The following is a 72,089-nucleotide window of genomic DNA, read 5'->3' on the forward strand; positions in this document are numbered from 1 at the left end:
TCAACTGTATTTTACAAAGGTACGAGAATACGTTTTGTGAACAAAAAACAAAAAAAAACTTTATTCAACAATTCTTCTCCTCTGCGTCACCCTATCGCAATTTTGGAGAGTATCATGACGCGTGCGTCGTAAACTCCTACAAATAGATACCCAATAAGATTAAATGCAAAAATAACTCCTTTTCATTGTTAATGTTTCACTGTGTGTCTTTAGTAAATCCATATAGGTTTTTTTTGTTTGTTTTTTTTTTACAGCAAAAGGTTTAGCGCTGGCACGATCTGTTAGTAAATCTAGCACCAAGTGTTTGCATCAAAACTGAAGTTAAGTTTGCTAGCAGTGTGTTAAGCTAGTACGCTCTTGCAAGACCTAAACTAACAAAAAAAAATTATACATGCCACAAATTAAAGCTTTGGTTATAAATTATATTTTGTAATATATGAAAAAACATGAGTAGTCGTAATAGATTATAAAGTGGTTATATAGTATTCTAATCAGGCACTGAATATAGTACCATTTAAAAGTTCTTTAAGCTAGTGCAATCATTTTGAAGTCCTAAGCAATGTCAATTTTAATGGGCGGACCAAAAGCAATAGCAACCTTTTTTGTTTTGTTTTGTTTTGTTTGTTTGTTTGTTTTTTGACACATTTATTTGATCTGACTTCCAAAGTTGAAGACATTTTTATTTCCAACTCTTTTGAAATAAGTATCATTTCATACTGCATTCTGTTTCACTTTAGTAGGCGATATTCAGTGTATACTGCATTTCAGCAGCACACTGGTGTTCCATTACAAATTCAAGTGAGGTGAAGCTCCTTCATTAAGCTTTTTAAAATGTGAGTGAGCGTGTGTGTATATGATTATATGTGTTGACCTAATTGCATCAGGTTAGCTCTGATTTTGCGGAGGATAAAGGCATCTTTTGATGGCCGGTGACTCAGGGAAAGTCTGAGAGCCTCCGCAGGCAAATAGATTTCATTCAGTTAAATTAGCGTAAGCACTAAGCCATTTGAGCAAATAGATGATCTGATGGGTCAAGCAGGAACGTGAGTCATTAAAGTGAAATAAATAACCGCTTGTGGGATTGCGGATTGTAAAAGTGCCATAGATGTGAATCAGTTTCTTGCATTTCTTGATCATTGCATGTTTTCTCCTGTAGTCATAATTATTAAGCAGGACCATTGCTAGGGGTAATTGGGGACATTAAACTTGTCCCATGGTCCTCTATGATACAGACAACTCATTAGGCCTGGATGGGGAAGGGGGCCACCCATAAAAATGTTGTGCCAGGCCTTGTGAATTGGGATAATTTGATAAAGATATAGCCATAAGGTCAACCTTCACAGGCAGGCTTTCAGTGTATCCTGTGTGAGGATGTGTGCTCTGCAATGTTTGTTTGCAGGTAGTTCTGGAACACTGTGATAACATTTTTCCTCATGAAATCAACAGGCTGGGCTCTGTAAGAGAAACCGGCAGAGTGATTTTCCCCGCTCCGCTCCTCCGAAAACAGCCAAGCCTGTGTGAGAGCATGTTGCCTCACAAACCCTGACACTTTACCCTCTTTGAAAACACTGTTTACCTTATTTTCTGTGTGCTCAGCACTGCATAAGAAGTCATCTCAGATTCACCAGCAGAATGATCAACTGTTTTTGGACACTGGCTTCTCATAGTAATCAACTTGTAAGATAGATAGCTAAGGTCTGACAAACTCATGGACTATTTACAGATCATTCTTTGGCAACGAAATGGCAAGACATGACAAACTACTAAAAAAAATGTTTCCCTATAAATAATATCCCCTTTCTCAAATAAAGCCGTTCTCAGCTTATTGGCTGTGTGACATCACACATACCAAGGCCCCTCCCACGATTGTTGATTGACACGAGTGTTTTACCTTAGACCTGTCCTGAGTGAGCTGTCATCAGTCTGCCACTGTTTCGACGCCAGAGCGGTTGTAGACAAGAATGTCTCCTAACTGATTGAGGTGTTCTGTTGTTGGATGTAATAATGAACAAAGCAGTCGTCATTTACTCCGGACATCTGAGCCGCTGAAGACGCAGTGGATTACCTTTGGTTTTTGAAGGGAAAACGCCCCCCGATCTATATAAATGCGTCTATGTTCGCACAAATCATTCGTGAACCGCTGGGCTACATCATGTGTCATTCACCGGTGAGAAAACTTAATAATAGCACAGTTAGTAAAAGTACTTCAATATCAGGAAGGAAGATTGGGTTGTTGATGTTTGCCTGCCATTCTTGCTCTATCTGCACAGCGTGCGTGAACGCGCTGATGACGTATCCTGTCTGCGCGAACAGGGTGCAGAGATATGCAAATACATATGTTGACAGGCAGGTAGGAAAGCCAATCAAAACGCTCGGACCGAGCATTTTGATTGAACGAATATTTCTTGGTCCTACACCTTCCACAGAATATATAAATACAGATAAATACATTTAGACCACTTAACTTAATGATTGCTATCAGGATGTCTATAGACTTTCAACCAGAATAACAAAAAAAAATTCTGAAGACAATCACCTATGGCACCTTTAACCAGCGTGGTTCAAATAATGAAGGTGTGACCTTGTTACTATGGTTTTGGGAAACAGTTGTGCCTAGTTGGTTAGTTTTTCCAATGATGAATCATACTATAATAGTACGTGATAAGTTATAGGCCTACATTTTTGCACAGGAAATGCACTCCAGAGTGGGACATGGGCAAGAGAAGTACTTTATACTTACACATAGTACCTGACAAAATTAGCATTGCATTATTAACAGAGTCTGATGCTTGTGTATGTTTTCTAGTCATCATGGCAGGAGAAATTCATCAGGTGATGGAGTAGAGCGTACTGAAATAACCTGGCACATATACAGAAATGCGGTGTAGTCAAGAACACTTTTGCATTTTTCAATTCCGGGGTCAAACACTAGTTCATAGTCAAACGCTGTTTGTCAGGCTCTGTGCTACTAGCTAAAATAATGTTAATACTCTTTGAGAAGGAGGAAATGGACCTCAGCTTGCCAAAAAGATGCACACTCATACTCATGAAGTACTTTGCATTTTTGTCCACTTACACACAGCTCTTAGCACACCTGTTCAGCTGGCTGAAAGAAAAGCGCGTTATTGCTGGGCATCAGCAGTGATGAAGGAAGTGATGTCAGAAGAGCTTTCATCACTGCTATTAGATCGAGAGAGCCATGCAGTGATTCACTCATCTGTCAAGCCAACACAAAGCCACATTAAAACTCTATGTATGATCATAAGAACTATTTGTATATATGTAATTTTTTGACTGTACAAAAGCCAGTGTTGGGCAGTAACTAATTACTGTAACTTAGTTACTGTAATAATATTATTTTTTTGCAGTAACTTGTAGTGTAACTAATTATAAGATTTCAGTAATAATATTACAGTTACCATCCATAAAACAGCTTTTTGCACTGTGCTAATTGTTGCAGTGTGTTTTCTCACGTGTGTTATGACACAGGAAGCCATGCTCTCAGGAGATCTTCAGGATGTCCTCATGAGGAATGCGTGTGACCTTTGACTTGTAAATGGAGTGTCAGCTGCAGATCGAGGGCTCTGTGAAGCGCAGCTGATTCCACACATCCTGACTATTGACATCAGCATGTGCAAGAAGACGACTTACGTTGCCTCCACTTAATAGATTGCCCATGTCTTTGGAAATTTTGAATTGGAACATTTCAAAAGCTTTTCCAAGTGAGACTTTTTTGAGATGAAGTTTTATAAAGCATTACTTAATTGTGTAAATGGTTCTTTTAAGAGTTTATAATGTGTCAGTGTTGCTATAATAGCTTTTTCTGTAAACATATCCTCACACTCTGTTTTGCTTGTCCCGATGAGTCAGTCATTGAAGCACAAATTCCATTACAGTGCTGTGGAAAAAAACAACCCTTCCATCACACACTTCACACACCCAACGTCTGCACCCTCTTATCCATCTTTTGCATTATATGATGTGTTTACAAGTGCACTGGTCTGAACACAGGTCATTGGACCAGCATATACAGACAAACATATAAAGCGTTTAATGAGGTTACTTTATTAAAAACACTGCTTTTTAATTGATACAGTACTTGATTTTGACATTTCTGAAGAAAGTAAGTGATGCATGCTGTGCAAAAGTAGCATATGTGGGTGACCTTCCATTAATGGATGTCTCAGGATTTTTTTTTAATTATGTTATATAACATATTTTATATTATCTTATCTACAGTTGTTGTTGTTTTTAATATACTTACAAGATTTGAAGTACAAAGTTCTTGAGGTGATTATGTGGATCTTTGGTTTCTCATATTATTAGTTTGGCATCTGGGCTTTTTAAAGGATTAGTTCACTTCCAGAATAAAACTTTCCAGAAAATTTACTCACCCTCATGTCATCCAAGATGTTAATGTCTTTCTTTCTTCAGTCTTAAACAGTCCAGGATTTTTCTCTATATAGTGGACCAGTGGGTTGAAGGTCCAAATTGCAGTTTCAATGCAGCTTCAAAGGGCTCTACACAATCCAGGCTGAGTAATAAGGGTCTTATATATCGAAATGACTGGTCATTTTCTGAACAAAAAATTAAAATGTATATACTTTTTAACCACAAATGCTCGTCTTGCACTAGCTCGACCTTTCTATGGGGTTAGATCTCTGCCACAATTCTGTGCGAGAAAGATCACAACTTGGGGTTAGGTGCATTTTGCATGTGCGCAAACTGAGTTTTGTGGAGAAATGTTCGTCTCGCAAAGAAGAAAGTATTTTGAGTGCACAAAAATCAATTTTGCATTTAAAATAAGTTTTTGGATTGGTGCAGTCCATCTCTTTTGCGCGTGCAACGTTTCACTAGCTTGCTCCCCTGATGCCTGCCCTCAGTGCTCTCTAAATGCAGAAGGCTTGCTTGCTCAACACAACGCAGCATGTTACAATATGCTATGATTCCAGCCAATCAGAAGCGAGGGTGCTAAATTCTGATTGGCTGTCTTGACAACCAATCACAACATTCCCTGCATTACCGACAACAGCAGAAGAGGGGAAAAAAATACAGTGCATGCATAATTATCGTGCAAGTTGATATTCTGATCATATTTTTTTCCAAACACATTTTACCAATTCCAAACTCATCAGTCTTATTAATTACTATTAATCTTGTATTTAATAACTTATAACTGATATATAATTGTTCATGAAGGCTAGAAGTGAAAAACGCCTTATATTCAGGTGTGCATAATTATTATGCAGGTTTTCTTTTACAGATTTAGCTATATGAAAGCAGTCTCTGGAGGTCAGACACTGGAGATCTTACTCCCTTCCCATGTTTCTCTTCCTGGGTTTCATAACACAAACCTTAGGCCCAGATGGTTTAGATCCTACCTGTCCGATCGCTACCACTTTGTTCATTTAAATGGGGAGTCATCTCAATTATCACCAGTAAAGTATGGAGTACCACAAGGATCTGTCCTAGGTCCTCTGCTATTTTCAGTTTACATGTAGACCACTGGAACCAGCTGAGCCCATTCAATCTGACTTGCTGCAGTTTGGAACTGAACTGCTGGTTTGTTTGGCCAGAGGAGAATTGGCCCCCCGACTGAGCCTGGTTTCTCCCAAGGTTTTTTCTCCATTCTGTCACCGATGGAGTTTTGGTTCCTTGCCGCTGTCGCCTCTGGCTTGCTTAGTTGGGGACGCTTCATTTCCAGCGATATCGTCAACCTGATTGCAAGACACTATTTAAACTTATTGACACATTATTTTCCTTTTTTGATATTGTGCAGTGCTTTGACACAATTTGCATTGTAAAAAGCGCTATATAAATAAAGGTGACTTGACTTGACTTGACAGTGGAGAGCTCTTCCTGCAACTGAATTGAAAACAATTTTCATGTCCTTACAAGATGACAATGAGAATGTTTCGATTTTCCTACAAAAACATGGGAACCTGTGTGAACGGCCGGAGTTTCCTGAATGTGGCCGCTGGTAGCAAACGGTTAGAGGAAGTGAGAGAGCACAACAGGAAGCACTCAGTGTGTGAGGAGGATAGTATAAAATGTTTTGTGTGTTTGCGTATGAGTGGGAAGTGTGTGTGAGAGTTGTTTATGGGGATTTTCCTTTGAATCTGCATCAGGACTTCACATCCAAACGGAAAACGGCTGGAGTTCCCTTCTCAATTGTTCCACTATTATGACAATGTTTTTATGCACTCCAGGGCGGCTTTCATAACACAACAAACGGCCAATTAAACTGTGTAACAAACCCTGCTTGAGCGCGTTTGTTAGCTCTGTATTAAGTGTCTCTGTGGTTTTGTTTCATATAACTGTCATTTGTAATCCACGCTACTGAGATGGGCAGTCTCGTTTTGCAATTTTGCATTTACATCCTGCTCCCTAGAGCCCCAGCAATACAAATAATAAGGGATCCCCTCATTATGAAGACACACTCCCACTGCTCCGATTCATGTTGATGTCAGAGACGAGCTCTCTCTCTCTCTCTCTCTCTCTCTCTCTCTCTCTCTCTATAAGGTGATCTGCCTCTTTGGAAATGCTCTGACAAGGCATCTGCATTTGAGTCTTGCTATAGCTTTTGTTTAGTAACTAGTCTGACTGATGCACTTTGTAACTGGACTAGCTTTGGAACATTTACCCTCTGAGATCTTTTGAGTCATTTAGAATAAAAGTGGATAAACTTGCTTTTGCACTGGGGATTTTTACTTGTTTTTTACATTGGGATTCATTTTTTGAAAACCTTGGAAATGTGTTCTGGAAGGAATCAGAGGACACTGGCTGCTATTTGCACCATCTTGATGTTTGTTGTATGTTCAGCTGAAGGAGAGGTGAGTAGATTTGAGCCAGTGTGTTGCACACATGTAACTTAGACATTGCAGAAGACACCACTTCATGTTTGAAGGCTGTGTAGGATAAAATTTTTCTCCTTCCTTACAAACATTCTATTGTTGTTGAACTCTGATGCTTATTTCTCTTTATTGAGCATAAAACATTTTGAAATATTGGAACCAGATGTTTGTTTGATTTCAGCTCAATTCATCTGATTTATTCTATTCTCATAACTGTTAATGAAGCAAACTGATATTGTTTTCTTGACATACGAAGATAAAAAATAAAATAAAAAACTTTTTAAAAATGTGTTTAATGTGGTAACAGCTAAATGTTGTGTGATTCAATTTATTTTAATTTATAAAAAAATATATATTTAAGATCAAAATATACAGTACTGTTCAAAACGTTTGTGTCAGAAAGGCAAGAAATTAATCATTTTATTCAGCAAAAATGCATTAAATTGATCAAAAGTGACAGTAAAGACATTTATAATGTTACAAAATATTTATATTTTAATTAAATGCTTTTTTCTTTCTTTTGAGCGTTCTATGTATCAGAGAATATTGAAAAAAAATGATCACAGTTTAAACTAAAATATTAAGCAGCATAACTATTTTGATAAATGTTTCTGGAGCAGTAAATCAGCATATTAGAATGATTTCTGAAGAATCGTGCGACACTGAAGTAATGATGCTGAAAATTCAGCCAAACATCACAGAAATAAATTAAATTTTTAAATATATTAAAATAGACACCAGTTATTTTAATTTATTAAAATCTTTTTTTATAACATTACTGTTTCCACTGTATTTTTAAGCACTTAAATGCAGCCTTGGTGAGTATAAGAGGCTATTTAAAAAACATTTATTAAAAAAATATGTGTGAAATCAATTTATTTTTAATTCAATTTTATAAACATGACCTTTTGACCACAGGTTGCATCAACTATTTGTTTAAAGAGATCACATCAGATAGAAATAGCTCCTAATGGTAACAACGGCACAGTTTATCTTACAGTGTTTATTTATGATTCAATTCTACAGTCAAATTTCAAACACAGACACCTAAGTGAGTGTATTATATAAACACAGCCGAACCCACTCATACAAACTTACAAAAACATTGGCCTGACAACTCCTACACTGTCATTTCAGTGAAAGCCTTTCATTTCTGTCTTCTGGCTTTATGTAATGAAGCTGTGTGCTCATCTCTCATCTGCTGTTCCTGCAGGCGTCCAGAGGCTGTTCCCGTCCCTGCTCCTGCCCCCCTTCTCCACCCTCCTGTCCGCACGGAGTAAGCTGGGTGCTGGATGAGTGCGGCTGCTGTAAGGTGTGCGCCCAACAGTTCAACCAGGACTGCGGCCCCGACCGACCCTGTGACCACATCAAGGGCCTGCGCTGCCATCTAGGGGCCGGAGGGGACCCTCCACGTGGTCTATGCAGAGGTAAGAAAAAACACACCGCTGAGACAGATCTGCTCTAACAATAATGAGTGTTAATGGGAGAACTTTTCTGTTCTCTAGGATTATATATATATATATGTATATATACATACATACATATGCATTTGCTTGATGGGGTTGAGGTCCGGACTTTGAGGGGGCCAGTCCATCACTTTCAATATTTCAGCAGATTCCTTCCGTCGCAGGTAGTTCTGGCAATACTCTGTTTTATGGGTATTGTAATGGCCAATTCAACAAAAACAAATGAAACTTCTTAAATATGCCAAGTGTTTTGATCATTTTGGCCACCACTGTATATACTTGGTCTATACTTATACTTGTATATACTTGGTCTCTTAATTTACTTAATTATCCTTTATTTAGAAAGGATAAACTATAGGGCAACTTCTGCTCTATAATAGATGAATAAGAAATTATGTAATATGTGTTAAAATGCATGAATTTCCACTGCAAACTGACCTAAGATGAAAAAATTGCTGTAGGTGTTTGTTTTAAAAGTGTGACAAATAAATAAATAGATAGATAGATAGATAGATAGATAGATAGATAGATAGATAGATAGATAGATAGATAGATAGATAGATAGATAGATAGATAGATAGATAGATAGATAGATAGATAGATAGATCGATAGATAGATCGATAGATCGATAGATAGATAGATAGATAGTCATGTCAAAAATTGTGGAGAAAAATGTTTCTAAAAATATTTATAAATATATAATCTGTAGTTGTATTGGCAAAGAAAACAAAATTAGTTGAAAATTACAACTTTTATGAAGTTAACTTTTTTTGTGAAGAATTTAAAATATGAAATTGTTTTTTTCATTTATATAAACTTAGTCCATTATCTGTCAAAATTATATAAAATTATATGAAATTATATAAAAATGTTATATTATATTATTCAATTACCATAATCAAATAAACTTTATAAATGTATAATATATTTATAAAATATGTTATAATCAGGGAATTTGACCTGTTTGATTGTAAAATCTGTAATGAATGAATGAGTAAATTAATTAATAAATGAATAAATAAACAAATGAACAGACAAACAAAAGTAATGAATCACTTATGTCATTACATTAATGCCAAACATTGTAGAGAAAAACTTTTCTAAAAATATAAATATATAATCTGTATATGGTTGCCAAACAGTAATTTATTTATTTATTTGTTTGTTTTATATAAGATAAAATGAATTTATTTTTATTTGTATGAATATAAAGGTAATATTTAGTCCAAGGACTTTTCAAGTTTTACTCCAAAATTTGATGTGTCCTTGTTACATGTATTTGTATTTACTATAGTAATAAGAGTAAATAATGCTATAGGTATAATAACTAATACTAAAACAAACCCTAATCCTAACCTTAAATAGTAATATTACTTATTCGTGTTCTTACTCTGTAACAAGGACACATTCAAATAAAGTGTGACTCAAAAGTGATTTGATTATTTGTTAGAATTGTTATTTGTTAAATAGTCATTTTAGTGCTACATCTCTGGCTCTTGACGGAATGACTGAAGACAGTCGTGATGTTTGTTGTGTGTCTCAGCTGAGGCTCAGGGCCGTCCGTGTGAGTTTGCTGGTCGTGTGTATCAGCACGGAGAGGATTTCCAGCCCAGCTGTCAGCACCAGTGCAGCTGTATGGATGGTGTGGTGGGCTGCATGCCGCTGTGTCCACACAACATCCCTCTGCCCCGCAAACACTGCACCAGCCCGCGCCTGGAGACGCCGCCGGGACGCTGCTGTGAGGAGTGGCTGTGTGACGATGATAACAGCATCAGGGAAGACCCACCTGACCCCCGTCCCCATCACACCCCATCCAACCACATCAGCAAACTCATACAGAGCCCTAACAGCGTCCTGTCCCGGAGGGGCTCCTCTCAAGGTATTCTTATTATATATTTTATATATTATATATTGTGACAGTATTATTTTAGTATCTATTATTGTTGTTATTAATATTTTAAATTTGTTTCTATTTTGTAGATTTTCTATTTTAATTTTAATTTAGTTTAGTTAAAGTTTTAGTAACTTAGTTATATATATATATATATATATATATATATACATATACAGGTACATCTCAAAAAAATTTAATATCGTGAAAAAGTTTTCTTGTAAATTTTTTTTACAAAAATGTAAAAAAAAATATTTTAACTTATTTCAAAAAGTGAAACTTGTGAAAAAGTGTAAGTCACAGAGGGTCATTACTGAAAGGTGTGGCTGTTTACAGAGTGCTGTATCAAAGCATATTAAATGCAAAGTTGACTGGAAGGAAGAATTTGGGCAGGAAAAGGTGCACAAGCAACAGGGATGACCGCAAGCTTGAGAATACTGTCAAGCAAAGCTGATTCAAACACTTGTGAGAGCTTCACAAGGAGTGGACTGAAGCTGGAGTCAGTGCATCAAGAGTCACCACGCTCAGACGTCTTCAGGAAAAGGGCTACCAAGCCACTTCTGAACCAGAGACAACGTCAGAAGCGTCTTACCTGGGCTGTGGAGAAAAAGAACTGGACTGTTGCTCAGTGGTCCAAAGTCCTCTTTTCTGATGAAAGTAAATTTTGCATTTCATTTGGAAATCAAGGTCCCAGAGTCTGGAGGAAGACTGGAGAGGCACAGAATCTATGTTGCTTGAAGTCCAGTGTGAAGTTTCCACAGTCAGTGATGATCTGGGCTGCCATGTCATCTGCTGGTGTTGGTCCACTGTGTTTTGTGTCAACGCAGCCATCTACCAGGAAATTTTAGGGCACTTCATGCTTCCTTCTGCTGACAAGCTTTATGGAGATGCTGATTTAATTTTCCAGCAGGACTTGGCACCTGCCCACACTGCCAAAAGTACCAAAAGCTGGTTCAATGACCATGGTGTTACTGAGCTTGATTGGCCAGAAAACTCGCCTGACCTGAACCCCATAGAGAATCTGATTGCCTCCATTCATGCAAAAGGAGGCCCAACCAAGTATTGAGTGCATAGAAATGAAAATACTTTTCAGAAGCCTGACATTTCTGTTTAAAATATCCTTTTTTTATTGATCTTATTTAATAACTATTTTTTTATTCATTTTTATTTCAGTTTTAGTTTTAGTTATTTTATTACATCAAGTTAAACGAGATTAAAGAAATGCTGATAAATAAAAAAGTTTACCTTTTCTAAAATATTTTATTTTAATTTATTACAGTTAACATTTATTTTATTTCAAATAACAAAAGAGTACCATCATGGTCTGTTGAGATTGAGTAAATATTTGAGTTTAATATTGAGTATATATCCCAAGGAATAAATTCAAACAACATACATAATAATAAAAATATATATATTATATATTATAAATAATATAAAATCATTTATCAAATAAATACTTCACCTAAATGAAACGTTTTTAATATGGGTTTTATATATGGGTTCTGTATTGTTGCAATTTTATGGAAGATGTTTAAAGGCTGTTAAGCTATAATCCGTTATTATATTAACTAGTTATTATTTTGTTTAATATCATTTTAAATGAGACGTGGTGTTGGGTTCTTTTGACTTAGACCAGTATGTAACTGCCTAACAACCACCCAGAACACCCTAGTAACCATCATGGTGAAATGTGTTCTTCATGGCTTCTCTTTCTGCAGAGTGGGCGTCCCTGCCAGTGTCTCGGGTTCCCTTCCCATCATCTGAATGTTTCCCACAGACCACAGACTGGTCCGGATGTTCTGCTTTCTGCGGGTTTGGCATCTCGAGTCGTGTGACCAATACTAATGCCCAGTGCAAGCTTGTTAGAGAGACTCGCCTTTGCCAGATCAGAGAGTGTGACATTACTCCAGCTATGAAGGTGAGATGCTAGTGAAATGAGTGGGTTCACTATATTTCAATATAGTCAACTTTAGACATTCTACTAACTATAAGCAACTTTGCAACTACATGCCATCTAAACAGTGTTGGGGGTAATGCATTACAAATAATGTGTTACGTAATCAGATTGCTTTTTTCAAGTAACTAGAAAATTAATGCATTACTTTTAAAGGGCACCTATTATGCAAAATACTCTTTTACATGGTGTTTGGACATAAATGTGTGTTGGCAGTGTGTGAACACAACAACCCTACAATGATAAAAATCCACTCACATTTTTTAATCCCTATTAAAACAAATCAGTCTCATTAGGCAAGCCGATTTGATTCTCTAAGCGATGTGACATCACATTGTTTAGGCCCCGCCCACGGCAGCTGACTGACAGCCCTGCATTACTGTAGTTTCCGCCCTCAGTGATTATACGCTGTCCTCCATTTTCTTACTTTTTTTCAAATAAGTAATGCAAGTTACTTCGTTTTCTCATTTATTCACTGACAGCTCTCCTGTCCGTGTTGAAAGAAACTGAGAGTGATGAGCCTGAGGCTTATTAATGCATAGCCTGTGGCTAATTAATACACTTTAGTTGTGAAAGGGTCCTTACAGTTGCCAAAAATATGACTTTTGGGTTGTTTGTTACTAAAAAAAACAAAAAGTAACGCAAAGGTAATGTACTGTAATGTACTTTCCATAAAAAGTATCTTAGTAACACAATTAGTTACATTTTTATGGTGTATTGCAATATTTTAATGCATATTAAGCACACGGTGTACTAATACTCTAATAACTGATAGTTGATATGTAGTTGCAGAGTTACTTATAGCTAGTGGAACGTCTAAGTAGTACTATTAAAATAAAATGTTAGCACTGAGTATACATTCATATAAAAATGCCCATACAAGCTCATTCATATGCTAGTGTGCAAAAATTAAAAAGCTGAAACGACAAACTTTTAGAATTTATGTGTATATTACTTTCCATAAAAAGTAACTAAGTAAGACAATTAGTTGTATTTAATTAATGATTTCTTGTTGCTTTTTATGTCATGTAGAAAGGAAAGCCGTGCAGGGAAACGGTGAGGTCTCGGGAACCGGAGCAGATCACATTTGCCGGCTGCTCTACGGCTCGCCGCTACCGGCCTCGTACCTGTGGCTCGTGTGTGGATGGCAGGTGCTGTCAACCGTCCTCATCCCGCACGGTGCGTCTGCGCTTCCGCTGCCCGGAAGGCAAGAACATCACACGTAGCATCATGTGGATCCAGCGCTGCCGCTGCAGCAAGAGCTTCTGCAGGGTTCAGAGAGAGCGATCCTCACCCACCGTCAGCCTTCACAATGACATACACACCTTCTCTCACTGAACACACTCTCACACACAAAGCGCCATCACTCCATAATGGATAAAACTCGCTTTTCACTCTCAAAGGAAGTTCCAAAGGAGTTTCCTGTACTATAGAATAGTAAACTGTACTAGATTGTATATAGTTTTTGCACTTTATGTGTTCCCCGTTTGCTTTGACCTACAGGCCCTGATTCTCATGAAAACATGTCCAGGTCACATTTCTTGAGGATTTGTCAGAAGGCATTGTTAACTGTTTTAAGCCCATCTTTCTGCTTTTATTTATTCTGTTATTTTTAAATCTGAAGTGTTTCTTGTATCTTGAAGGATAAGTGATTTATTTGGCATCAGATGAATGACTTCCTGTCACTCGATGGGTAAGAGAATGTACTTTTTGCTTGTATATTAAAGGGATAGTTCACCTAAAAATGAAAACTGAAAACGAAGATCTGAAAACGAAGATTTTATCTCAAACAGTTGCAGTCTGTCAATGGCAGTATATGGGACCCACGGCTTTGAGAGACAAAAAAACATATACAGACAAAACCAAATTAAACCCTGCGGCTCGTGACGATACATTGAGGTCTTAAGACACGAAACAATCGGTCTGTGCAAGAAACTGAACAGTATTTATACCATTTTTTACCTCTGATCCACAGCAATTTCCAACTGTCCTGAGTGCATTCATAATTTGGTTTTGTCTGTGTATGTTTTTTTTTTTACTCTCAAAGCTGTGGGTCCCATTGACTGCCATTATATGACTGATAGACTGCAACTGTTTGAGATAAAAATCTTTGTTTGTGTTCTACTTAAGAAACAAAGTCACCTACATCTTGGATGCCCTTGGGGTAAGCAGATTAACATCAGATTTTCATTTTTGGGTGAACTATCCCTTTAAGGTATACAGATGTCTTTCGCAGCTTCCATGAGTTTCCATGGAGACTTGTGTTGTCTTTTGTACAGTGTACAGGCTTCACTATAGGTGGAGTGATTCTTTGAGACTGCTTCATTTTTCGGGGCATGCTTTAAATTCTAGACGCTCTCTTGTATAGGAGTGAATGACTATTTGTATAGTTAAGATATTGAATATAAATTTACTGATGAATTTGTTACAAAAAATAAAACATTTTCAAATGCTTGTTTGTGTTTTTTAACTGACTAATTCTTTCTTTTTTTCTCAAGAAAAACTTCTAAGGGGGCCGCAGGATGACTTATATTATGTTAAATTGAATTAACTTAATTAAAATGTAAAAACAAAACATAAAATTACTTTTTTTTTTTTAATTGCACTGCTGATAAACAGTTGTTTTATTAAAGAATAGGCCTATACTAAGTGAAGTTTGATGACAAACTTTGATGTTAATGTTAAACCTCAACCACAGTAAGTCTGAAAATGCATGCTTAATTAGAAGTCAGTATGTACTGTAATGAGGCAGCCACATCAATCATGTAAAATACTTGAAACGTCAGTAGCCTATCACTGCTCTTAAAAATTTAAAGTTGCCTTCAAGGATATGGGCAGTGATTTTTTTAAGTATATGTTATAAAATTAAAGTTAAAGTAGGCTCATAGAAATGCTTGCCATTGCCAGGGACAAGCTAACGTCATCACTGATGTAAAATGTGCCAGTTTCTGATATGTTTGCTCTATAAGGGCCTCACAGATCCCCAAAGACTGTTCAACTTGTTTGCCAAGTCGGAGTAATTGTTCTAGTTCAATTGTGTGCAGGCTGCCTTTAAATTTAAGACGTGTCCCTTGACAACAACAATCACCCAACAAAGAGAAAAGACTCCATAGTAGTACAATAGTACAAAAAATCAATGGAGCTTTGGGTTTAAACCCAAGTGTCATGTGACACAGTAATGGATTCATACATTAGCAGACCATTTCCATGAATAGGTAACAAAATAGCGGTTGAATCTTTTAAAAATTGAGAGAAAAGAGGGGCTTAACTTTCAGAAAGTGTTGTTTGTTAAATAAAGCTGCACGAAAATCTGAAAATAAATATCACACGAAAAACTCAAACTTCAAAAACTTGGGAATGGCAGAGCTGCTGAATAAACCAGGCTAAATAAAATGATGTTGAAGAACTGCAAATAGCCTACAAAAAACTAAAGCTGGGACAAATTAAAGCTAAATAGAAATGTTTAAAATAATTAAGAAACTTACTAAAACTTAAATTAAAATAAAAACTGAAATAAAAAATAAAAACTTAATAAAAATATGAATTAATACTTTATAAATGTTAAATGTATTACATATTATAAATATAATAGTATATACAGTAAATAATGCTTTTAAAAACACTGTCTGGGTACACAGTTAAATATTACATTTTTGGTCACTGAAATAACACAGGAGAATCTGTGGTGCATAATTTCTCTTCAGTCCAGTGGGAAGCTCCAAAGAGGAAGGCCAGGATGATCCAGGTCTGCTGCAGGCTAACAGCGAGATGTGAGGTTCAACACGGATCTGACAGAGGAACTGGAAGTATGTCGGAAACCAGAACAGAAGGCCACAGGGTTAAAGGCTAGCACACATACATCTAACTTTCACAGCAAAAAATAAAACCTGCATCTTCAAGTTAGCTACAATGAGCATATTGATACTTAAACAGGAAAAACATATTCAATATCATATCAAATCTGGATAAATGAAGTCTTGGTGGAGCAGTAGAGAGAAAAAATAGGAAAAATGCTCAAATTAGGTTTTTCAATAAAAAATTCAAATGCGTCTGTGCAGTCCTCCTCGCTTCGTCTGCTTTTTATTATTCTACAACACTGACCTCTAGTGCTACCAATTAGAACTTTAGGTGATTAGAACGTTACAATGTAGCGAGTCGCGAAAGTGTTACTAAACACTCTCTTGTTGAGATTATGACTTCAGATTATGTGGCTCTATCCGTTTGTGATGTCTGATTTTTGAATCGTCCTTTTGAATCTTATCAGTGAATCGAGCTGATAATGAATGATGGGGGTCAGATATTTTAATCATTTTCATTTTAATATAATTATATTATATTATACTATATTATATATTACTTTAGTTGCATGTGAGTAGCAGAATAAATATGCGCACAACGTTTTAATTACAGTGAATTTTCAGAAGGGTTACTTTATAAATACCCATGTCATCTGTTTTGTTTGAGAATAAAGATTGATTTTCCGGTTTATATTTTTATAAAGAAATTTAATATGCAATATGTCTAATTTGCGTGATTTAATATTCGTGACGGATAAATATTTATTAGGCTTCTATTGATTATGTTATAAGCCACGCCCCGAAAGGATCAAACCTATCACGCCTCTGATAATAAAACGCTTCTGTCAGTCAGTGCGCTTCAGTCGATGCTCGTCTGCTTAGCCAAACATCTCACGGAATAAAGTCCACACTCTCGGGAGCGCTGCACAATGCAACGGAGCCAGTAACTATTCACTGTCCAGCAAAGCGACGTTAATTAAATCGTGTTGCAGGTTATTGTACAACGTGGGCGTGAAGAGGCGGACAGTCATAAGAGCGCGAGTCTGAAGGTGGATAACTTCAACTTTATACAGTGTAAGAACTCACTGGAGTATCGAAGCTCTTCAAGGTCAGTCGCATTCTGTACAGTCACATATGAGAATTTTTGGTGTATTTGCACTATAAATGGACTAAATTTCAATGTATGAGCTGAGAATTTAAAGTTTAGAACGCACTGTGGGTTCATCAAGACATGTTCTGTATTGTAATGCTGCTTCTGTGCAAGATGCAATAGATGTCAAATATTCTTACAGGTTGTAGTTATTTAAGAAAAACATGATGAATCATTAACTTTTTTTTTTTAGTGTCCAGTCTTCACTTTGGCACTATTACTTTATATCTTATATAAATTTGTCATCTCAATGACCAATATATTTGCATCACTGTGTAGTTTAGGATGCATTTGATGACTTGTTTATTTGGTTGCACAGCCAACAAATATTCATTTATCCGAGGTACTGACAAGTTTATGAACTTATATTTAGGAAAAAAAAAACAACAACATTGTATGTTTGTATGATTTGTATGTGATCCTGGAGCACAAAACCAGAGATTTAATTGAGATTTATACTGAATAAATAAGCTTTCCATTGATGTATGGTTTGTTAGGATGTGACTTTACTGATATTTGGCTGAGATACAACTATTTGAAAATCTGGAATCTGAGGGTGCAAAAAAATCAAAATACTGAGTAAATCGCCTTTAAAGTTGTCCAAATGAAGTTCTTAGAAATGTATATTACTAATCAAAAATTAAATTTTGATATTTATGGTAGGAATTTTACAAAATATCTTCCATGAATGATCTTTCCTTAATATCCTAATGATTTTTGGCATAAAAGAAAAATCGATTATTTTGACCCATACAATATATTGTTGGCTATTGCTATACCCATGTGACTTACGATTTACGGTTTTGTGGTCCATGGTCACATATAGTTTGTTAATAATCATACATGGTTAGATTAAGTTCATACAGCTGGTTTTCTCATTTGCCTCCTTGCAGCTGTAGCTATGGTGAACAGCCAGGTTACAGGCGGCGCATGTGCATCCAGGTCGTGCGCAGGCTGTGGGGGTCGTATCGCTGACCGTTTCCTGCTCTTCTCCATGGAGCGCTACTGGCACACGCGCTGCCTCAAGTGCTCGTGCTGTCAGGCTCAGCTGGGAGAGATCGGGACCACCTGCTACAGCAAAGGAGGCATGATCCTCTGCAGAACAGACTACATCAGGTCAGACGCAAGCTCCAACACCAAAGAACCCGAGACATTTAGATTCGTTGTGAGAAGTGTTACAGTAGATCTATTTGATCAACTGATATTAGATGACAAAATTAATCGAGCATGATAAGTAGCTTGTTTTAAAACAGTATTTCTGTATGACCCCTCTTAGCTCAGAGGTCATGACCTTCTCAACCACATCTAGCAATTTATCATATTAACATAATCTGTTGAACTCATTGTAGTAAATCACTAAAATGGGAAAAATGTAAAAAAAAAGTAGTCTAAACCCTGTTACTCTCATTTTTCCCCCTTTACAAATAATAATAATTCCTAAAATGGTGTCACCCAGGGAGTAACATCATTTGGACCTTTTCTAAAGTATTGTATTGAGCATAACCCTTCCACCCTGTTACCCAAGTTTTTGTGAACAAACATGTTTTGTTTTTGTTTTTTTTGTGATTTATAGGTTTATCAGCATTTCGTCCCAGACTAGCTGTTCCTACTGAGTTATGGCTTGATTCAACCTAAATTTTCAACCCTGTTACATTTTACTATTTTTTTTTAATTGGATAAGTCTGTTTGATGCATTTTAATGTTTATATAGCTAAAAACACACAAAAATCTTATTTTAGTAACAGGGTTGAAAATATAAAAAAAACATAATAATCAGAGCATACAAACATTGTTGTATATTTCATTTGACCTCTTAATTTTTACTGCACTAATATAACTTATATGCACTTAATTTCACTAATCAAGTGCTGTTTGGTGTCATTTACATATTTTAAGAAATCGAAATTGCTCAGTGAACCACAAATTATTCAGGTAGTCTACAAAATGTAGGCGCAAATTACAAATGGAAAAACTCATCTTACTCACTTAAAATACCATGCATGACGTGAGTTAGATTTAACATCTAATAATAAGTGTTGAAAAGGCTTTTAACTCATATAGCCATGTTTTTTCACCTCCACATTTAGGAGTGACCACACCCGAAATCTTAATTATTATAACAAAGACGCAAGTCGATAATGAGACTGTTTGAGGCAAGCGTCTCCACATTCATTTGCAATTCAAATAGACTAGCCAAAGTTGTCTGAAGCTGTAGTTGTCATGCTATGCTGACAAGCATTTTGTTCTTGTGTTGATTTGCATTGGACTCATTTGCATCCACCGAGTGCTGATGATCTCTGTAGATGCATTCTTACATGCTCCCACAGAGAACATCAGAGACGCTGCATGCTGTCTTAGATGCATCACACGGCATCATTTAATGTTAAGCCTGTTGTGTCAACTCTGTGGGAGATAACACTGCTGAAGTCATAGCTGTTCTCCTGCAATAAAGCAAAACCAGGTTCTACGTGTTTCTTCTTCTTCATTCGTGTTTTCTGTGCTTTCCAGGTTGTTTGGGCACACGGGGGCTTGCAGTGCATGTGGTCAGTCCATTCCAGCTAGTGAAATGGTCATGCGGGCACAGGGCAATGTCTACCACCTCAAGGTTGGTTATGTGAAGCACAGTTATGATAGCATTGTAAAAGTTCACCCAAAAATAAAAAATACTCACCGTCATGTCTTTCCAAACCTGTATTAAAAAAGCAGTTTGCTTGCATTTGTGTCTTTTCAAACCTGTATGACTGACTTTCTTCTTGAAACACAAAATTATGTTTTGAAGAATGTTTTTGTCCATACAATAAAAATCAATCCGAAATGACATTGGACACCTTTGAGTTTCATTTGTATGGACAAAGAGAGAAATTTTTCAAAACATCATCTTTATAATCGACAGAAGAAAGAAAGTCATACAGGTTTGGAGGACATGAGGCAGATTTTAAATATTTGAACTTGAGTGCTATATTTAATGGGTTTCTAAATAGCAGATGTTCATTAGAGCTGAATTAAACATGTGAATCTTTATTTATTTATTTGTCATATTACAGTATGGTAGATTTATTTCTCTGGGCCAAGCCTAGATATCTTACAGCTTCTCATAATAATGTTCTCCTAATGCTAACCTCGTTCAATCTCATTCTTTTACAATGAAACTGACCTTGGTGGCACGAGAATTAACTCATTAAAAAATAATTTTAAGCACTGAGATGAGGCAATTAGTTCAGGCTAACCCTGACTAGCAGCTCTGCATACTTTAATAAAACACATGGCTAATAATTCAGCACTTACAACACACTGCAGGGTCAAATTTACTCGATTCCTCTCTTTTCTGTTCTAGTGCTTCTCCTGTGCAACGTGCAGAAACCAGTTGGTCCCCGGTGACCGATTCCACTATGTAAACGGCACCATATTTTGTGAACACGACCGGCCAGGAGCTACGCTCCTTAATACTCACCTGCAGAGCAACCCAGTGCTACCGGACCAGAAAGTGAGTTTTACTCTTTAAGGTCATATTACAATACGAGTTTGGTCTTTGTCTGCAGTCCATAACTAAAGTGTTTTCAAAGAGCATAAACATGCAGTTTAACCAATCTTATGTCTTGTAGGTTTGCTGAAGGACTCCCCGTCTTCTTCGTCCCTTCCTATTCTCCTCTCTCTGTTCACCCTCCAGTGTCTTCTCATCACAGCTCTTCAGTGACGTCCTCCAGACACTCCTCCTTTGATGCACTTATGTTTTTACAGACTTAAATGAAAAAGTATCTTTGAGTGGGAGAACGAGTTTGGGCTGAGAGCGATGGAAGCATTTCTTTATATCTGACTTCATATCAAACTGTGGTGGATTCTGCAGTATCTCTCATTGTGGCTTTCTCGCCCCCCCGAAAACAGAAGTGACTTCTATTTTCTCACAGGATATCCTGCCTCTCTCACATCTAACATCAGAGAGAAGAAGGCTTCGGCTGAAAGCAATGTTTGCTTTTTTGAGTCGAGATGAAACTGCCTTCACAACCCATTTTTGACATATATCCGATTTAAACAGGATATTTAATCATGAACAAATGCATCAAGAATTGTTTGGAACTTGAAAAGTGGCCATTACATAAGACAGACTGGTGATATCAGCCTAAAAGGGTGAAAGTTATTACATTTTGTTGAATTTTTCTGACGACTTTTTTTAGTTCGAAAAAATCATGCACACTAAAGGTGTGGTCACAACCAATTTCAGCAGTTTTGCTGTAAAAATATCTGTTGTCAATACAGTAGCAGTGTATTAAGCACAGCTCACACTTGAATCACTTTCAAACCATTTCCAATTGTGATGAATTTGCGTGACCAATTCGAACATGAGCGAAGTCTGTGTAGAAACAATTTCAACATCGTGCAAAATTTTAACATATTGACCCTTCACAAAGAGCTTGTTTCACAGGCGATCTGACCAATCATAACGCAGAATCTGCCATCTTGTCTGACAAACATATTAGACAGGGTTGCGTTTCCCAAAAGCATCGTAAGCTTAAGTACATCGTAGACCCATTGAAACCGATTAACTTCAGTCGACTCAAATTTGAAAAATGGTGTGTATTGACATCTTTCCGCAGTTGAAATAAAATACTTTCTGATGTTCATTCATGTTTATTTCATACTTTAAATATGAAAAGATGATCGGTTCACGTGCCGCTTGAACTGAGGCAATACCGTGATCTCTCGCAACACATTAAAGAGACACAAAACGGTATTTATTGTTTTAATTTCTTTAAAAAAAAATTAAATTGCAAAGCTGAGACCTTGTTTCATACTAGAAGTAACCTGCTCTGTCTTGTCTGTCAGTGCGATGTCCGTTTTCTCTTTGTCTCTTAAGTGAGTTGGACATAGCAACAGTAACGATCACAGTAACCAAAGGTGGGCGGGTTTTTGTGAAGGGTCAAATGCCAAACAACTGGATTTTGCCCAGAAACTTGCACCAAGAAGTAAATGTGACGCACTTTAACATCAGAAAAGTGCATTTAGAAAGTAAATGGGGTCAGTTTTGATTTCATGTTGACTAATGTCAAAAACAGAATATCTTCGTACATCTTTTGGACATCATTTGGGGTGTAGAATTGTAAATATGTTTTATACCAGTACTCTCTGTAACGGTTGAATTATCTGCTCAACATGTTATGTCTATTTAAGGTGCAATTATCCAATAAATGGGAAATACAACAAAACCCAGCCGCCAAGAATGAATTTGTTGTCCCTTTTTACCATCCAGATTTCACTGTTCATTGTTTATTACTGTTTTTCTGCTAGTTATTAGCTTTGCTCTCAGCGGTGCAAACCTAATTACCCAAAGGGTTAGTATGAATAGGGCTTGAGCTCGGACCATTACAGAAGCAATTAAATGTGAGCGTGGAGTGTGTAAGTTCATTGTGAGTGCCGAATCTGTGCTGCTATTGCACTGGGGAGGCTGAACTCTGCTCTGATCCCGTGTTTGAATTTAATAAGGACTAATCTGCCGCCTAGTTAATTAAGAGGCAGTCGCTCCTTTCCGTTCGCTGCCTCAAAACAATCACACACGTTAAATGTTTACCATGTCTCAATTAAAGTACACAGCACAAGTTTTTCACCCCCTCTCCCTTCCCACAACCTCCTGCCCTTGAGTAAGCCACCTCTAAACTAGTGGGAAATTGCTCTTCTTTTAAATTTAGAGACTAGTAATTGACACATATATATATATATATATATATATATATTTCTCCAAGGATTTTTTTTTCAGTAGTAATTCTACAGGTTGTTGCAATTAAATGACAAAACGTTGATAACCAATAAATTACTAACCAAAGTTTTGTAGTTATCTTATTATTATTTTGTATGTATATTTGTTTTAAGAGAAAACCTTCTTGTTTTATATGCATTCATTTAATTTCTCATGCACAGCAGCAAAAAGCGCCATGAAATTCACAAGGACTTGTAGGAAAGATGTGGCCATACATTCTTTAAATTAGCTCCAAAATGGCACCTTAATGCACTTAGTTATAAAAAAGCATCCCTGATGTCAGTGTAGGTGCTGATACTGCATCAATTATTTATTTCACATTCGATTGAAAAGCATCAGGCAAATTCATTAACGTATGCAAATGATCACAATTGCAATTATCTTCATATCTTGATAAGTAAGGAAATCAAAACCTCGGCACAATTTGAAACCCACCGTGCCTCAACTTACACTGCATTCAAACCAATCAAGCTTCATCTGCATATTCCTAATTAACCACGCATATTCACATGCCAATTATAGGGTCTGAGGAAGAAAAAAAAGCCTCTTAGTCAACAGGCATTATCCTCTATCAGAAAAAATTTGCAGGTGTATGAATTGCTATGCTGCTTCTGTCATGGAAAAAGTGTTTATACTCACTAATTAATCATATTAACACATGCAAATGAGTGTAATTGCCTGAGTTTCCATGCCTCACGCTGTGAAAAAGTGGGAAAGAGAAGAGTGTGGATATTTTTACCAGCTAACAACTAAGAAGATTTAGAAACACTGTTTTCCTCTCACAATTTCTGTAATATCACACGGCCGCTGTCTTCCATTTCAAAACATTCACTTGTAATTGTATATTACCTAAAATGTGTAATGTGATTACGTAATGGGATTTCGGCTGCAGCCATAGTATAGAGAGAACACCATCTTGCTAAACACCATGACTCAACTTGTTAGCTTGTTTAGCCATTGTGCTACGCTAACATCTTGGTACCATGCTAACTGCAAGCTGCGTTCCAATTCACGTAAGGGATATCAAGTCGTGGCCTAATGGTTAGAGAGTCGGACCCGTAATCCAAAGGTTGCGGGTTTGAGTCTCAGGCCGGCAGGGATTGTAGGTGGGGGGAGTGAATGTCCAGCGCTCTCTCCACCCTCAATACCCCGACTGAGGTGCCCTTGAGCAAGGCACCGAACCCCCAACTGCTCCCCGGGCGCCGCAGCATAAATGGCTGCCCACTGCTCCGGGTGTGCGTTCACTGCTGTGTGTGTGTTCACTGCTGTGTGTGTGCACTTTGGATGGGTTAAATGCAGAGCACGAATTCCGAGTATGGGTCACCATACTTGGCCGTATGTCACTTCACTTCACTTTCAATTGAAGTTCACTTCAGTTGACAGAATTTATTCATTTGGATCATCAAACAGATGAAACTTGAGACAAACCTATTAGAGAAGTTTAAGTATGATGACAAAACTTTTGTAAATTAATAATACATGATCTGTTATATGTTTGAGCAATATATATGTGTATAATACATCCTATTCATACAATAGTATTAATTCACTACAAATTGTCTCATTTGAAAGTGCTTTTGAAAATGTCTTTTGTGATGTCTGATGTATTTTTGCTTATTTATCAATAATTGTGGTAGTTTCAATGTATTCACATCTCTCACACACTTTATACCGGCAAACATGTGCAAAACACATGTTTAATTCAACTCATTTTCCCCTCCTTTCTTTTATTCCGATTTATTTCTTATATTAAATACTGGAGTGATGTGCAATGAGTGGTTAAATTTCCCTATAGGCTACAATTCCTTTGAAGTAAGTGTTCCCTTATTCCCTTTTTCTTTTCTTTTGGCTTTGTTGCCACTTTTATTGTTTGTGAAAGTTAAGGCTAAACAGGACATTAGCTGTGTCAGATTGTACACGCTAACCACTAACACACATTGCCAACAAATCTTATAGCATTCAATTTTTGACCCCTTCAGATTTAGATTTGCTTTGAAGATTTAGTACTATTATAATAAGTTATAGGACAAGCATAAGAATAACATACAAACTACATGGAAAGTACTTAATAGTATAATTAAAAAGAATACTGGAAAAGTAAATTGCCCAAATTATTTTGTTAATGATGATAAACTAAGTATAAATCAAATTAATGACATTGTCAATTAATTTAATGAGTATTTTGTAAATATTGGGAGCAATTTAGCAAAAGTGATCGTGGAGCAGAGAACTGGGGATGGGATAGATGAAATGAATATTTCCAGTAATGATTATTCAATGTTTATAAGGGGAGTTGACGAAAAGGAAATACTTGACATTGTTAACAACTGTAAGAATAAATATTCCACTGATTGGAATGATATTGACATGTCGTTAATAAAAAAATATTATAGAATATATAGTAAAACCATTTACACACATTTGTAATCAGTCCTTTTTAACAGGAATATTCCCAAGTAAAATGAAAACAGCTAAAGTTATTCCTATTTTTAAATATGGAGATCGGCATTTTTCCAACTATAGACGAATTTCTCTTCTTTCCCAGTTCGCGAAATTTTTTTAGAAAATATTTGTGCATAGACTTGATCATTTTATAGACAAACACAAATTATTGAGTGATCATCAGTATGGTTTTAGAACAAACAGGTCGACCTCAATGGCTGTGATGGAACTAGTAGAAGAGATCTCTTCTTCACTGGATAATAATGAATATACTGTGGGGGTGTTTCTAGGTTTAAAAAAAGCTTTTGATATGGATTATTAATTATGGATTATTAATGATGAAACTGGAGAAATATGGTATAAGAGGAAAAGCTTTTGCTTGGATAAAAAGTTGCCTCGATGACAGACATCAATTTGTACAAAGAAATAATGTTAAATCAGATTTATTGAAAGTTACTTGTGGTGTGCTGCAAGGTTCGGTGCTAGGCCCTAAGTTGTTTGTACTGTACATAAATGATATTTGTAAAGTGTCTAAAGTATTAAAAATGGTTTTGTTTTCTGATGATACAAATTTATATTGTTCGGGGAAATATTTGGAACAGCTTCTGAATACAGTGGATCGATTGATTGATTGATAATATATAGGGGACGAGAAAGGATGCAGAAATAGGAATTGATGTGAAAATTCGCATCCACTGCATAAATAAGTGCTGCGGGGATGACCCTGTTCCCTTGACTAAAACCCATTAGGATTTTTCCACTGGGTTTTGGATTTTTCGAAGAAAATAAGATCTGTGACCAACAACAGTTTAAAATTCTTAATCATGTTAATCAAGAACACAACTTATAAGAGTTCTGAGGCCTATAAATACCAATCAGAGGTAAAAATCTAAAGTTATTAGCATGAATGCTAACTGCTTAGCTCTGCATTTTCTCTTTTTTTAAGCAGTAGATAAGCAGGAAGTTATGCGGGCTAAACACACACCACATGAGCCTCATAGCACGATGTTCAGCTACAGCCTTGCCAAACCTCAGTGCATTTTCTTTTTTGGTCTTTCTGACACTTTTATTGATATTGATAGCATAGACAGGACAGAAAATGAGGCAGAAATGCAAAATGACATAAGATGCACTCAAACTAATATTTAGTTAATTTAGTTCATAAATATTTATTTCTGCCCCTAATTTTTACATGTTGTTAGAGTCTCACAAGCTTTCTCGCTCTTCCTGCGCACACACGTTGGAACATGCATGCTAACTGCTAGTATTTTGTTTTTGGCATGTCTATTGCTATTTATAGTCAAAACCAGGGAACAGGAATGGAAGTGAGCTGAACTCAAATGCGCACCGCAGCTCTCTGAACGCTAGGCCAGAGAGTTGCAGAGCTGCAGATATCAGAGCAGTCAATAGACTTGTGGTTTCGGTCTCCATCTCGCCGAGTCTCAACGTTTTGACAAAATAACACTCACATCAGGCTCTATGCTTTGTGATCCTACACGTAATATCAACTCATTAGACTTTCATATCACAGGAGGGTGCGGTCGGTTGTTGCGAGCTCCCTCAGGTCTCCATCAGATCGCTTTCTAGAACATGTCTCCTCAGTGTTAGCTAGTAATGAACCACTTGTGCAGTGAATCATTAAGGCCTCTGCGACAGAGAGACAGACTTGACAACTGTGAACTTCCCAGAGCAGAGAATGTCAGAGAAGGAGAGAGGCAGGGTGAAAAAAAGCAGGCTCCTCGCCCAATCAGAGCGCTTTGAATAATTAAGGCGATCGGCTTAATTAGCTCAATTACGTTAATTTGACCACGGAACATGGCCATATGGTGAAAGGAAACAAAAGAGGGGGGAACTAATTAAAAGTAAAATAATGAGGATTTTAATTAAGCTTTTCCCCAGACGTCAGTGAGAGGGGATCTGGTGCAGGAGAGAGTAATTAAAGTAGTGTAGCGCTGGCAACATTTCTCTCTCTCTCTCTCTCTTTCTCTACTTCTCTTTCTCTCCCTCACTTTTTCACTCACTCTCTCAGAACTGTGAGGGCTCAATCGGTCTAATTAAATCTGTAAATAAATTAGTTACATGGAAGCCTGCTTGAGGTGACACCCCACCCCCAACACAAACACTCACCCACACGCCTCTCCTATCTTTATCTCCATAGCATGACTTGCGGCTGGGGCGGTGGTCTACCTCAGATTCGTTTCTGACTAAATATTGCTCAGCAAAGTTGTGGAAGCTTTGAGCGTTGTGTATTTTACGTGAAGAGCTCCACTACCGTTGTTCTCACCTCTTTAGTTTCCATCAAAATACCATTAACTACAGTTAACCGTGGAAACTTGCTGTTAATGAGCACTGTTGTCAAAAAACTAAATTGAAATGGCTTTTTGAAAGTGATACCATACTCATTTACTATGGTTTTACAGCATTACCTGTGGTAATTTAGAGTAAAGAATATGGTACATTTTCTTAGGATGTCATTACACAAGCAAAATATACGCAAAATATGCATTTTTCCTTTTCCTCATAACTATGTCAGCTTTCTTTTCTCAAGCATATTTGTATTTCCTGCCCCTAATTTACAATCCAGGTTCACTGAGAAAAACGTGCCTGGTAACATTTCTGAAAAATTATATTTTGCGAAACTTTCAAAGCTAATTGTCCAGTGAGTGGCTGCAAAAGCATGTTCAGTTTTATCTGAAACAGATTAACGTGAATGTGGCAGTGTTTTATTACATTTGTTGATGTATGTATCATAGTAGTTCGTAACTGAAATGTCCAGTTATTGGAATTAAAAGGTTACTGATAGTATTAACAAAAGCAATGTGAGATAAAAACACATTAGCTTGAAGCAACCATGTAGTTTTAGCTTGCTTCTGTAAGTCTTTAAACACTTTTATCCTAACTTGTGTTTCACAGGATTCGTACATTGTAAATGCAATGCTGTACCAGGTGCGCTATCGAGCAATTTTACCACATCAGAAAAACCATATATGGAGTAAATGTGAAGTCACATGAGTGAAATCTATGTGGTGAAATCTTTCACCCTTAAGCAAAATTTCATAGAGATTCCTGTTGAAATGACCGGATTTACTTTAAGTTTACTGCTCCTGTATTGTTGTTTGGGTGATTTTTACATGTGAAATCCAAGCATTTCAATAGAAATCCACAAGATCAGAATTTCTGCTTAATTGTGAAAAATTTCCCCACAAATATTTTGCAACAGGTTCATGCTGATTATGTAGACTGGTTTGAAAACAACTTGTGTGAGCTGTGCTTCATACATCACTATGCTATTGACCTTTGCGGCCTGCAAAATTTCACTAATGTGACCATACCTTAAGCCTTGAACCCATGACACACAAATATCCAATGACTGTCGTTCATCAGCTTTTATATCTGAGCTCGTATGAACCAGGGCCACTGGCTTCCACAGGCACATCATCAGAAACAACACTAAGCCCTTAATATTACCCATGCTGCTCTGCTCATCGGTTTCTGTTCCTGTTAAAAGAGTCCACCCGCAGGTCCGCTCGCCATGTCGGACTGAACCGTCCCTTTAAGGGTTGATTTGCCTGTAATATCTCATTACACCAGACCTTGATCATGTCCTCTTTTCTTCTGCGTGCCCCCAGCCCCCAATCTTTTTTACTCACATCGATGGCACATTTTTAATTAGAAAATGCATTCAGACTGACAACAAAGTGATTTGCATATTAAATTAACAGCTACTTACATTCCATGGTGCCTGGCAGAGGAGCCAGTTACAAAGGGAGTGCGAATGCGAAAAATTTGTGTACCCAGACTGCTATATAACAACTTTTCATGTTCCTTTTATTTGCATGCATCCCCAAATATGAATTTAAATCCAAAAACTGGTGTGGTATTTTCTCAGTATAGAGGGTAAAATACATATTTTCACAAATAGATGTAACTGATTCAATATTCAAAATTGAACGTAAATTGAAGAAAACTGAAATTTTAGCCCTTGGTCACATCCCTGATTTTATGTGAATGAAATCTGCAATGGAAACGTCCCTCTCTTCATCTATCTTCACAAATTTTCCCAAGTTACAAAAACTTATCAAGCCCAGTATTTTTATATCGCCCATATTTTTCTCCCACTTCCCTCCTGATTCCAGATAGGACAGTTTACAGTGATAGTGGCAGTGTTGTGTCGGTCTGAGGACCCAGGAGAGCCCTGTTCTCGTCTCGTTCCCCTCAGGGAAGCCAGATGCTGCTATTTGCCCCAGAGACTGCAATGTAACAGAGGACCCTGACTAAATAAAAAAACATTAACAGCGACTACACGGCAAACAAAGATTGGCTGCTTCAAAGTGCTCCCCAGTATCACAGTCTTGATTAGGATGTTGTTGATGCAGATTCTAGACTGTCAGGAGAGCTTGACACAGAGCGGCATCCCCTCTCCCCCCTCCCCTGTGAGGGAAGTAAACAAGAAAAATAATTAGACATGCTGGCATTAATAAACAATTATATATGGTATATTAAAGCAGTAAGTCATTTAAGGGTGCTTTACAGTGATTTTACCACAAGTAAGGGGTGTGCTTGGGAACAAACTTGAACCATGGTAAAATCACTGTATTACATGATGTTGAGTTGCTTTTATAAATTCCTAGCTGGCCACTGATAAAAGATGAATTGATATGCTCAATTAATACCATGTTTTATATTATATTATATTATGGTTTTCAATTATTTAAAATGATCATTTAAATATATTATTAATATTATAGATATTTAATAGTATTTTACACAAATATATGTGTATATGTGTGTATAAATTACTATTAAATATCTATAATATAATATTAATATAATATTATTAAGAATTAATTATTAGTGCATGCGCAAATTACTATTAAATATCTGTAATATTATTATAATATTAATAAGAATTAATTATTAGTGACACACACACACTTTCATTCTCTCTCTTCATGTTATTACAATAAAAAATTGTAATAATAAGAATGTAACAATTTTATATATATATATATATATATATATATATATATATATATGTATTTTATTATTATTTATTTTAATGTATCTTTAATGTAGAGTACAGAGGTCTTCCATTTGTTTTTTTCTGGCTTAATTTCAATTCATTACAACTTTATCACCCTAACAATTAGAGTTTGAAGCTGTATTGATTTATGTGCTATTTAACGTATTCACTTTAATGAAATTTAATCAGATTCTGTGATTCTGTTTTATTAAAGAAGACATATCTAAAGTCATTCTTTGTCTTGTTCATGACAGATCCAGTCGTTCAGGTGTTAGTGAGGTCATCGTGTGTCTAGGGCATGTGAAAGTGGATACTTTGATTGTAAAGGACTCTAATTTCTGTCCTCTTGCATGCATTGCACTTTTACGCTTTCATTCTCTCTCTCTCTTTCTATCTATATCCCCCCACAGCCCAGGTGGGCTGACTGTTCATTAGCACCCTGTGAACAGGAACAGATGCAGATAGAAACACCTTCACACAAACACATGCAGACTGACATCAGTAGCAAAGCACACAATTAAAGTTTCAAGACACTGAATATCCCCAGGATTTAGATCACAATTAGAAGACATTTCTTTCAGTGTCTTTTTATCCTTTCTCTCACTCTTTGTCTGAGCTCTCAGAGTTCTTTGATTAATCCAGGCGTAGTTCATAAGAAAAGTCAACCCATGTATGATATTCCTTCATACATGAAACACATAAGGAGATATTATGGCGGATGTTTATGCTGCTCTTTTCCAAACAATGAACGTGAACACAAACGTTCATATGAATTTTGTGCTATAATACTATTTTTTTGCAGTTGACATTTTGTATACAAGTCTAATACAAGTTCTGAAGCCACAAGAATGGCAATTTCACTTCATAAACTCATTATTTAGTCATTATTATTAAGTATCTTGCCATTTCATGTGAATAATGATTTTCAGTCTGTTCTTCACCACACAGGTGAAGTATAGGTAGGCTATAGGTATACATTTATTTAAAATTGACAATTTTACTTCTTGCAATTTAGTGCTTCAAATGCATTTAGAAAAATGGAAGAAAAATAAGGCAGTGTGAACATTCTTCAAAATATCTTCTGTTTTCGAAGGAAGGACGGAAGGAAGAAAGAAAGAAAGAAAGAAAGAAAGAAAGAAAGAAAGAAAGAAAGAAAGAAAGAAAAAGAAAGAAAGGGGAAAATTAAGAGAAGAAGATAAAACAAAGAAAAGAAAAGAAAAGAAAATAAAAGAAAAGAAAAGAAAAGGTTTGGAAGGACAGGTTGAGCAAATGATGACAGCATCTCCATTTCTGGGTGAACTGTCCCTTTAAGAGCATTAGTGCTTTTGTATTGCTCACTTTGGTAAGTTTTGTTAGATGCTCTACTGTCAATGTGAATCAATATCTGGTAGTTAAATGTCAGTTGGTTTGGCATTTGAGAGAGTGATATCTTTCACAAAAAGGTGAAAAGAGGAGCGATGCCTTCCTGTGGCCTCTGAACTCTCAGTCACGGCTCTTGCTGAGGTGTTCACAGGTGTGTCTGACACAGACGGGGTGTATCTGAAGCAGACAGGAGTAAAAAGCCAAAAGGCAAGGGGTCCTGCTGCCCATGAACCGAGAGACTGCGAGAAAGCGGACAGACTAAGATGAGATAAGCCTGAGCTACAGCCTTAAACTCGCAACGGCCAACCTGGAAATGGCAGGGCTGGAGTGAGTCCTGAGAACTGTGTGTGTGTGTGTGTGTGTGTGTGAAATGTGTGTATGTAAATGCCAATACAGCTCCTCTGAGGGAGCCCCACCTCACTGAACCACAGCGCATCTCTCTCGTTATCATCCTTCACACACCTGCTCACACAGACAATAGGGGCAGTGTGTTTGTGTATGTGTGTGTGTGTGTGTGTGTGTGTGTGTGTGTGTTTATAGAAGAAACAAGAAGTGATCACGCAAGGTCAGGAGAATCTAAATCCTAAGTGCGTTGGGCTCACCTGCTCTTCATCTTTCTAAACAGTCAAACTGTGGTTTGTTTATTCATTCAGTGTGTGTGTGTGCAATTGATAAACAGTCACTTCAGTATCTCTGTTCTTGATCTTTCTGGTTTTCAGCTTTCGGTATGCATCTGACCTCAGCGATTATGCTTGTGAACATGCGCGTGTTTGTGCAGCCTGTGTTGATTATTTCACTAAAGTGCTGTTGAAGACCTGAAACATACTCACTGCAGTCTGTGAGGGCCATTAAAGGAGAAATAATAGATAAAAAAAAAAAACAGATGTGAGTAAAAATTATATTTTCAATGCTTTGCTTTCTCTCACACGTTTTGTGAAATGAAAATTTTGCAAAGGAACACAATATTTTTGAGTTCTTTTTAAGGAAATGCAAATTTCTCAGTGAAACACAAAACTCTTGAGAGTGAGCGGTATAAGTTTCTCAGTGGAACGAGGGAAATGTAAAGATTTTGCAAGAGAACGCAACATTTCTTGGTGGAAAGCAAAAATTTTAAGAAAGCATTAAACTCAAAAAAAAAAAAAATGTTCCTCCCATCTCATAGTTTTCAATCAGTTTTTTTATCAGCTGTTTGGACTCTCATTTTGACGGCACCCATTCACTGCACTGACGTAATGTTAAATTTCTCTGAATCTGTTCCCATTAAGAAACAAACTCATTTACATTTTGGATGGCCTGAGTGTGAGGAAATGTTTGGATGAACTATTCCTTTAATCATATTAAAGTGTGTCCACTAAAGGGTTTTTTAGCCAGATGAAAACATCAAGCTGTGAGAGCGCTTCTGCAGTGCAGTGCTTTCAGTTGAGATGCTCAGGTTGCAATGATATGGAATATCTTCTGAAATGGCAGACGCATCACAAATAAAATGTTTCACCAAGCATTATTTTTCATAACAATATTGTGGTAGTCGGGAATTCCAATTGTTAAAGACGTGAATATCCATCCAGAGACAAGCAATATGAACTTATCCATTGTTTTCAGTCAAAGTACAAGCAGGGTGACGGCTGGTGAAGTATTAGTCCCGCCCCTCTTCCACTGTGATTGGACGGCTGGGTAAAAAGTGACAATGATCAGCACTGCGTTTTACCCAAAGTAGAACATTCTGCTGAGACAAAAAAACGCACGCTTCTGGTATTTTAAAAAATGTTTTCAACTTGCTACTCAAAATATCCTTTGGACCCTTTCTTGACCATGTGCAGGCCATTGCAAAAACCTGCCCCCCTCAGTTACTGTTGCTATGTCCGACATGACGCTCTCACTCCACACATGTTCTCACGCAGTGAAAAATACATTGCGGAGCTAAAAGGAAACTAACAACGTGCTGACAGACAAGACAGACCAGGTTACTTCTGGTATGATACAAGGTCTCAGCTTTCAAATTTTGTCATTTTTTTAAGAAATTCAAACAATCAATACCATTTTGTGACTCTTTAATGCTGTCTTCACAGATTATCATCTTTTCCTCTTTACTAGTTATAGCATGAAATGGTGTTCTGTCAATTTGTGCTACCCTGTTAGATTTTCCTACCTCCCATTAAAACAGTAGGTAGTACAATTCGACAACGAAAAATGCTACCTGTTAAATTATGATTTATTAATGTCTAAACCTACCCTTACAGTAGTGTATATACAGTAATTATGTTTTATATTCGTGGTTGTGGCTAGAAGGGATACAGCTACCAGAAACCAACAATAAATAATTTTTTCTACCTATTAGATTGTGTTTTATTAACGTCTACACCTACCCCAACCCTAAACCTACCCCTTACAGTAATGCAGATGCATTAAATATTGTTGTTCAGTGTGAGAAAAAGGATGAAATATTGATGTGCGCATGCGCAGTAAGCCCCGGTAGGAAAATCTGATGGGAAGGATAAAATGTCAGGACACTGGCGCACTCGTGAAGCTTCGACAGCGTGGATTTCGAATGCCATTGCCTAGCATCCATCTGGCAAATCTCTGCTCTCTACCCAACAAAACGGATGAACTCCTTCTGCTCTCCAGGACAAACAAGGATTTTTCTAACTCTGCTGCCCTGTGTTTCACGGAAACCTGGCTAAATGGCGACATACCAGACAGCACGATTCATTTGCCTAATTTCACGTTGATCAGAGCAGATCGGGACGAGGAATCAACGGGGAAATCGCGTGGTGGCGGGACATGCTTTTACATCAATGAGAGGTGGTGTACAGATGTAACTGTGTTAAAGAAGATGTGCTGTTTAGATCTAGAAATGCTCTTCATTAACTGCAAGCCTTCTATTCGCTGCGGGAGTTCTGCTCGTTCATTCTCGTGAGTGTCTACATTTCACCGCAAGCGCACGTGAGCTCAGCTTTACAGAAACTCGCTGATATGATCACAGAGAGTGAGCAACAACACCCGGACTGTTTTAATCATTCTCGGGGACTTTAATAAAGCAAATCTCTCCCGCGAACTGCCAAAATACAGACAGCACATCATATGTCCCACCAGAGATAATAACATAATAAAGTAATATACTGGATCACTGTTACACAACAATAAAGGACGCATATCACTCTGTCCCACGGGCAGCTTTAGGACTCTCTGATCACTGTTTGGTTCATCTTATTCCGTCCTACAGGCAGAAACTTAAATCTGCAAAGCCTGTATTAAGATCTGTTAAAAGATGGACTAATGAAACAGAGCGAGATTTACAATCCTATTTCTCTCTCACACATTGGTCTGTTTTTGAAGCCGCTGCCATCAATCTGGACGAGCTCATTCTGTGAGGATATGTGCATTCCTAACAGGACTCATCTAGGGAAGTTGTGGCCTAATGGTTAGAGAGTCGGCCTCATTATCCAAAGGTTGCGGGTTCGAGTCTCGGGCCGGCAGGGATTGTAGGTGGGGGGAGTGAATGTCACCGAACCCCCAACTGCCGCAGCATAAATGGCTGCCCACTGCTCCGGGTGTGTGTTCACGGTGTGTGTGTGTTCACTGCTGTGTGTGTGCACGTTGGATGGGTTAAATGCAGAGCATGAATTCCGAGTATGGGTCACCATACTTGGCAGTATGTCACTTCACTTCACTAATCTACAACAATGACAAACCATGGTTCACTGCAAAACTCAGACAGCTCCGTCAGGCCAAAGAAGATGCTTACAGAAAGGGGGATAAAGTCTTGTACAAACTGGCCAAATACACACTGGAAAAGGAGATCAGAGTGGCAAAGAGGAATTATTCTGACAAGCTAAGGAATAAATTATCTTCCGGGGATCCTGCTTCAGTGTGGAAAGGTATGAAGGATATCACCAGTTACAAGTCACCATCCCCCAGCACTCTGGAGAATCAACAACTGGCAGACGACTTGAACAAGTTTTACTGTCGTTTTGAAAAATCACCCCACACCCGCCCTGAACACCTCTCCACACAACCATTAACACCTCCAGCAACCCTCCTCTCCCCCACACCTACAATTCAAATCAGCAAAGAAGATGTGTGCCAGGTCTTCAGAAAGAACAAAAGAAGGAAAGCACCAGGCCCAGACGGTGTGTCACCAGCCTGTCTGAAATCCTGTGCTGACCAGCTGTCCCCCATCTTCACACAGATCTTCAACAGATCACTGGAGCTGTGTGAAGTCCCCTCATGCTTCAAATGCTCCACCATCATCCCTGTCCCAAAGAAACCCAAAATTACTGGACTTAATGACTACAGACCTGTGGCTCTAACGTATGTAGCCATGAAATAATTTGAAAGACTGGTTTTGGTTTATCTGAAGGACATCACTGGTCCCTTACTGGACCCCCTGCAGTTTGCCTACAGAGCAAACAGGTCTGTAGGTGATGCAGTCAACATGGGACTGCACTTCATCCAGAAGCATCTGGACAGACCAGGGATCTTATGTGAGGATCCTGCCTGTTTGTGGACTTCAGCTCCGCTTTTAACACCATCATCATGGAAACCCTTCAGAATAAACTAACCCAGCTCTCCGTCCCCACCTCTGTCTGTCAGTGGATCAACAGCTTCCTGACAGACAGACAGCTGTTAGTAAAGCTTGGTAAATTCACATCCGGCACAAATTCACACACACTTAACAACCTGGAGCTTAGCACGCTCAAAACTGTGGAGATGATCATGTACTTCAGGAGAAACCCCCCTGCTCTCCCCCCACTCACCATCATGAACAGCACTGTGACTGCAGTGGAGTCATTCCGATTCAGATTCATTCAGGGCACCACATCTCTCAGGACCTGAAGTGAGATATTCACATTGACTCTATTGTCAGAAAGGCCCAGCAGAGGTTGTACTTTCTTCGCCAGCTGAGGAAGTTCAACCTGCCACAGGAGCTGCTGAAACAGTTCTACTCTGCCATCATTGAATCCGTCCTCTGTACTTCTGTCTGGTTCAGCTCAGCTACCAAATCTGACCTCAGAAGACTACGGAGGGTAGTCTGGACTGCTGAGCGAATCATTGGTACAACCCTCCCCACTCTCCAAGAACTGCACTTATCCAGAGCGAGCAAAAGGGCTGGTAAAATCACTCTGGACCCCTCACATCTTTAAACTGTTACAATCTGGTCGACTCTCCAGAGCTCTGTGCACCAGAACGACCAGACACAGGAACAGTTTCTTCCCTCAGGCAATCCATCTCATGAACACTCAACAATAAACGTGGAACTCACAACTATAATACATTATCCATTCACCCCACTAACTTATTTTATTTTTATTTTCTCATTTCTAATGTGCACATACTTGACCTGTACATACATAGTTGTCTATATTATATATTCTGTTTCTGCTGCTTTGTACATTGCCTATTTGGATATTTGTATATTATTCTTTTATTATCTGTGTCCTGTCCTGTTGCTGTCTTTCTGTTGCACTGTGGAGCTTCTGTCACTACAACAAATTGCTTGTATGTGTAAATATTCTTGGCCAATAAAGCTCATTCTGATTCTGATTCTGAAATAAACATGAAGGAACATCAGAAGGTATCTTCTGTCAATACACAGAATTTTTCAAGTTCACTGATGTTAATCTACTCTCCTGTCTGGTTTGTTTGTGGGACAAAAATGGCAGATTCTGCATTATAATTGGTCAGATCAACTGTCAATCAAACTCCCTGCGAAAGGTCAATTCAACAAAATTTCCTTTGCACTCTCGGAATAAGCATCCATCTCCTTCAAGAAAAATTGCATCACAGCTTTCAGCTACCAAAACTAGATTTCATATGTCGTTGAATTGCGAAATTGTCAAAGTGCAATTAATAATGCACAGCAAGCTTGCGTTCACTGAATGGGTGCTATAGCAGGCATTAATGTAAACTGTTTTTACTAGGGTTTAGGTTTGGCTAGTTAGCATAGGCCAGTTAGCCTCTGCTTGTGGATGCTATGCAATCTCAGGGAAACCGAAACTCTACATTGACAACCATCAAAAATGATTCAGTTTCATTAGTAGATGCTTTTTTAAGCTTTTTGATTAGCCAGTTAGCCATTTAGCATTGTCATTTTCCTGTAGGTCTAGAGTGAATAATTACATGGTATTTTTGGATCAGGTGATTGGCTTAAAAACGTCCAGTGTCCATGATCAAGTATAGCAGATTTCAGACTGCATACTCACTGGTTCTTGCACTAGCTAAGCATTTGCTATGACTGGGATGCAAACATATAGCTTTCTCCATATATTATAAACTGCCTTGTATTCTACAAAAAGTTTTCTATTTTCAGTGAGCAACTGTCATTGTGGAGTAAACGTTAAAATTGTTAAAGTTAGTTTAACTGTCCAAATGTTTAGCAAACTACCTAAATAATTACACATTCAGTAAGCACAGACGTTTAAACCTCCTGGTGAGTACTTGAAGTTTCTTACTTTTTTTACCACCACAGTAACACACAGCAGTGCACTGGCCAAGCATATTATTATTATTTTTTTCATCAGGTCTAACATTTGATGTATACTGCTTTATAGTTCTCAGTTCATCAGATACACTGATACATCTGAATTTAACAAATCTGTCAAATGCGTTGCAACAGACGGAATCAGTGCAGTGTTCATGCAGCTATGCTTGTGTGTGTGTGTGTGTGTGTGTGTGTGTTAGGTTATTGTATAAGTCTCAGAGGAATTCTGATAAGACTTTTGGAGCCAGACTGTAGACACTGTGCAGCAGACAAACCGATGACCGGGCAGATACTGAGGGGGACTGGTAATCTCTCTCTCTCTCTCTCTCTCGCTCTCTCTGTTTCTTTCTCACTTTTAGTTCTTTTAAAATCAGACGTCCCTTTAGAACTTAAGTCTTCTAAGTCATGTAGAGGAGACTGGGACAAGTTGTCACACTACACTTTTTACTCCAAGAAATATTTTAATAGGGACTGTTTACTTTTACATGCACTTCCATATACATTTAAAAAGTTTGAAGGTTTTATTCAGTAAGGATGCATTAAATTGATCAGCACTGACAAGAAAGACTTTTACATTATCACAAATAAATAAATGCTTTTCCTCTGAATTTTATATTCATCAAAGAATCATGATCAAAACTATCACGGCTTTCACTAACATATGAAGCAGCACAACTGTTTTCAACATTGATAATAATAAGAAATGTTTCTTGATCAGCAAATCAGCATATTAAAATGATTTCTGAAGGATCCTGTGACACTGAAGCCTGGGGTAATGATGCTAGAAATCAGCTTTGATCACAGCATAAATTACACTTTACAAAATATTACAATAGAACACAGTTATTTTAAATTGTAATAATATTTTAAAATAATAAGCCTTCTATTTTTACAGTATTTTTGATCAAACAAAGAACCTGAATCAATGAGACAGGTTATAAAACATTTAAGACAAGGTGAACAAGGTGTCTTAAACCAATATAAAACCACACACACAGAAAACATTTGTGTAATTCAACTTCTGACCTTGTAATTTCTGAGATTTCTGTGACAACTAGACCCAGTCTCCCCTATCCTGAGTCTGTTTTAGCTCCTGCTCATGCTTTTATGATCCGAAACATGGCAGTTGGTTTCTAGCTAGTTATTATGTAGTTGACTAGTTCCAAAACCAGTTTTTATTGTCAAACTGGTCTACCAGTTACTGTTTCAAAACACAACTAAAGTGCATTTTTCAGCACTATCAAAAAATGCTGCTTGCTTTTATAAACAAGCAGCAGATTGAAACACTCACACCAGATGAGCAGTTTAAATAACAGAGCATTCAGTGAAGATGTCAGCAATGATAGTGTCAACAATTACAATAAGAGATGACGGTGAGGATGATCTAATGATGATAATAATCAGTCATATTTCATTTCAGCTCAGTAATTATTCACAGCCTCAGTTCCTCTTTAGTGTCTGTTTATAGAAGAACCACCCCGTTACTTCCCTGCTTGTCCTGATTGCTATCAAACCAGCAGGAATTTAACCCGCAGATCTACACACCATGACAGTGTGGAAAGGGAAGACTGATTATAGACGTTGCCCTGAGGTAATGAACGCAGTACCCCAAATGCCCATGAAACAGATCGTTCTATCATCATTTATTCACCTCATGTCATTTCAAACCCATATTACTTTCCATTGTGCATCAAACACATATGATTTTGCACTGCTTATCCCCCACACTTATCGCAGACTTATAAGTGCATTACCACCACCTATCTCTCAAATGGACCATTGACACTCTATCTACAATCTTAATTAGGAGTGTCAATGGCTCATTTGAGAGATAGGTGGTGGTAATGCACTTATAAGTCTGCGATCCGCCGTAAAGCAAGAAGAAGAAGAAGCCGCGTCACGGGCCGGCTGTTGTGAATGCGCTCAGGACAGTTGGACAGTGCAGTGGATCAGAGGTAAAAAACTATATAAATACTGTTCAGTTTCTTGCACAGACCAATTGTTTCGTGTCTTTAGACCTCAATGTATCGTCACGAGCCGCAGGGTTTAATTTGGTTTTGTCTGTGTATGTTTTTTTTTCTCTCAAAGCCGTGAGTACCATTGACTGCCATTATATGACCGACAGACTGCAACGGTTTGAGTTAAAAATCTTCATTTGTGGTCTAGTGAAGAAACAAAGTCGCCTACATCTTGTATGCCCTGGGGGTAAGCAGATAAACATCACATTTTCATTTCTGGGTGAACTATCCCTTTAACTGCGGTTGTCCACCCACAGTGTTAATGTTATTAGCTATTTTTGTAAACTTAGTCGTAGTCCTGTGTCAAATGTCCTTTTTAGTTTTTATAATTTTTAAGTGGTTTACACAACACTGTTATCAACTAAAAACGTGAAAATTTGTATGCATTTTGTCTGTTCATTTACACAACAACAGTGTTTTTGGGAGCCTGAAAAAAAATTGAAAATGGGTTTCAAAGTGCACTTTTTTCACATCCATATCGTGCAACTTCCAAACACACCTGTCTGTAAATTATTATGACTGCAGTGCTTTGAATTTAAATCATGCTAATTAAAGTGCCAAGAAAATTTAAAAAGGGAATTATAGAAAAAAATTAGACTAGACTAATTGATTAGTGGGTTGTTGTGCATCATTTAGTTGACCATCAGGACATATTCTCAGAACCTGATTTTATTTTTCATTATTTTTCTGCTTGATCAGCTATGGCCGATTCCTTCATGAATCAAAGTTTAATTTCTTACCTCAGTGATCTGGACTGGAGTTTTTGAGTTAATAACTCAAGATGTGATGTATTAAGAACATGTATGTGCGTTTTTTAATTTAAACTTTTTAAAGCATAATGTCTTTGGTTGAAGTGACTCACATGATGAAACAAATTCAGTTTTTCACAGGAAAAAAATTGCATAATTAATGACAGAATTTTTATTTTCAATTTTCTTTGGTAATATATTTCTTCAAAAAACTATCTGGTCACTCTGCTTTGTTAACTGTCTAATATCATTCAGCTAATTCAAAGTGATCTCAAGAGATGAAAGTATAGAGGACATGGAGGTGAGAGAGGGAATAAGGGTGAACGAGTAAAAGATTGGTGTAGATGACGGCAAGTTGGGGGCTTTGTTTATAACCGAGATGAAGTGGACCATCACAAAAGGAGTCAAGCAGAGGCTGGAGGAGTGATAGAAAGACTGATTAGAGGAGAGAAAAACAGCGAGAATGAGGACAAAGAGCCACAGTTACATTCCATACTGAGCTTAGACTAATACAACAATCCTGAAGAAGTCTGTGTTGTCTGTACTGAAACATATCTCATTGTTTGCATAGAAACGAGCCTGAGCATTACTTCAATATCAGTCCATTTGAGGCCAGGACAATCTGTTGGGGATAAAAAAAGAGAACTGAAACAACGCTATCGGTGCTGCCATCTGAATAACATGTGCTACACTTTGCACTGAGTGATGCTATGAGTGATGCAGGAGATGAGTAGTTGGCAAGGTGATGAAACAACAAACAAAACTAACATGACTACAGTCACCAGACAGAAGCAGCACCGATCATAACTGAGAGAGGCTGAACTTCTCAGTGATAAATTATATTTACCATGAAACCTGATTTAAACAGTATATAAAACGAATTTCTTCATAAGTAAATTGGGGTTCTGTTCACAAACAATTCAGTTATAAACCGATCCGCCCTTTAGTAGGAGTTGCACTGAACTTTTACATTAAATAAAGAAGCTGTATTTTTTTTTTTTATATTTAATTTTTGCTGTTAACTTATACATCACACAATATAGGACAAAACAAGACAGAAATGAAAAAATTTAATTAATTCAAGAAGAAAAAAAATGCAAAGATAAAAATAATATTCATCCACACAATGAAACGACACAGGGTGATAAAGAAATATATTACCAAAACAATTTAATTCATTGCCATTTCTATATATTGTAATTAGGGCCGGGACTCGATTAAAAAAATTAATCTAATTAATTAGAGGCTTTGTAATTAATTAATCGAAATTAATCGCATTTTAATCGCATATAAATATTTGACCTGAGAACAGTGAGAAGTAAGTTTTTTTATATGGATTTTTAAATTTCCCATCCACAGGGCCAACCAAAGCGGTCTCATCAGCTTCTTTGTCCATGTTCACTGCGGTTTGTTTTTGGCTGTTTCTCAATATGCTTTCTTCAGCGATCTTGCGTCCTTGTGTTCTCGTTCTACGTCATCATTAACCGTCGAAGTTCAGTTCCAATTCTCAAGAACGCAAGTACAGAGGATGCATGAAAGTGCCCGGATATGTTCTTGAAACTGAGGATGCATCGAGTGCAGACTTGAGAGAATCGAGCCGTTAGAAATCCCAGAAAACGCTGTGGGTGGCCGGTGTACAGAAGCCTGTAAGCTTTAAAGTCGCTCTCACAAATACTTAACGGCTCTTCAAGTTGAAAGTAAACATTTATCGTTTTGTTTTGGTTAATTTTAATAAAGTTATAAGACCCGGAGAAAGTCTGCATTTTTATTGGCATATTAAAATGAATCTTAACAGTAAAACATATAACGCTGTAAAATAAAACAATACAATTATATGAAAGTAATATCTATAATAGTATGAAATGTTTTAATATGACATTTTGTAATATTTATTGTTCATTGGTCGCTGCTTATGCTGAGACTATGCGGTCAGTTAAAGGTGCCATAGAATGAAAAACTGTCTTTACCCTGGCATATTTAAATAATAACAGTTCTGTACATGGAAATGACATACAGTGAGCCTCAAACACCATAGTTTTCTCCTTCATATGTAAATCTCGTGATTAAAAAAGACCACTGAAAAACAGGCGAATCAGAACATAACACCGACTGTGACGCAACAGTCGGGATCACTACGCCCCCAACATTTGCATAAACCCGCCCTTGTTCTAAGCCGGCCGAACCATCAGAAGCTCTGCAGGTATTGTAAATAAACAAGCGCGGACAACAGCGAAAATAACACAATAAATGTTATGTTCCAGGCCGTGCAGGGGGTGTGAAGTGCAGGGATGGGTTGGTGTCTGTATTCAGAAAGGCACAGAAAGCAAATAACGCGAGCCACTAAAGGGACATGGTTAGCTCCTTGCTAGCGGTAGCCTGTTACAGTACATAAGATTTCACTCTCAGTAAGGAGAGATGAGGATGATGGCGAATGACTTACAGATCCTGAGCACCACTGACAAGCATCTGATCTTGTGAAATGTGTGGTAAGTACTGTTGCTCCATAATGTAAACATAGTTTGTGTGATCGCGTCTCTTGAAAGTGAACTATAACGCGATCGATGGATCGTTCAAAAGCAGTTTCAATGCCTCGCATATTAATAACGGCTCCCTGATGCCCGCGTTTTATATACAGTATAATTACCCAACGATATAACTGCGAGAGAAAGTATTTAAATATATATTTTCCTCCCTGTGCTTCCTTCTTGCTGATGAGCCGTACTGTGAAACAGCCAATCAGAGCAGAGCAGTCTCTAGGTGTATTTTCCATATAAACAAGGAAAGGTTGCCAAACTCTCCTTTTCAAACAAAATGTTTTAGTTTTATTTCTTAACCAGTATGTTAGCTAAGGTATACAGTTATTAACCTCAAATAATTACAAATTTATTGGAATAACCGTATCAGATTTCCACTTTATTGCAGTACACTTCTTGGCAATCAGAAATTAATTTCTATACGCTTTATTATGATGACTTTGCTTGAGGTTGGAGTTGGTGAAGTTACCCATCAGACATATCTCTGTGTCTAATGGAGAGGAGATTCCATGTATAGCTGATATAATACAGCTATTTTCTTCTTTTTTTTCCCCCAGAACACAAACTAAAGAACAGGACCATGTGGAGTGTCAAAAGATTTGCTTGTCTGTACCACATCTGAAGAGGTTAGAATTTTTTATTAAAACGTATGCAGTCGTGGGTGAAGAAAATTAAACCGAATCAGTCTATATCAAGATTTTATGTCTGGAGTGCATAGTTCACTCCATTTAGTTTTTCAGTGTTGCCAGTAAAGGAGCATTAAAGACAGTGTGGTCACATTAATTGTTGCTTAGCGAAATTTTGTGGGCAAAATTCAGTCATTTCAATTGAAATTGAAATTTCTATTCACACACACACACACACACACACACACACACACATATATATATATATGTATAGATGCCTCATAGATGCAAAATTGCGAAAATGTATGCTATGGGCGGCAACTGTAGTTATATGTACGTATAAATATCTACTGTATATCTGCAATGGATTTCATCAAATTATTTTGCTAAAGTATATAATAAAACAAGATGAAGTTGTTTGCTAGCATGACATTAAAAATTTGCTAAAAACTTAGAATATTGAGTTAATTCATTTAAAAACACAAACCAACACATTCTCACTGTTCAAAAGTTTTCCCATTTCTTCTGGAATTTAAATACATGTGGTTTTTAAACCCAGAGGCTACACTATGTTGTGGCGACATGATGGCGGATGCATTGTGTCAGAATCTGTTGAACGTGGATCTGCAAATACATATCTATGATTCTGGCAGTGTCATCCAGTGTACAACACAACACTAGAAATCATTCATTCAAAATTCTATTTAGAAAGCAGTTATTTAGTGTTGGTTCATATGCTAGCTAGCTTTGGATGCCTATTTTATTATTATTTCTATATTAATTCTGTCACATTACTTTTTTTGGCTGCAAAATTTCGTCAAGCAATTGCAAATGTGACCGCACCTTTAACCTTTCATTTATTCACTATAGTGGAATGATTGAATGAGTGAATGAATGAGTGAATGAATGAATGAATGTCCACACAGGATAACAACTACCAGGATGAAAAGGGTTTCCAGTGTTTGTCAACTTTAATTATTATTTAATAATTATGAATTCATTAGTTCAGACTTAATTACTCATAATCTCCCATTCTACCGAAATAGTGTTTTATAATAAAATGGAAAAATATGGAATATTCTTTCCTCGATCCCACACTTTTGATTGGAATACACTGAAATCACAAACAGTCTGGCTGTGGAAATCGTTATATTTCACAGCGTTTAAAGTTCAAATTGTTTCTGGAAATTCAGAACATAAAAATTTTAGAATCCTAAAATATTCTTGCTATAGTAAAAGGTATCGATGCTTGTCTTATATGAAGAACCACTGTTTAGATGTGTGAACTGAAGTGTTTTAGTGTTTCTAATACTTGAAAAATAAAGTAAATTGCATGTTTATGTGCATATGTGAGTGTTTCTGAGAATTAGGGAGAGAGAGAGAAATAAATTCATACCAACTGAATCTATGGCAGATGTTAGACTGGCGCGCACACACACAAACACACACACACACACAAACACACACACACACACACACACACACACACACACACACACACACAATACCACCCAGTTTGTGTGTCTAAAGATGAATTCACACATAATCCCAAATTTCCTGCAACATTCCAGCATGATTTCCATTCTCTCTGTCTCAATCTGTCCACCTTCCCTAACTAACTACACTACACAATTGTGCTTCCCATTTAGCAGCACGGCCATATTCTCCAATCTCTGGAACATTCTTTTGGTTTATTTAAACTGTAACAAACAAACTAGTCCACACAATAATATACCATAGACTACACCCAATCCCAAAACGCAGAGGTTTACATTCCTCAGTGTAAGCACTGATGTTTAGAGATCAAACTGAATTAAGAGAATTATGGAAGCTCTCATAAACAGGGAGGATCTCACATTCCTACACGATTTATAAGAACCAGGATAGGCCACTAAAATATCTTGAACTCCATCGTGTGAAACACTTTGGTTTTGTGTGAATCACACCCTGAGATCAGGTTGTGCTGCGTGTCTTGTTCTCTTGTCTGCTGTGTTTTTGTGCTCCAGCCCTCTGGTCGAAACTGTGTGCCTCTTCTCCATTGTTGCCCTACTGTGATCTGTGAGTGCCACATTTCCAGCCTCCCATCTGGGCTCTGGGGGTGGGGATGCTTTCTTGAAGCTGTGGGGAGGCTTTAATTGTGTAGGTGAGGCCATTCTTAAAGTGCAGCAGCTAATTGGCTGTAAATGAGTCCATCTGCTTTGATTTGGAGTTGCAGTGAATCTGCAGTTCTCATGGTCTTTCACTCTTTCCAGTCTCTATATCCAAACTTAGCTCTTCCTGCTAAATCGGCTTGTCATTAGAGTCTATATGAAATCAAAATCTACCCTATTTACCATCAGAATTCAAAACAATACAAAGAATGTTATTTGCAAGGGGAAAAAAAAGCTCTTTAATAATATTAATATAATTTAACGAAATGAGCTATTGCATTGAATGAACTAATAGCCAAATAGTTATTTTGTCACTGTTTTAGCAATGTCACATTTGGTTTGACTTCACCACCCAGTAAATTTTTTCTCATGGAAATTCAAGTTTCACTCTGAAATACACGTTGCAAACACCACTTCACATTTAAAGACGTTTCTGTTCAAGGACTTTGATTTTCATTTCATTCTATGGTTCCTGTGTTCTAGGTTTTGTGTTTAATTCCTGTTACATAGGCTGTGTTCAAAATTGTCCCTAAACCCTCATTCCCTATTCCCTATAGTACACTAATACAGTCCAATTCAGACACTGAGTGTGCTAGAAGTGCTACTGCTTTTTACATAGTGCTTGCTGTATAATAATCATTAGAAAACTGGCAGATCTAATAGTAATGAAAAGGTTTCTTTTGAACTAGCGTGTATAAACCTTAATTAAAGGGGACATGACGATGCTAAAAATTACATTATTTTAGTATTTAGTGTAATCCAATGTTTACGTGGTTTAATGTTAAAAAAACACATTATTTCCCACATGCTGTACATTAATGTCGCTCCTCATTGCCCCGCCTTCCGGAAATGCACCAATTTTTACAAAGCTCATCGTTCTGAAAAGCGAGGTCTGATTGGCCAGCTATCCAGTGGGTTGTGATTGGCCGAATACCTCAAGCGTGTGACAGAAATGTTACGCGCCTTACCATATTTGGAAACACACAGCGTCTCCGCAGTGAGAATAAAAGTTACGCCTTCTTTCTTTGCTTAAACATTTGGGTGGTGTTATGCAAATCTTCCAATTTGGGTGGTGCTCTTTGGTGTTTTGGGAGGCGTTTTAAGAAGGCGTGAACGAGTCTTAACTATTATCAAGAATATAATTTTTTGGGTTTGAGACTTTAGTCTTTGCAACTTTACAGATCTTATATATGCACAGACAGCTTGTAACACTCCAAAGACAAAGGGAAACTTGAATTGTATCATATGACCCCTTTAAACTATTTAATAAGTAATTAAAAAGAAATGTAGAACTGTATGATAATGCTGTACCCACATTGGACAATGGGTGGACTGATGATTTAGCTGCTCTGGCGAGACATGGAAATTAATTCGGCATGACCCTCACAGTGCATTATGGGTATTCTCTAGCCACTGAGTGTACATCAGTTGTATACTTGTTATTGCGATGCATTATGGGATTGAATGAGTGTGCTCAATAACGTTCCAATGCATTGGAAACAAATGGGAAACCAATTTCAACTAGAAATGCTTGGAACTGCAAAGAAAATCTTACTGAAATCCCATTTTATCATCCTCAAATTTGGAACACAGCCACGCAAAATTTATTGCTTTCATTTTCTCTCAGTTTTAGAGAAAAACGTCTTGGAAAATATATGTTTCATATAAAGTTTAAAAAGTTTTTTTTTTGTGCATTTTTTGTGCATTTGTTTTACAACAATAAATAATATATTTCTATAACTTTTTTGTCAATAAATACTAATTGACAATAAATGCCATAGTATTATAGGACTTTAAAGAATCAGACAGCAGCTGGTATTTATTGCACTATATAGTGGTCTTCAAACCATGTTTAAATTATTTCAACCTTTACTACTACAACCTACAACTACACAAATAACCCCACTGTGCTTTGAGATAGTGATGAAAAAGAAACTAATTACACAAAATAATAATAAAAAAGTACCTCAAAATAAGTTTGCTGGCTTTAAAACCTGAGTCACATTTGAAGCTGTTATATATAACATTGCACCAAGTTTCTGTAAACCATTAAAATAGTAAAAAGCTTACAGTACAGAAATTGCTTATTGGAATTACTGTAATAAATGTATTCAACTGTTGTCCTTTAGGATTATATGACAGATTTTCAAGTGGAAATCTTAATGGAGTCATCATTGCTGGCTGTAAGACTGAGTGATATTCAGTTTGCTGTCATCTTATCACCATCTAACAACCAGTGTGAGTTTCCTGTTTGCCTCTCTAGTTCTTATCACTCCATCATGTTAATAACAGACAGCTAGTGCAGCTTCTGTTTCACATGTGAAACAGGTTGAGAGTTAGGTTTGGCCTAAGCACACAATACCTGAAGATCCATTAGCATTCCCATACTTCTCATTCAGCAAGGTATTTGCTCAGTACTGGGGCAGGACTCTCCTTGGAAGTACATGATTTGCTCACAAGAGATAACTTAAAGACATTATCATACTTTGACAACAATATATGGAACGGATTTATAAAGGGAGGGTGAAATACTGTCAATGTGATGCCAAACATGCCTAAAAGTGTTGTATGTGTTGATCATGTGATGTGTGGGCTAACAGAGAGCACACACTTATTGTGTACTGCTGGCTATTAAAAATAAACCAGCATGAAGCCCACTGGAATGTGTTTGTAGGAGTTAACAGCTTTAAGAGCTGATTATTAAATAACCTCTTCTCACAGAAGCACTCAGAATCACTAATGGGGTTCATCATTAGTTGAACGTACTAATTCTGGTGTATTTTCTATAATAAGCATTATTATATTTCTAAACCTCTGATCTTTAGTTAGAATTTATCCAACAGATATGAATGATGCCTTAAATTGTGCAAATTGTTGAGGTGAGATGTGCTTTTACAAGAGACCCGAAGTTGGGCTCTTTTGACTCTTTGGACCAAGAAAGCACCCAGAACACTCTAGCATTGTGTTCCATGAACAAACACCACTTTTAATTTTCCAAAAATGTACCATCTAATTGGGTGTTTACAATTTCAGATTTGTTATATTAGTCAGTGTGAATCATGCAACTTTATATTGTCTTACATTCCTTAGCAATTCCACATAATCAAGTGGCAAGAAATTTGTGCAAGCAAATGATTCTTCTAGAAATGTCTCTAGGTTCTGTAAAACCCGGTGCCATAATAAAATAAAGGGTTTGGAGATCAATAAAAGCTTTTTCCACCTAAGGATCCCTGATTTCCCCTTAACTACCCAAACTGCCTGTCCTGCTGGGCTCAAAGATACAAAGGTACAGCATCAATACCTGCAATCTACCACGGCGGGCTCTTTGTGTGTGTGTGGCTGCAGAGCATGAGTGTGTTATCCTGCAAGCAGACAATAATTGGGATGCCACCAGTTTGCATCAATTCCGTGCAGTAGGGGACAAGACAGAGGACCATTTAATGTGCTTCAGAATAATCAAAGAGAAAAGCTTGTCCTTTGTTTGGGCCAGTGTACGTGAGTGAATGGCACAGAGAGATAGTTGGCGACCAAGAATCTTTTCATGCTTGGAGGAGATCGGACTATAAGGTGCAATCGGCATTTTAAATGATTGGAAGATTCAGTGTAATTTCTTCCATTCAGTGGCCTGGCTTCATACTGCGAGAGTAATGGAGGCCTGAGAGAGCGTCTGGATGACCGCTACCGTCCTGCTGCTACGGTGAAGACAAGAGGGACGCTGGACAATCACACACACACCAATTCTCTGTTAGCTCTCCTGCAGTCACCTTCAACTCACTGTCAACACCAGAGTGAAAAAGGAAGGATCCAGTTTTACAGAAGTTTTACATGCAAGTTTTACATGCAAATCTACACTGAATAGTGATGGTCTTCCAACAAACATTCACGTTGAAACTTAACATTATTTTTGATAAAATTATGCACTTTCAACAAACAGCATTTTCACTTTCAGATGACAGATTACATACAGTCTTCCAAGAAGATACCATGATACGTGATGTGCTCATAGGTGATGTGTGAATGTTTGGCTAATTTGTAGAGTTGGGGTACTTGGACTCAGAACTTGGACTTAGACTCGGACTGCAATTATGAATGAACTTGGACGGACTCGGGTAGACTCGGACTCAGACTGCAATTATGAATGTACTTGGATTTTAGACATATTCGGGTAGACCTGGACTGCAATTATGAATGAACTTGCACTTGGACAGACTTAGGTAGACTCAGACTCAGACTGTAATTGAATAAACTTGGACAGACTCAGTTTTACTTGTACTCAGACTCAGACTGTAATTATGAATGAACTTGGGCTTGGACTGACTCAGGTTGGCTTGAACTCAGACTTAAACTGCAATTATGAATGAACTTGGACTCTGGTGAACTTGAACTCAAGAAATGCAGGAGAAATGGACAAGAATAAAGATCTGAGTGACTCTGACAAGGGCCAAATTGTTGCGGCCAGACAACTGTGTCAGAGCATCTCTGAAACAGCGAGGCTTGTAGGGTGCTACTGGTCAGCATTGTGAGAAACTAGCAACAGTGGTCCAAGGAGGGACAAACCACAAATTAGTGACAACATGTAGGGTGTCCAAGGCTCATAGATTGTAGAAGGTCTATGTGGCGACAATTTTAACGATGGCCCTGTGTATGTGCAGACTGCTCAATGTCTCCATGAGGACCCCTGTCCACAGCCGAAAGCCCATTGGGCATGAGCAACGGAACTGGATCTTGGGGCTGTGGAAGAAAGTTGTCTGGTATAATGAATCCTGTTTTCTTATACATCGTGTTTTCTTGGATGTAGTGGCACGGGGAAACACTGTGGAAAGATTACAAGCTGGTTGAGGGACTGTGAAGCTCTGGACATTGTTCTGCTGGGGAACCCTGTCTCCGGCCATCCATGTGGACATCAATCTGACCTCATTGCAGACCAGGTACACCCTTCATGGCAATGCAATTCCCTGATGGCATTGGTAGGATATTTCACCACACTGCACACACTGTTCAGGAATGGTTTAAAGAAACATAACGAAGAGTTCATTTTGTTGTCCTGATCTCCATATTCTTTAGATGTTAATCAGATTGAGCATCTGTGCTGGACCAACCAGTCCAATCCATGGTGCCTCAACCTCACAATTTAAGGACATGAATGATCTAATGTTAACTGGTGTCAGAAAACACAGTAAACTTTCAGTCCAGGACTCAGCAGGTCAGTGCTGTTTTGGCAGCACAAGGAGAACCAACAGCATATTAGACAGGTGGTCATAACGTTTTGGCTCACTGGTGTATGTTTGAAGTAGTCAAGTGCACATTCATTTTTACAAAGGGTTTCAAAGTAGCTTCTCCAAGACCAACTTAATTGCCCTCCTACCATTCCTAGAGCTGTTCTTCTGTCAGGTGCTATGTGTGTTTCACAGATGTTTGGGCTGAAACAGTACTGTACATTTAAACCTGTGCCTAGCCCTTATACCTCCCTGTGTCGCTTCTCATCCTTTAAACATTCAATCTCTCTTTCATTCTCTTTATCCTGCTCTTAATGTGTCAGTGGGAAGACTTAGCTATTGTTTGAGCTTAGTGCTGCAGACCTAGTGAAGCCATTAGCCTAGCAGCAAGTCTCAAACAGCTAAATTACCCTCTTTCTCTTCCCGTCTCATCTCTATTTTTAAAGTAATAACACATGGAAAATTTCCCCTCTTTTCTTCCGTTCGATGCCATCCTCCACTTTAGGAAGGGGGCGATTCGAAGGGATAAAAGATGAACAGTGAGAGGCAGGGGTTTAAAATAAGTGATAGGTGTATGGGGAGGAGGGAAATTGGAAGGCGCCCTTGGCACAATACAATAAAAACATCCTGTAATTTGCAGTGACTCCCTACTCTTCTCTCTATCAAATCAGACATGCTCAGCCGGTGAGGTGTACTCGCTCGTCCTTTTATACCTTCCTCTCTTTCCTTTCCTCTGTGTCACAAAAAAAGATTATTGATGTCTTCTAACCCATTTCAGAAATCACAGTAAATGGAAAATGGTTACACACAATAAAACCATTATAGATGTGCAAGGGACTAAACAAAAAGCCTTGTCAAAGTTGTCTCAAAGAATGTGTCATTTTGGTGTTCATTTTTACAGACAATATGAAACAGTAGTGTCAAGGTTGTCGTCTTTATTAAACTCACAGGTAAAACTAAGTAAAATATGAAAAGCCTCATTTTCGATACAGTAATCTTCAATAAACTTACCAATAAATGGTGCATGTTTCCTTAAGGTATTATTATGAACCATTTAGTGCAATAAGGTCCAAAGTTGTCCCGTATTACTCCAATGACCGGTTCAAAAAGGTACAATTTTGGACATTTTTTGAGAGACTTATTTTCCCAATTATGGTTCATATTTTGCTCCAATAGCCTCCACAACTATTGGAATATTCCAGCATTTTTTATTCTTGCTATTTCCATTTGGAAAAACCTGGAAAGTCCACTCTTGTGATGTTAAAATGTATTTTTAGACATTTTTGACTGTAATTGAAACATCTCATTAATTCTCATTCATGTCTTTTCAATAAAACACACGAGTGATGGAGTGATAATTTCTTGCATCTGGATTTCTGCATTGATTACTTGTAAAAGGTGGTATTATGTTTAATTCTGTTATAGTTAAACACAATCTGAACAATGAACGCACTATATATAATTGTAATTGTGACATTTAGATCGAAATTGTGAGATGATGAAAAATATAAAGCATCCCAGTGTTGCTATGTAAAATGCAACCAGTTATACAATCTGTAATGAGAGGAAAATATGTTCTGCAGTCAGTGCGCTGAGCCAGAGACCATCTTATAAAGGACGGACATGCCAGTACGGTTGTGTCATTCAGTCCCAAAACTGAATTATCCTGATTTAGAGCAGAGAGAGTACTAACATGGAGGTAAAACAATGAACAATATGAGCCCAATATGAGAGAAAGCTGATGACACAAGAGCAAGGTTTAAACGTGCAGCAGACCCACACACCTCCCAGACTGTCCCACACTTAGCAATGAGAGCAAGCTTTGATCTCTATCTTAGCTGCTCCAGGAAATGAGCTCCGTATTAAAATCCTACATGAACATGACACACGACCCCAGAGCTGAGCACAGCACGCTGTGAAAACAAAAACACAAATCCCTCGCGCGCACACATCTGAGCACGCACTCGACAGGAAATTAAAAACCTTTTAAAATTACCCATAAACCACAGAGGATCCGACATGAGAAAATAATCACCGATTGCATGCAAATAAATGTAAGCCCATTTGCAAATCGAGGTCAATCATTTAAATACGGAGGGTAATCATTTTAATTAATACATACAATTAAGAGAGACCAATATAGTGCAGAAAGGAGCCTTCAGATCAGTGCAATGCATGGCATTTCAAAATTTCACAAAACATTAACAATCCATTTGAAACGTTTAATAAATAACTAGATATTTTGTAATTCTCATATAAAGTTGTTTTTATCCCTTAAACACAGTGTAGAATATCACATTGTGTTTCAAACTAAATTATATAGCTACAGACTAGTGTACTTGACTTGGAGTCAAGTCTAGTCTTGTTAAAGTCATTTATACCCTGTATGAAAATAATAAATACCCGAGGAGCGTGGGTGATGTACATTCAGAATATTATTAATTCATTATATTCAATATTCATTAATTATCACAGTTTAAATGCATTCAGTGAATCATTCACACACATGGTAGCAACCCATCTGATGTTAGGCTATTTCTGACAAGAGAATGTTATTAGATATAGATATTGGACTGGTTTTTGCAGGGCACTGTCAAGCCTATTTATAAGTATAACAATGCCCCCTAGTGGTCGGTAAATGTCTGGCTAGAGGAGTTTATTTTAGGGGTTTACAGTCGTGGTCAGAATTATTGGCACCCTTGTTAAATATGATCAAAGAGGGCTCTGAAAATAAACCTGCATTATTAATCCTTTTGATGTTTTATTTTTTAAATCACAAAAATCTTCTAAAAAAATTCACAAAAACATTTCATTGAACTAAAACAATTGAAAATGGGAGAAAATCGCATAACGAAATAAATGTTTTTCTTAAATACATGTTGGACACAATTATTGGCACCCATAGAAATTATTTTGAGTAAAATATCTCTGAAGTATATTCCCAATTAAAAAAATATCTCATATTCAAAATTTTGAGCACTCCAGGGGGATTATGAACATGAAACTATCAAGCCATGGCTTCTTGTTTCACAGAAATATAAATAGGAGGGAAAACAAAGCCCAAATTCCCTTAATCATCCATCACAATGAGAAAAACCAAAGGAAATATTTCTGATGTGCAGCAAAAGATAATTGAGCTTCACAAATTAGTGAAGTGGCTTTAAGAAAAGAGCTGGAGCAGTGAAAATTCCCATTTCCACCATCAGGACAATAATTAAGAATTTCCAATCAACAGAAAATGTTATGAATCTGCCTGGAAGAGGACGTGTGTCTATATCGTCCTAATGCACTGTGAGAAGGAGAGTCTGAGTGGCCAAAGACTCTTCAAGGACCACAGCTGGAGAATTGTAGAGAAAGGTTGAGTTTTGAGGTCAGAAAACCTAAAAAAATAATAATGTTTTCAACATTATTTTTCAACAGGGTCAAACAGCCCCTACATCACCACATGTTGTTTGGGAGGGTTTCTAGAAAAATTCTCCTCACTCATCCAAAAACAATCTCCAGCATATTCAGTTATCAGACACGAGTGGAACTTCAAATGGGACTGGATTCCATTGTCAGATGAAACTAAAAAATGAGCTTTTTAGCAGCAAACACTCAAGATGGGTTTGGTGAACACAGGGATAAAAAGTACCCCATCTGTACAATGAAATATACTGCTGTATTTTTGATGTTGTGGGCCTATATTTCTGCTGGAGGTCCTGGACATCTTGTTTAGATACATGGCATCAATGATTCTATCAAATACCAACAGATAAAAAAATCAGTAAGTGACTGACTCTGTTAGAAATCTTATAATGGACCATGTTTGGATCTTCCAACCGGACAATAATCCAAACACAAACCTCAAAAACAACACAAAAATGGGTGACTGAGCACAAAACCCAGCTTCTGCTGGCCATTCCAGTCCTCTGACCTGAACCCTGTAGACAATGAGTGAGGTGAACTGAAGAGAAGAAGCACCAACATGGAGCTGTGAATCTGAAGGATCTGGAGTGATTCTGGATGAAGGAATGGTCTCTGATCTCTTGTCAGGTGTTCTCTAACATCATCAGGCATTATAGGAGAACATTTAGAGCTGTTAAACTGGCAAATGGAGGGTTCAAAAAGTATTGAATAAAAGGGTGCCATTTATTGTGGCCAATGTGTATTAGAGTTCAGTGGTTCCCAAACCTGTCCTGAAGGACCCCCTGCCCTGCACATTTTGTATGTCTCCCTAATCAGACACACCCAATTTAGTTCTTGCAGTCTCTACTAACGAGCTGATGAGTGGAATCAGATATGTTAGATAAGGGAGACATACAAAAGGTATAGGGCAGAGGGCCCTTTAGGACAGGTTTGGGAACCACTGGTCTAGTTAATGCGTATAAACCTTAGTCAGGATAGCGTAATATTTATTTTTTGACAGGAATGTAAAACGAGTAGCCTATGATAAAAACTATACATGCGTTCAGTGGACTGCAGTTTAACAACATAGCGACTGTTCAGCTGGCGAAACGTCTTTCCTAAAAAGACACGATTCAGTAGACAAAACTCTCATAAATAGTTTTGAAAGTTGTGATAATTACATGATCTAGGACTTTTATACAGTGCGTGCCATTGTCTATCCCCCACGGCCTCGTTTTCATTTGCATTAATTTCAATATAACATTATTAAGGTCTATAACATACAGTAGGTAATTTCGTTAGACACGAAATATCAAAGCCAGTGGCAACCGCAAACAAATGCTGTGAACTTATCTTGATTTTGTTCATTTTAGTGGATGTATTAAGCCTATTAATCTTAAATTGTTTTTCATGCTGTATTTGTTTAAGGAAAATGCCACTTGCGTTCATATTTTATGTAATGCAAAGACATTCAATCGTTGTGTGCAGAACCTTTAAAAATAAGACTTCAGAACACCAATTATTCATTGCTTATTATTCATTACAGTTCATCATTTTATGAACAGCTTATTCATTGTTGTTCATAATTGAAAAAAACAACTATTTATTTTAAATAATTTATGAATCATAACCAACAAACTGGCTAGCAGGTGTGCCACCCACCATGGACTTTGGTAGTTTTTCACGCGTAAAAAACCATTTTAGTCTCTCTCAGATATATAGCTCAATTATAATGCAAAGTAGCCTGATATTACACTGGAACTTCAAGTTATAGGCAAACACAGCAGATGAAAGGCACAGTGTTACAGCTGCCTCTTGTCTGAACACTTCTACATGTGGAGTATTTATAGCTGTAGTCATGCAGGACAGAGTCCTGGTGTCATTTCCCAAATGACTGAGCATGCAAACAGCTTCTGTATCTGTTACAGACAAGGGAACTAAATATAGTCTTGAGCCGGACAACAACATGCACAAGTAAATCTCAGACATCGGCTCAGTCTAGAGAATCTCCAGTTGTACATTGTACTTCTGTCAGCTGTTAACTAATCCTGATTGTTTGGTTGTGGCATGATTCACTTCTGCGCAAGAAGGGTGAGTGACCGGGCCTTCGCTGCGGTGGGTCAATTTGATATTTCCTTTCACTGGATTATTGTAATGCAATAATCTGGACATTTAAATGAGAGACTTCTGCTTTTTAATAATTTTATAGTTAACTTTTTTGCCAGGTTAACTGATTTCATTTCCTTGAATGCTGCTTAACACTGAGGTCAATGACAAATAAGAGTGTCCATGATAAAGAAAAGTGTAAAATCTTTTTAAAAAATTTAAACACGTGCCGAGTTCTTTCTATTCATGTTGGTTTTATATGGTTTTCTACAATGCATGTGCGTATCTCATTATTTTCTAAAAGGTTTTAAATGTACTTTTCGAGGTATAAAAAGTATTTTTATAAACATCATGAATTATTAATTCATGACTATCGCTTTATTTTTACACCACCATATCACAAGCTAAACAAACCCTGTCATATAAAGATCAGGTGATCTGATATTTCAAGAGACTTATCGACCTTTATCTGCATGTGTCCTGTGTGTGAGTTTAAATTATCAAGCAGTTTGTAAAAAAAAAAGAAGAAATAATAATAAATACCAATAAGGTCAAACTTTATAATGACGTTTTCAAGAATTTTATTTAAAAAAAAAAAATCAATATGTATATTTCAATACAGAAATTAAATATATCTTTGACCAAGAGAAATAAGGCAATGGTTCTCTCAACATTCTTAAAAATTAGGGTTCCAAAATGCAAATTCCAAGATGTTAAAGGTGCTTCATGAAACCATCAATGCCAATCAAGGGTATTTATTTTTAAGAGTGACCCATGCAGCTAGAGCCCACTAGGGAGCCTCAGCAAACTTCCAGGGGGCCCCAGTGAGTTAAAATGAATACATTTATGAAATAAATATAATCTAAAATAGTCTAAATTGAAATGCCTAAAAAAACACACTTAAAGATGTAAGCAAATATTTACTTCAATACTAATTCATTGCTACAAATTACATCAAAAGTGGAAAAGGTTGGTCAAAAAGGTACATTTACTCACAGACCAATGACCACCAACAGCACCTTGCAGATGGAATCATAAGATTGTGGTATCGTCAGATAAGTCAATAAATTCATCTCAGCAGACATCACGTGATACTATGATTGAATTCGGATGGGCCTCGTTGCCAATGTCTTGGACAAAGAGGGAGCACTGACATCATTTATTAACAGAAGTATCTGATCTTGAATTTTCTTTTTATTCCCAAGGACCTGGACCAGCAATCACTGAGTGCAGATTACCAATGCCAGTTTAAGTATGAACCATGGCATGGAATGTGACCTAAACATCTAAAATGAGTGGGTACTAAAGAGAGACAAGTGTGGACATTGACATTGCCTGCCTATTGAAGGCAGATTGTTGTAATTTAAGGTCATGGGACTGTCAGATAAAGCTGTGATTGGCCGAGGCCTCAACAATCCTGATCCATTGGTGCGTGAGGCCTACCTGATGGCATATGACTATATCAACTATGTGACGGCCAAATCAGGCATCCCGGTGGGTCCAGCACCATCCCATGCCACAGCCGCCCTGCGTCACGCTGGAGATGAGCTGCTCACTCGCTTCCCCATCTTCTTTCGTCGCTGGCCACGTGTTTTCCAGGACGTGACGGACCGAACGGCCTGCTCGACCCTCACATCCATTCTGGATGAGCACTTTGCACCCACACGACGTAGAGATCTCGCCTGGAGCGCCGTACTGTCCGTGTTTGTTCTCTCTGGACAGCTGGCACTGCACTGCCAGGAGAGGGGCATGTCTGATATCCTGCCCCAGATTCAGGAGTGCGTGGGCAGCTACATAGAGAGGGTCATCTGCCCCGAGATCAGGGACAGAGGAGGATGGGTAAGTGTCAAGGGTCAAAGGAGGTCTCTTCTTGTTAAGCCTCAGGACCCATTTGGCTCCATTCTGAATCAATATGAGGATTCATTATTGTCACCAGCTGGATTTACAAGATGTTTTCTGCAGAACTGGAACTGCACATTTAAATATTTTGGAACATTAGATTAAGCCATCAGTGCAATGCACTGGAACAAGAATATTTTCCTGCAAAATAAGCACAGAAAATGCACAAAGAAAGAAAGAAAGACATTGTTTAATATGGCGGCCATTGGTAAAGGCATTTCACCGGCCTTTTCTATAGAGAATGCACATTAGGTGAACTAATACATGATTTGAGAAAAAGCAGCGCAATTTATGATACCACAGGATTCTTGTCATTCATCTTCATGGGACATATTTTATCTTACTTATTATTCTATTTTTAATTGTCAGTACATATTGAGTACCTGAAAATGTCTTAATTAGAAATTATATCGTGCTGCAGTAAATTATCACCTTTTTATCGCGCTTATTTTTAGCATAAGAACGGGTGCGAATCTGCGAGGCTTCCAGTTATTTTACTTGTACAAAAAACAGCACCTCATATGCTGCTGATATTGCGAACTGGCATTTGTTATCATATCATTTACATTTATTATTGTAATAAAACACACTGGTTTGTAACGCATAGGCCTATAGGCCTAGTCAGGGGCGTCATACACTCATTATTTTTGAGGGGGCACGAGTTGGGGGGGGGGGGGGGTCATCATGTGACACACAGCAGCCACAACAGCATACAGTGGTGTGAAAAAGTGCTGGTCCCCTTCCTGATTTTTTTTTTTTTTTGCATGTTTGTCACACTTTAATGTTTCAGCTCATCAAACAAATTTTAATATTAATCAAAGATAACACAAGTAAACACAACATGCAGTTTTTGAATGAAGTTTTTTATTATGAAGGGAAAACAAAATCCAAACCCACATGGCCCTGTGTGAAAAAGTGTTTTGCCTGTTAAAACATAACTGTGGTTTTTCACACCTGAGTTCAGTTTCTCTAGCCACACCCAGGCCTGATTACTATCACACCTGTTCGCAATCAAGAAATCACTTAAATAGGACCTGCCTGACAAAGTGAAGTAGACCAAAATATCCTCAAAACCTACACATCATGTGGAGATCCAAAGAAATTCAGGAACAAATGAGAAAGAAAGTAATTGAGCTCTATCAGTCTGCAAAAGGTTATAAAGCCATTTCTAAAGCTTTGGGACTCCAGCGAACCACAGTGAGAGCCATTATCCACAAATGGAGAAAACATGGAACAGTGGTGAACCTTCCCAGGAGTGGCCGGCTGACCAAAATTACCCCAAGAGCACAGAGACGACTCATCCAAGAGGTCACAAAAGACCTCACAACAACATCTAAAGAACTGCAGGCCTCACTTGCCTCAGTTAAGGTCAGTGTTCATGACTCCACCATAAGAAAGAGACTGGGCAAAAATGGCCTGCATGGCAGAGCTCCAAGACGAAAACCGCTGCTGAGCAAAAAGAACATAAAGGCTCGTCTGAAAACATCTTGATGATCCCCAAGACTTTTGGGAAAATACTCTGTGGACTGACGAGACAAAAGTTGAACTTTTTGGAAGGTGTGTGTCCCATTAACTCTGGCATAAAAGTAACACAGCATTTCAGAAAAAGAACATCATACCAACAGTAAAATATGGTGTTGGTAGTGTGATGGTCTGGGGCTGTTTTGCTGCTTCAGGACCTGGAAGACTTGCTGTGATAAATGGAACCATGAATTCAGCTGTCTACCAAAAAATCCTGAAGGACAATGTCCGGTCATCTGTTCGTGACCTCAAGCTGAAGCGAACTTGGGTTCTGCAGCAGGACAATGATCCAAAACACACCAGCAAATCCACCTCTGAATGGCTGAAGAAAAACAAAATGAAGACTTTGGAGTGGCCTAGTCAAAGTCCTGACCTGAATCCTATTGAGATGCTGTGGCATGACCTTAAAAAGGCGGTTCATGCTCAAAAACCCTCCAATGTGGCTGAATTACAACAATTCTGCCGAGATGAGTGGGACAAAATTCCTCCACAGCGCTGTAACAGACTCATTGCAAGTTATCGCAAACGCTTGATTGCAGTTGTTGCTGCTAAGGGTGGCCCAACCAGTTATTAGGTTTAGGGGCAAGCACTTTTTCACACAGGGCCATGTGGGTTTGGATTTTGTTTTCCCTTCATAATAAAAAACTCCATTCAAAAACTGCATGTTGTGTTTACTTGTGTTATCTTTGATTAATATTTAAATTAGTTTGATGATCTGAAACATTAAAGTGTGACAAACACGCAAAAAAATAAAAAAATTAGGAAGTGGGCCAACACTTTTTCACACCACTGTATGTTTTATTTTTTTCCTTTTTAATCGAAACATTCCCAAATGCATTAACTATATCATGAAATATCTTGATTCTCTCCTTTATAGATTATATCAGTTGATCTAGTGGGCGATCAAAGTAACCTAATAATGTAATCTATTAACTATGCATAAAAACCTGTCTGTTAACTTAATTAACAGATATGGGTGTCATGCTATAACATATTTTAATATGACTGACTTTATATTTAATGTGAATTTAACAATGAAAGTTAATGTGAATAAAAACATTGTAAGTTAGGCTACTAATCATAACACTTTCATTGTACAGAAATAGAGCAAAGAATATTTTCACTGACAGTCTAGAGTTCAACCACTCTGAAAAACTCCCATTATAATCACTGTGAAATGAATATCTTACATATTCATACACACATCTGCACTTTGTTGTTTCTGATGAGAGAATTCGCCAGAAAGATGTATTCAGTGAAAAAAATCACCAGCATTTTAGCGATGACTCATCTGAACGCCTCTGATTGGTCCTTGCATTCATAAGCTCAACGGAATCGTGCGTGATTGGTTATAATGCTCGTCTCACGCATTCACAGGAAATAGCTTACTTATGCGTTGAAAAATAAGGTAGATACTTATATTAATAATTATTTTATAATATCTAATATTGTGTATTGCTCTCAGTCAGGTTTTATCAGTCGTTTTGGCGAGAAGCAGAATCTTGAAGACCAGGTGATGAAGGTGTGCTGCTGGTCTCTGCTCTTGCTGAGTGTTGGGATCTTATCCTACTTTGTATGGAGAAGAAAAACTTAGACAACAGCGCCATCTGCTGAGAAAATGTAATAAGGACACTCATTATTCACTTGGTTTGTGGTAAGATAAAGATGACGTATTTCAGTATTGCTGGTTTTGATGCTATAAACACAAATTGTTATATAATAACTGTGACAAATAAACCATCCCTTGTTAATAAATACCATGTTATCAACATTTGTTTCCAGTTAAAACACCTCTAATTATGCTTTGCTGGCCAAATATATAATTATGACTTAATTTTTCTGAAGCTTTGACCTCACATGACTGATATGTTTCTCATTATCTCAGAGACCCTTTGATATAGTTCTAAAATTAATATTCTGTCTTTTACTCACTGTTGTGTTGTTCCAAACCTGTAAGACCATATTTCTTTTAAACATAAAACTAGTTCATTTAAGAAATGTCTCAGTGTTTCGGACCATACAGTGGATACTTTTTTAAATGATTATCTTTTGTGTTTTTGGAAAGACATGATTGAATAAATGACTCTTAAATTTTTGTATAAAAATTATATAGTTTTTAGTTGCGTGTGTGTATATATATATATATAGCTTGTTTTTACTCAATTTCATTAAAGTTATTACAATTTTAGTATTTAGGATGAATGATCTCCATCATGTGAATGAAAAACTACCAAGCAGCCACCATATGTTTGAGACTTTCATGTATTATATTAGTGGACAATACAAGATCAAATTTAATTTAACATTCCTGGATACTATATAACTCCCATTTATTTCATTAGGTTTGATAACTTCTACATTAAACATTAAAAATGGACATATATTTAACATTAATTTTAAAAGCCAAAACTTATTCACTCATTTCATAAATGTGAACTGTTCAAATGCATAATAAACCAATATTTATGAATTCCATTATTTATCTTTATTTCATGTTATCAGTTGTTAGTGTTACACAATTTACATATATTGATGTTACATAATTGTTGGCAGTTGAAACTTATGACTGGTAACCGTAAATGAGCGTTCTGCATGAGATCAGATGTTAATTCATGTGATATCTAGGAACAATCCAAACCGGTTTGACAAGGATGTGTCTGTGTATGTCACCAGTCAAGAATGAGGATGGGTTCAAATTGGTTCATTCATATTTGCAAATTAAGGAAATTAAGAGAGAGACATTTTAATAGAAGAAAAAGCCTTTAATGACATTTGTACAAACAAGAGACAAGAACAGAAAAAGAAAATTGAGCTTTGGAACTTTTGTTTCCTTGTACATGAGCAAAATAATACAGCCTGGAAAATGACACGTATATAAGAGACTTAAGCCAGCTCTTCCTCTGCCTCCTCCTCAAACTCGCCCTCCTCCTCTGCGGTGGCATCCTGGTACTGCTGGTACTCGGAGACCAGGTCGTTCATGTTGCTCTCGGCCTCGGTGAACTCCATCTCATCCATACCTTCTCCGGTGTACCAATGCAGGAAAGCCTTGCGCCTGAACATGGCCGTGAACTGCTCTGAGATTCTCTTGAACAGCTCCTGGATGGCAGTGCTGTTGCCGATGAAGGTGGCGGCCATCTTGAGTCCCCTGGGTGGGATGTCACAGACGGCGGTCTTGACGTTGTTGGGGATCCATTCGACGAAGTAGCTGCTGTTCTTGTTCTGAACATTGAGCATCTGCTCATCCACCTCCTTCATGGACATGCGGCCACGGAAGATCGCAGCGACTGTGAGGTAGCGGCCGTGACGCGGGTCGCAGGCGGCCATCATGTTCTTGGAGTCGAACATCTGTTGCGTGAGTTCAGGAACGGTCAGTGCACGGTACTGCTGGCTCCCCCTGCTGGTGAGAGGAGCGAAGCCAGGCATGAAGAAGTGGAGACGAGGGAAGGGCACCATATTTACGGCCAGCTTGCGCAGATCTGCGTTGAGCTGGCCGGGGAACCTGAGGCAGGTGGTGACTCCGCTCATGGTGGCGGAGACCAGATGGTTGAGGTCACCGTATGAAGGTGTGGTGAGTTTGAGGGTGCGGAAGCAAATGTCGTACAGGGCTTCGTTGTCGATGCAGTAGGTCTCGTCTGTGTTTTCCACCAGCTGGTGGACAGACAGCGTGGCATTGTATGGCTCTACTACAGTATCAGACACTTTGGGCGAGGGCACCACGCTGAAGGTGTTCATGATGCGGTCGGGATACTCTTCGCGGATCTTGCTGATGAGGAGGGTGCCCATACCAGAGCCGGTGCCTCCACCAAGAGAGTGGGTGAGCTGGAAGCCCTGCAGGCAATCGCAGCTCTCGGCCTCTTTACGAACCACGTCCAGGACAGAGTCCACCAGCTCCGCTCCCTCGGTGTAGTGACCTTTAGCCCAGTTGTTTCCAGCACCACTCTGACCTGTTGCAATAGGCAAAGTATTTAATTTTCACATCTGGATTTTTAACATAAATGTGACCCTGAACCACAAAACCAGGAAAATTTATGTTTATACAACATCTGAAATCTGAATAAATAATCTTTCCATTGATGTATGGTTTGTTAGCATAGGAAAATATTTGGCTGAGATACAACTATTTGAAAATCTGAGGGTGCAAAAAATCTAAATAGAGAAAATCACCTTTAAAGTTGTCCAAATGAAGTTGTTAGCAATGCATATTACGAATCAAAAAGTTACGTGTTGATATATGTATGGTAGGTAACTTACAAAGAATATTTTAATGGAACAATCTTTAATTTTTTTTTTGGCATAAAATAAATTTTCACACAATGTATTGTTGGCTATTGCAACAAATAGATCCATGAGACTTATGACTGGTTTTGTGGTCCAGGGTTACAAATGGCATTTCTGTAATTTAATAACAATGCTCACCAAAAACAAAGTTGTCTGGCCTGAAGACCTGACCGAAGGGACCGGATCTCACGGAGTCCATGGTACCAGGCTCCAGATCCACCAACACAGCACGGGGTACGTATTTGCCTCCTAAAAGATTACAAAACAGGGTTAGATTGACCAAATGGTTTACCCTAATAACATGTGCGCTCCCATTTAGTAGTACTAACGTGGACATACCTGATGCCTCATTGTAATAGACATTGATCCTATCGAGCTGGAGGTCGCTGTCGCCATGATATGTGCCGGTGGGATCAATCCCGTGCTCGTCACTGATAACCTCCCAGAACTACAGAATATAACAGATAATACCAGAAGACTGGAATTCTGAGGATTTAATATAAAACTAAAGCAAACAATTCATGGTAATGTTATTAATGCATGTCAGATTTCAAAACAACATTGTATTCGCTTATATCGTGAACTGAAATATTTCACTAAAACTGTGCTTTTCAAATAATCACCGCGTGGGTCTCACAAAAGGCGCTAACTGTTCACAAACCCCCACGAATATTTCGCATCAACATACTGTTTGCCTTCATACGATGGATAAAAAAGTCCTTGTTCATCTAATGCACGTTTATACATTTTAAATGTTGTTTACAAATTGCAGACGATTTATGTTCTTTAAACTCCTCCCGCCCAAAACTCGCGCGCGCGCCACGCACGCCGGTTGGCTGACACCCATTTCCGGTGCCTTTACGAATTAATCGATTTATTGGGCACCTATTTAATTTTTATTTTTTTTTAACTAGCAAATTTAAGTTTTATTTTTGTCTGGTAATATCTAATGCAATTACTTCATTTAAAAAAAATATCTATGGGCGTATTTAAACTGCGCTAGGCTTTTACTTCCGTTTGTCGCACTGCAGTGAATCTCACAAAGGATTTCCAGACAGACCACGGTGAGAACGAACAGCTGGCATTAACATACATATTTCATGAGAAACTATTAAATTTCGTCATCTTTTTATTTTTTCCAAGCGTTTCACAACGTAACAAAATAAAACTCAAGCACATGGTTGACCTAGATTTCATTCAAACGCTTTTAGGCGGTTCATAATGGACTGCGAACAATAAGATACACAAGAGAAAATATAACGAATAACGTTAGATTCATTCTGCTATTTTTTCTCACAAATATCTAAAAGAAAACGCAATATCTTGTTTTCTATATTGTCTAGATTATAAACCAACGACTGCACATTTTAAAGAAACAAACAGACCTTGGCTCCGATCTGGTTACCGCATTGTCCGGCTTGAAGATGCACGATTTCCCTCATTTTTACTCTTAAATTAGAAGATTTGACAGAGCTACAACCCTTTTTCTTTCTTCTGCTGGCTGAGAAGGAGACTGCCCCCATATAAATACACTCCCACCCCGCCCTGGGCACAAGGTTAGTATGTATCAGCACGCCATTAGCTGTCTTTCAAGAGCCCGCCCACATGTGCCCTTCTGCCCAATCACAGCAGAGACAGGGAACGCTGATTGGTCCTCCCCGACTGTCAGTCAAATTTGTTGTCAACGGATGTTTTCTACGACGTTACTTTGTTTATAAAAAATAAAAAATAGTTGACACCACAGAGGCAAAATCCTATAATGAAGCTGTAAAGAGTACACGAACACTTGGTTGTTTATGGCTCTCAAATATTCTGCTCAATCTAAACAGCTCGGAATAATAACTAAATGTCAAATTATATTTACAAGGTGTGGCAAAAATCTGTAAGATACATGCAGAATAGAATATTTAACAAACAAACACACAACTCAGTGCACCCATAGAGTTAAATCAAAGCGATTATACATTGCTGTTTATTTCTCCTGCATGACACACTGTACTTACTGTTTAGTGTCTCGGTAACAAATATTGGCCTCCTCTATTGACTCTTTCCTCTGCTTTCTGGCTATAGTATGTGATTAAATTCTGCCCTCTTGCCGAAAAAAAAATCCTTTGTGAAAAATAAGTACAGTTTAGCACACTTTAAAAAAAAGTAGCTACTTATTAAGTAAATAATATACTTTAAAAGAATATACCTAATTGTGAACTGAATGTAATGTTTTCAGACACATAATTGCATGCTAATTGCAGTTAAAAGGGTATTATAGTTAAAAAAAAAAAAAAAAAATGCAATAGTTTTTTTTGTTGTTCCACTGAAGTACATCTTTATATGTCATTTCATAATTATTTCTGTTATACTTCAATTTCATTGAAAATGTTTAAATATATTTGTAATTTGCATGTATGCCTAGTAGTCAACACATCAAAATAAGTGTACTTGTTTAAAGCCAAAATATGTTTTTTAACAAATTAATTAAAATGATTTAAATTGTACTTAAGTGCATGGCTTTTTATTTAATTAATATTATTTTAGACGATATTATATTCATTATTAATATTATATGCTATTATATTAATATTATGTTATTTCATTAATATTGCATTAGGTTTGAAGTACACTGCAAGTTTATAATTCAATAGAATTAAAGGGATCGTTCTCAGGAACAGAATCGTATAGCAAAGACATCGGTAAAATAGTCCATGTGATATCAGTGGTACAACCGTAATTTTACAAAGCTACGAGAATACTTTTTTTGTGTCTATGGAGGGCCAGAGAGCTCTCAGATTTCATAAAAAATATTGTGTTACTACTAAAAATGTGTGTTTCGAAGATGAACGAAAGGTCTTACAGGTTTGGAACAACATGAGGGTGAGTAATTAATGACAGAATCACAACATTTTTGGGTGAACTATCCCTTTAAGCACACTTCTTTTTCACGTTGTGAGAAACGTGTTTTTTTTCTCGTCAGAGCCAGAGATAAAGCAGCATACATTTGGCTTATGATGTTTATTAATATTTTGGCAACATGAAGCCCTTTTGCGGTTATTCTCAAAAATAAATGCTGAAAAGTTTTTGTGCTTTTTGTGTATGTGTAAAAGTGAAGAAGATATTCTTGTAAATATATTAAGGTTTCGTGTTTCACAGGCAGACACAGTTCTGGTTTGGGTGCAGTTGTATTATTAAAAAGCAATCTGACTGTAGGAGAGGGAATGCGTGGTAATATAATCCACATTGGCACAGTTGCTGTGACTTAGACTGAGAGAATGAGGGTTTGCCCCAGTCCTCCTGCTGTATCATGGGCAAAGTCCTCTGTGGATTTTACAGGCCTGACCAGATAAGATTGCAGATACTGTTACAGAAGCAGATGGCACTCTGATGCCCTTCTGATTTGAATAATCTGAAATGAGGCTACTTATGTACATTTCTCCTATTGGTTCACTACAATGCACAGGTTGCTCAGTACTATAAAGTACTATATACACTACAGACTATAAAAATAGGTTAATTACAGTGAGTAACTTACAGAACAAGAGCACTTAGGTGAGTCATGGCAGTTTGGTGAAGTTCTTTCAGTATTAATGAGTTCAACTTTCCAGTTAGGATTATATAGGAAAAAAAATAATTAATCAATATTGAAGTTATGCTTGCAATTCTGTCAAAATGTATCCCCCCTTTTATTGTTCCAAATCCATATGACCCAACACAAAGAAATATAAGAAATTGAAATGCCTTTTGTGCCCTGACAAGAGACTCGTAAAGAATGGGCCTCAGAGGGCCTAACTCTTCTTTGATTTTGAAAGTAAGAAATCTGATGGGCCAATTTCTCAGGGAATGTGTGAGTAAAAGAGGGTGGAGTGGGTCAGGATTATGAAAAGTGAGAACTGGGTGAGAGTCAAACAAAGACGTCATTCTAATATCTTAGAGTGCAGGAGAAGTCAAAGGCTGCATACATATCTGTAAATAGATATTTATGTTTGTATTATGTCTGTCATATCTGTGAGATCTAAAATATCATTTAACTGCTCTGTTGTGTCAGCTTCCCTCGTACTGAATTCCTTTTGAAGTCAACATGACATGTATGCCCTTAGTCATGCATGTTATAGATTTTATTGTAAAAAACACATAAAATAGTTTGTCACCTCATATTGTTTAATCACAGTTTCATAACTGATCTTTTGGTGAAACGACAGTGTTTTCTCTGGTGAAGTATGCTAGACTTCTCCAATCATTTATTTTACTTAAACCACAATCAACTGTAAGCTTTTGTTCATTTTCTCATGCAGGGCTGACATCTCAAAATCCATTTAACAGCTGATGCATATAACAAAGTCCCCGCCCTACATTATTTTCTTTTTCAATAATCCTTTTTACTCAGATGTGCGTAACATCAAGCAAGAAAAGATCTGTCCACTTCATCACAACTTTAATCAAACTTTAAAACTTGTTATTCCTCTGAAATGACTTTTCGTTTGCCCCACACAGGTCATTCGAGAACATTAACCAATAGTCAGATTGCTACAATCCAATCAATTCACCATGGATAAAATCATGTACTGCACTACATTTTTATACAATATATCTTCTATCACTTGGAAATATTTGAAATTTCAGAAGTAAAATGGGTTTCAAATGGAGATTCACATTGACTTTCACTAAGCGGACTGGCATTAGATACATTACTAAGACACTAAGTGGACACACTCTGTCTCTCTCTCTCTCTCCTCTCCTCTCTAATATAGACAAACACATCATGTGATGTGTAATCCTTTCCAAATGGTATAAAAATGAAACCTTAATTTTTGAAATCCTACAGTGACCCTTGTGAAAAAGAAGTAGACTTTATCATACTTTTAAAAAGTAAAAAAAAAGTCGTGACGTATTGTCAAGTATGGTGACCCATACTCGAAATTGGTGCTCTGCGTTTAACCCATCCAAGTGCACACACACAGCAGTGAGTAGTGAACAAATGCACACACACACACACACACACCGTGAACACACATCCGGAGCAGTGGGCAGCCATGCTGCGGCGCCCGGGGAGCAGTTGGGGGTTCGGTGCCTTGCTCAAGGGCACCTCAGTCGTGGTATCGAGGGTGGAGAGAGCGCTGGACATTCACTCCCCCCACCTACAATCCCTGCCGGCCGGGGACTCGAACCCGCAACCTTTCGATTACGAGTCCGACTCTCTAACCATTAGGCCACGACTTCCCCACTTATTTTCCCCACTTATTCCCCACGACTTCCCCACTTATTCCCCACTTCCCCACTTATTAAGCACTTATTTTTAAAATAAGTGCTTATAACAATATCCATTTAAAAAATATACTTTAAGTTAATATATTTTAAATGTACCTATTGCAACTTAATCATTACAAATGTGTATGTTTAAATGCATGATATAAGTGTTTCAACAGAAATGTTGAAATATATTTTAATTTACCAAATGCAGTAGAATTATGAAATTAGGCTATATATAAATAAGTACTTAAATCGTATTTAAGTTGTTCAAAAAAAGCACAGTTAAGTTCAACTAATTGCATGTATAATATAAATCTAAACTAATACATTTTATTTTAATTGCAAATAACATGCATTAAGTGTCAAAATATAACTTTCAGTTCACATTTATGTAATATCAAATAACAGTTCATGTTAATCAAGTACCTTACATGTGCTTTAAAAGTTTAGTCAGTGCTTAAAAGTAAGTGTCCATCTTTAAAGCACTTTAAAAGATTAATAAAACATAAACTACTTTTTAAATAGTTTTACTTTTGCACTTTCTAAAATGAAACATGAAACCATGAGAGTGTACTCTCTTTCAGTACAAGTGGCCTTTTATTTCAGTAAAAATATATGATCTGCAAGTACAGTTTATAAACAAACATACTTTTAAGGTTTTCAGTGCACACGCAGCACAATTAAGTGTGCTTCTTTTCACAAGGGGATGAATGCTGTTGTGTAAAAGAGGAAGTAAATAAAAGGACTTGTGTCTTTTCCTTCTCTCACCACTTCTCCTTTAATTCAGCTCTGTCAGAAAAGTATTTTGGTTGCTAAATGAGTTATTTAAGCAGTGAGGCAGCTGAACCTGGAACATTTGAGTCGTTACACTGATTCTAGTTCTGTTTGTACTTTTTAACCGATGCTGGGTGGATAACAGCAGTACAGAGCCATGTGAGGACACTAACTATTGCATATGTGACAGTGGTTTGGTTTTATTGAATTGTCTGCAATGTCTTTGCCTTCTGTTGGCCGACCGTCTGATTAGACTTGGTGACACAGTGAATGTCTCTCGTCCCTGACTCAGCATATGCCCTGCCAGTGAACCATGCTAGTGCTGGCTAAGGCAAGGGTCACTATTGCTATTATTCATAATAAGTAAATCAGTAATTCATATAGGTAAATCAGACCTTTGTGAAAAATAAAGAGAGTACTTGTTACAAAAATAATGTCCTTTAAAAGAATATACTTGAGTATGAACTGAATGTAATGTTTTTGGACACTTAATTGCATACTATTTACAATTAAATAAAAATATATTATAGTTTAAATTGATATTAAATGCAGTTAGTTGAACTTGAGTGCTTTTTTGAACCATAATAATTACTTCTTTTGTCTTTGAAATATGTTTAAGTGTATGAATGTACTGACAAGCATTTAAGCTAAAATACAGTATAATGTAATTTCTATTGAGACGTATATGTCATGTATTTAAATATATTTGCAGTTACACATTTGTAATGAAGTTTCAATTTAGTACATTTAAAACTAACTTAAAATCAAATAGAATAACACATACCATTCAAATTATAATCAATAATCCTTACATGTGCTTTAATATTTTAATTAACACATCAAAATAAGTTTACTTAAAGCACAGCCAAAGATTAAAACATAACTAAAATATACTTTAAAGTAAAACTTTCAATTTCACATTATTACGAAGTGCACTTTTTAAAAGTGTACTTAAGCATGTTAAGAAACAGTCATGAAAGTGCCTCCCCAGGTGAAAAACAAGTGCACTTCCATAATGTACTTAAAGTGCTCTATTTTCGTGCACTAATTTTGTACTTAATATACTAAAAATTATCCTTTAGTACTTCTTAAGATAAACTTAAGATCATCTAAGTGTACTCAACTGTGCTATTTTGAGACACCATGAATATGAACTAAAATGCACTTTTAGCATACTATCTTTGTATTTAAAAAATGTATTTAGTCACCACTTGTAGTACACTTGAGTGTACTAGTGTATGAAAGATGGGTTCAAGTGTACTACAAGTGGTAGCTAAATACATTTTTTAAATACAAAGATAGTATGCTAAAAGTGCATTTTAGTTCATATTCATGGTGTCTCAAAATAGCACAGTTGAGTACACTTAGATGATCTTAAGTTTATCTTAAGAAGTACTAAAGGATAATTTTTAGTATATTAAGT

The 72,089-nt window shown here is 37.4% G+C and overlaps 4 protein-coding genes across 8 annotated transcripts; 3 read left to right on the forward strand and 1 right to left on the reverse strand.

Moving 5' to 3' along the window:
- Positions 1-6,752: 6,752 nt before the first annotated feature.
- LOC306848984 (CCN family member 1-like) lies at positions 6,753-13,507 on the forward strand (the record flags this gene model as incomplete). Its single annotated transcript, XM_079383785.1, has 5 exons — positions 6,753-6,833; positions 8,068-8,281; positions 9,865-10,200; positions 11,934-12,133; positions 13,202-13,507. The coding sequence occupies 5 exons, from the start codon at positions 6,753-6,755 to the stop codon at positions 13,505-13,507; spliced, it is 1,137 nt and encodes a 378-aa protein (XP_079239911.1).
- Positions 13,508-16,760: 3,253 nt separating this feature from the next.
- On the forward strand, positions 16,761-22,359 carry LOC306849341 (LIM domain transcription factor LMO4-like). Its single transcript, XM_079384291.1, has 5 exons — positions 16,761-17,074; positions 18,010-18,232; positions 19,625-19,721; positions 20,451-20,600; positions 20,719-22,359. Exons 2-5 carry the CDS (start codon positions 18,018-18,020, stop codon positions 20,725-20,727), a joined length of 471 nt encoding a protein of 156 aa, XP_079240417.1. The 5' UTR covers positions 16,761-17,074; positions 18,010-18,017; the 3' UTR covers positions 20,728-22,359.
- Positions 22,360-56,712: 34,353 nt separating this feature from the next.
- On the forward strand, positions 56,713-62,850 carry LOC306849684 (bcl-2-like protein 2). 4 transcript variants are annotated; one of them, XM_079384907.1, is made up of 3 exons: positions 56,723-56,941; positions 58,162-58,795; positions 61,842-62,850. In XM_079384907.1, the coding sequence occupies exons 2-3, from the start codon at positions 58,328-58,330 to the stop codon at positions 61,968-61,970; spliced, it is 597 nt and encodes a 198-aa protein (XP_079241033.1). In that variant the 5' UTR covers positions 56,723-56,941; positions 58,162-58,327; the 3' UTR covers positions 61,971-62,850. The 4 variants fall into 4 exon arrangements, with proteins under 4 accessions (XP_079241031.1, XP_079241033.1, XP_079241034.1 ...); XM_079384908.1 differs by having other exon boundaries at positions 56,726-56,965; XM_079384905.1 differs by lacking the exon at positions 61,842-62,850 and having other exon boundaries at positions 56,713-56,941; positions 58,162-59,950.
- A 267-nt stretch (positions 62,851-63,117) lies between these two features.
- LOC306849682 (tubulin beta-1 chain-like) lies at positions 63,118-66,217 on the reverse strand. Of its 2 annotated transcripts, XM_079384903.1 has the most exons (4): positions 66,040-66,217; positions 64,994-65,102; positions 64,793-64,903; positions 63,118-64,320 (listed from the first exon to the last, which is right to left on the reverse strand). In XM_079384903.1, exons 1-4 carry the CDS (start codon positions 66,175-66,177, stop codon positions 63,260-63,262), a joined length of 1,419 nt encoding a protein of 472 aa, XP_079241029.1. In that variant the 5' UTR covers positions 66,178-66,217; the 3' UTR covers positions 63,118-63,259. The 2 variants fall into 2 exon arrangements, with proteins under 2 accessions (XP_079241029.1, XP_079241028.1); XM_079384902.1 differs by having other exon boundaries at positions 64,793-65,102; positions 66,040-66,162.
- Positions 66,218-72,089: the final 5,872 nt, after the last annotated feature.

The sequence above is a fragment of the Barbus barbus genome (genome assembly GCF_936440315.1).
Source record: "Barbus barbus genome assembly, chromosome: 29".
Taxonomy (NCBI): Eukaryota; Metazoa; Chordata; class Actinopteri; order Cypriniformes; family Cyprinidae; genus Barbus; species Barbus barbus.

Coding starts and splice junctions, on each gene's coding strand:
- LOC306849682 (XM_079384902.1), bottom strand. CDS start 66,096: ATGAGGGAAATCGTGCATCTTCAAGCCGGACAATGCGGTAACCAGATC. Junction 65,103..66,039: donor GTAACCAGATCGGAGCCAAG/GTCTGTTTGTTT, acceptor TATATTCTGTAG/TTCTGGGAGGTTATCAGTGA. Junction 64,321..64,792: donor GCCAGACAACTTTGTTTTTG/GTGAGCATTGTT, acceptor CTATTGCAACAG/GTCAGAGTGGTGCTGGAAAC.
- LOC306849341 (XM_079384291.1), top strand. CDS start 18,018: ATGGTGAACAGCCAGGTTACAGGCGGCGCATGTGCATCCAGGTCGTGC. Junction 18,233..19,624: donor TGCAGAACAGACTACATCAG/GTCAGACGCAAG, acceptor TGTGCTTTCCAG/GTTGTTTGGGCACACGGGGG. Junction 19,722..20,450: donor GCAATGTCTACCACCTCAAG/GTTGGTTATGTG, acceptor TTTCTGTTCTAG/TGCTTCTCCTGTGCAACGTG.
- LOC306849684 (XM_079384905.1), top strand. CDS start 58,328: ATGGGACTGTCAGATAAAGCTGTGATTGGCCGAGGCCTCAACAATCCT.